A 72,089-nucleotide genomic window follows, 5' to 3' on the forward strand; every position below is an offset into this window, starting at 1 on the left:
CCACTGCCACATTTGGCACCTTTTGAGGGGGATCAGGTGCCTGATTTTGACAGGTACCCGCTCCAAATTCCGGCTCAGTTCACCGCGGCAAACTAACCCGGAAGTTCGCAGCCACCTCTGTCCCCCGCAGCCTTCCGGGGCACTTCACAGGTCCCAGCCCATTCACAAAGTGTGGCACACTTTACATATGCCCAGTAGAAAAAAATGGCTGTCAAGCCGCAAGGCTGCACTGTCGCTTAGTCAAGATGGCGGCGTCAGCTCCCAACAGCCAATTGAAGAATCCGCTCAGTTGAGGACACAGCTGGATGCCTGGATATGTAAGTGCCCTAATATTAAAAATCAGCAGCTACAGTATTTGTAGCTGCTGACTTTTAATTTTTTTTGGGGAGAGGAACTCCTCTTTAACCACTTCCCGTCCCGAAGATGTATATAAACGGCCGGAGGGTGGCAGTGCAGGGGCAGGTTGACGTTCATAAACAGCGCCCGCCATTTTCAATTGTGCGAGCTCCCTGGGAGCGTGCGGCACTGCAATCCGGTGCCCGCTGTTTCCGGAGGACACAGCGGAACACCGATCGCTGTACGGCTGTACTGCTCTATGTGAGGTACCGATCATGTGATCACTGATTGGCCAATCAGCGATCACATGACTAGGTGTAACAAGATGTCACTTCTGACATCATTGCTTACTACATGTGAAATCTGTGATTACATGGTACAAGGCTATTCACAACAGCCTTGTACCATGTGACAAGCTGTGACCAATCACAGCTCTCACAGTATTTCTCATTGGCGGCAAGAATGCAGCCAGAGAGAAGGAGAAATGATTGCTTTTACAGCGTTTATGGGTGTAAAAGCAATCCGTGTAAAAAAAAAAAAAAAAAATCTTCATCACCCCCCATAAGTAGTAAAGTGTCACTATAGAGACAGTATGTTAAAAAAAAAATGTAAAAAAAAGTGTAAAAAATTATAATTTTTGGTTATATACTAATTTGGGTTGTTTTTTACTAAAATGATAACTGAATAAATTTTGGCCAAGGTTTATGAAGAACGATTATTTATTTGCAAAATTTTATAAGAAAAGCACTTTTTTTCAAAAGTTTTGGACTTTTTCATTTATATAGCAAAAAAATAAAAATCCCAGTGGTAAATAAATACTACCAAAATAAAGTTTTATCTGTCTCGAAAAAATGCTAAAAAATACATATGGGTACAGTGTTGCATGACTGCGCAATTGTCATTCAAAGTGTGATAGTGCTGAAAGCTGAAAATTGGCCTGGGCAGGAAGAGGGGGAAAGTGTCCGGACTGGAAGTGGTTAAAGTGGTGCTCCACCCAAAAGGGGAAGTTCTGCTTTAAGCCTTTGTCCCCCGCTCCCCATTAAGGAGTGGCACCTTTGTGGAGCGGATACCCGAGTTTGACAGGTACCAGCTCCCACTACCGCTGTGATCGCCTAGGCGGTCGGATGCGGAAGTTGTCCTCCCTCCCTCACCGTAGTCTTCTGGGGCACGTGACAGGTTCCAGAAGACTATGGAGCCATTCACAAAGCCAGGGGCGGACTGACCATTCAATCACTCGAGCACTGCCCGAGGGCCCGGGGTCAGTGAGGGGCCCATGAAATGCCCCTGGTACCTTTTTTATAGGCTTTTTTGGCTGTGCTTTGATTGTGGGCAAGGACACAGGGACCCCATGATCCCCTATTGCCCGGGGGCCCCATGAGTTGTCAGTCCGCCCCTGCACAGAGCGCAACGCACCCGGCTGTGAAGCCACAAGCTGTCACAACTGGGTGCCCACACGCAAGATGCGGGCGCCAGGGAGAGAAGAAGGCCGGTGAAACCAGCGGTGGTGAGCACACCGCTGGACCGAGCGACAGGTAAGTGTCTGTATTTTAATAGTCAGCAGCTACAGTTTTTGTATTTGCTGACTTCTATTTTTATTTTTTGAGCTGGAACTCCGCTTTAACCACTTGCCCTCCAGAGGATTTACTCCCCTTCCTGACCAGGCTATTTTTTGCATTACGGCGCTGCGTTACTTTAACTGATAATTGCGCGGTCATGCAACGCTGTACATACATGAAACTGATGTCTTTTTTCCCCCACAAATAGAGCTTTCTTTCGGTGGTATTTGATCACCTCTGTGGTTTTTTGTGTGCTATAAACAAAAAAAGACCGACAATTTTGAAAAAAAAAAAAATATATATATTTTTTACTTTTTGCTATTAAACATATCCAATAAAAAAAATTTAAAAAATCTAATTTTGTCATAAATTTAGCCCAAAATGTATTCTACTACATGTCTTTGCTCAAAAAAATGCCATAATGTGTAAATTAAATGGTTTATTATTTATTTATTTATTTATCGAGTTTATATAGCGCCAAAGGGTTTGCTCAGCGCTGTACAATAGAGGGGGGACAATACATGAAACAGAACAGTAACATCAAACAGTACACAAGGGGTAAGAGGGCCCTACTCTTTCGAGCTTACAATCTAGGAGGGAGGGGGTAGAGGCACAGGAGGAAACGGCTGTGGGGGATGGAGTGGTAGGAGGAGGGAAGGGCAGCGGCTGTTAGGTGAGGGTGGGGTAGGCTTCCCTGAAGAGGTGGGTTTTCAGGGAGCACCTGAAGGTGAGGAGGGAAGGTGACAGTCTGATGGATTGGGGTAGTGAGTTCCAGAGGATGGGCGAGGACCTGGAGAAGTCTTGCAGTCGTGCGTGGGAGGAGGAGACCAGGGAGCAAGATAGAAGGAGGTCCTGTGAAGAGCGAAGGGTACGGGTAGGGTGGTACCTGGGAATCAGGTCGGTAGTTAGGGGCAATGTTGTGAATGGCCTTATAGGTCAGGGTGAGCAATTTGAATTTAATGCGTTGGGCAATGGGGAGCCAGTGGAGGGAGAGGCAGAGGGGGGTGGCAGAGGTGGAGCGGCTGGTGAGGTGGATGAGTCTGGCCGCTGAGTTCAGGATGGTCTGAAGCGGGGAGAGCCTGCACTGGGGTAGGCCGGTGAGGAGGGAGTTGCAGTAGTCAAGGCGTGAGATAATCAGGGAGTGTACGAGTAGTTTAGTGGTGTCTGGGGTAAGGAAGGAGCGTATCTTGGCGATGTTCCGGAGGTGGAGCCTGCATGTGTTTGTGAGAGATTTGATATGAGGTTGAAAGGAAAGGTTTGAGTCCAGAATGACGCCAAGAACCTTGGCTTGCTGGGCGGGATTGATGGTGGTGTTGTTGGTAGTGATGGAAAGGATGGGGGGGGCGCGGGCTGGGGGGAAGACGAGAAGCTCGGTTTTGGAGAGGTTGAGCTTGAGGAAATGGAGCGACATCCAGTCAGAGATGTCGTTTAGGAGGTGAGTGATGCGGGCGGAGAATGTGGGGGTGAGGTGAGGGGTGGATAGGTAGATTTGAGTATCATCAGCGTAGAGGTGGTAATTGAAGCCGTGGGAGTGTATGAGTTTGCCAAGGGAGGAGGTGTAGATGGAGAAGAGAAGGGGTCCAAGGACAGAGCCCTGGGGGACCCCAACAGAGAGGGGGAGGGAAGAGGAGGTGGCACCATTGTAGGAAACACTGAAGGAGTGTTGGGATAGATAGGACGAGAACCAAGAGAGAGCGGTGTCTCTGATGCCAAGGGAGAGTAGTTTATTAAGGAGGAGGGGGTGGTCGACTGTGTCAAAGGCCGCGGAGAGGTCTAGGAGGAGGAGGACAGAGTAGTCGCCTTTGGCTTTGGCGGTTAGTAGATCGTTGGTGATTTTGAGGAGGGCAGTTTCGGTGGAGTGTAGGGGACGGAAGTCGGACTGTAGTGGGTCAAGGAGGTTGCTGTCAGTTAGGTGGGCGCTTAGGCGATCGAAGACCAAGCGCTCAAGGAGCTTGGAAGTGAGTGGCAGCAGGGAAACGTAAAGTTATAACGTCTACGGGTATATACTGTACTTTTTTTTTTATACTAGTAATGGCGGCGATCAGCGACTTATAGCGGGACTGCGGTGGGCATTCTGACACTGGGAGGGAACTGACTAACTGCCACTGACATCCCCAATGACACTAATACAGTGATTAGTGCTAATAAAAAGCACTGACACTGGACTAATGGCGCTGGGCAGGAAGGGGTTAACATCTGGGGCAATCAAAGGGTTAACTGTGTGCTGTGTGTGTTTCACATTATGTGCTGTGTACTGTTTTACTATGGAGACATGCTGTGCAGAGAAATACAAAGCAGCATGTCCTTGCTGGCAGGAGAGAGGCCAGTGTTGTTTCTACACAGGTCTCTCCACTGTTAGCTTCCTCCGACAATCGTTGCGTGGCGGCGGGGAATTTCTGGCCAGGACCCAGTAATTGACATCCCTAAGCGCCAATGGCGGTGCGGGCAGGGCGGCGCTTGCGCCCCCTACCCAGAAATTCTAATCACGTATATATACGTGATTTTGCGCAGCCCTGTTGCCATGCAGCAGTATTAAAATAGGCGGGTGAGAGGTTAACTGAATGTGCAGTGAGCACTTTCTCTCCCTGGGACTATGGTCACCAGGACTAAAGGAGAGGGTAAATCTTCCCCACAAAGACATAGAAAATAAAAAAAAAATCCTGACAGGGGGTTCAACAATTCTCCATTTTCCTTTAGATCGGGGTTTCTTAACCAGGGTTCCAGGTTTCAAGGTTCCTCCAGCGGTTGCTATGGGTTGCTTGACTGATGAAGAGTAACCACCAATATTAATTATAGATTCAGCTGTGTAGGGGGAGGGCATTTTTTTACTGGTCAACAAATTCAGAGTGTCCTCCCATTTACCCATATACAGTTGCAAGAAAAAGTATGTGAACCCCCTTGGGATTACGTGGAGTTTTGCATGAATTGGGCATAAAATGTGCTCTGAACATCATCTAAGTCACAACAATAGAAGAACACAGTCTGCTGAACATAATACTACACAAACATTAGATGTTGCCATGGTTTAATTGCACGTAACATGTAAACATTCACAGTGCAGGGAGGAAAAAGTATGTGAGGCCCTAGCTTAATGACTTCTCCCAGAGCTAATTGGAGCCAGGAGTGAGCCAACCTTGACTCCAATCAGTGTGATGATATTGGATGTGTTGCTGACAGCTGTCCTGCCCTTAAAAAACACACACCTCTTTTGGGTTTACTGGTTTCAAGAAGCACTGTCTGATGTGAACCATGCCTCGCAGAAAAGAGCTCTCAGAAGACCTACGATCAAGAATTGTTGACTTGCACGAAGCTGGAAAGGGTTACAAAAGTATCTCCAAAAGCCTTGATGTTCATGTGTCCACGGTAAGACAGACTGTCTACAAATGGAGAAAGTTTAGTACTGTTGCTACTCTCCCTAGGCATGGTCGTCCTGTAAAAATGACTGCAAGAGCACAGCGCAGAATGCTGCATGAGGTAAAGAAGAATTCCAGAGTGTCAGCTAAAGACCTACAGAATTCTCTGGCACATGCTAACATTTTTGTTGACACGTCTACAATAAGGAAAACATTAAACAAGAATGGAGTACATGGGAGGACACCACGGAGGAAGCCATTGCTGTCCAAAAAGAATATTGCAGCACGTTTGAAGTTTGCAAAAGAGCACCTGGATGTTCCACAGCACTACTGGCAAAATATACTGTGGACAGATGAAACCAAGATTGAGTTGTTTGGGAACAACACACAACACTATGTGTGGAGAAAAAAAGGCACAGCACACCAACATCAAAACCTCATCCCCACTGTAAAACATGGCGGAGGGAGCATCATGGTTTGGGGCTGCTTTGCTGCCTCAGGGCCTGGACGGATTGTTGTCATTGATGGGAAAATGAATTCCAGAGTTTATCAAGACATTTTGCAGGAAAACGTACGACCATCTGTCCGCCAACTGAAGCTCCGCAGAGGATGGGTGATGCAACAGGACAATGACCCAAAGCATACAAGTAATTCAACAAAACAATGGCTGCAACAGCACAGAATACGCCTTCTGGAGTGGCCCAGTCAGAGTCCTGACCTCAACCCGATTGAAATGCTGTGGCATGACCTTAAGAGAGCGATTCACACCAGACATCCCAAGAATATTGCTACACTGAAACAGTGTTGTGAAGAGGAGTGGTCCAAAATTACTCCAGATCGTTGTGCAGGTCTGATCTGTAACTACAGGAAACATTTGGTTGAGGTTATTGCTGCCAAAGGAGGGTCAACCAGTTATTAAGTCCAAAGGTTCACATACTTTTTCCTCCCTACACTGTGAATGTTTACATGTTATGTGCAATTAAACCATGGCAACATCTAATGTTTGTGTAGTATTAGGTTCAGCAGACTGTGTTCTTCTATTGTTGTGGCTTAGATGACGTTCAGAGCACATTTTATGCCCAATTCATGCAAAACTCCACATAATCCCAAGGGGTTCACATACTTTTTCTTGCAACTGTATAAGGGTCCCTTTTCCATTGGCCACCAAAGTATGGCACCACTACACCAACTAACAATATAAAAAAGGCACTTTTCCACTGATCACCAATGTAAGGAACACTACAATTTTCTCCATTAGCATTTCTTTTGTGGCCATTAGTATTTGTTTCAATTGATGATTGCTACTGAAAAAAAAACTGGGGGAGTGTTAAAAAAAAGAAAACCTATCTGCCCTGGGAGTCAAATATCCTGGACACACTACATATTTTAGTCTTTTATGTATTTTTATATTCTCAATTTATCAATCACACAAATGTGCCATGAGATTATTATTATACAGGATTTATATAGAGCCAACAGTTTGCTCAGCACTTTACAATAGACAATACAGCAACAATACAGTTAAATACAAGAGGGTTAGGAGGGCCTGATCCTTGGAGCTTACAATGTAAGAGGGAGGGGCTGGTGGTACAAAAGTTAATAACTGTGGGGGATGGACTGGTAGGAGGAATATATGATTCCATTATTAGATGACGGCAGGATAGGCTTCCCTGAAGAGATAGGTTTTCAGAGATCACCTAAAAGTGAGCAGAATATGCGATAGTCTGATAAATTGGGGTAGAGAGTTCCAGAGGATGGGGGAAGCTCTGGAGAGGTCCTGAAGCTGAGCATGGGAGGAGGAGACAAGGGAGCTAGAGAGTAGGAGGTCGTGCGAGGAGCAGAGAGGACGGTTTGGGTGATATTTGGAGACAAGATTGGTGATGTAATTTGGGGTAGCGTTATAAATGGCTTTATATGTTATTGTTAATGTTTTGAATTTTATCTGTTGGGCAATGGAAAGCCAGTGGAGGGATTGGCAGAGAGGGGTGGCGGATACAGAACGGTTAGTAAGGTGGATGAGTCCGGCAGCAGCATTCATGATAGACTGAAGAGGGGATAGCCTGCGATGAGGTAGGCCAATGAGGAGGGAGTTACAATAGTCAAGGCGAGATATAACAAGGGAGTGAATAAGTTGCTTAGTGGTTTCTGAGGTTAGGAATGGGCGTATCTTGGAGATGTTGCGGAGGTGAAGTCTACATGATTTGGACAGAGATTGGATTTGGGGCTGTAAAAACATATGGAAGTCAAGGATTACACCTTATACCCTGGCATGAGGGGAGGAACTGATGATTGTATTTTTGATCTTGATGAAGAAGTCAGGGGAGGGCTGGAGGGAATACTTAGAGCTCAGTTTTGGAAAGATTTAATTTGAGGAAGTGGAGTGACATCCATGCTGATATGTCACTTAGTAGGTTAGTAATGCGAGAGGAGACTGAAGGGGCGAGGTGAGGAGTAGAAAGATAGATTTGTGTGTCATCAGCATAGAGATGGTACTTAAAGCCATGGGAGTTTATCAAGTGACCAAGGGAGGAGGTGTAGATGGAGAAGAGAAGGGGGTCCAAGGACAGAACCTTGAGGGACCCCTACAGAAAGAGGAAGTGTAAAGGAGGAGACTGAGTTATAGGTAACGCTGAAGGAGCACTACGATAGGTAGGACGAGAACCAGGAGAGAGCAGAGTCTCGGAGGCCAAGAGAGTGGAGTTTTTTGAGGAGGAGAGGATGGTCAACAGTATCAAAAGCCACAGAGAGGTCAAGTAGTAAGAGTAAGGAGTAGTGGCCATTGGTTGGGATGAGTACGGAGTAGTGGCCATTGATTGGGATGAGTACGGAGTAGTGGCCATTGGTTTTAGCAGTTAGTAGATCATTAGTGAGGTTTAGTAGGGAAGTTTCAGTGGAGTCTAGTGAGCAAAAGCCAGACTGTAAAGGGTCAGGAAGGTTGTTGTCAGTGAGGTAGGAGCTCAGGCGATTGTAGACTAAGCGTTCTAAGAGTTTAGAGGTAAACGGGAGCAGGGAGATGGGTCTTAAGTTGTTCAGGTTGGTGGGGTCCAGGGAGGGCTTTTTAAGTATGGGAGTGATGTGTGCATGCTTTAGAGGGGAGGGGAAGGCACCATTAGAGAGGGAGAGATTGAAGATGTGAGTGAGGGAGCATAGGATGGAAGTTTATCAGGGGTTCCCTATGTATGAAGGAGGTTGAGCAAGGCTGCTGTATATGTACTCTAACTTCCCTTCCGTGTCTTTAAAATCCAGGTGATTAGGAATTGAACTATTTACTGTATTCTTATTAATTGCAGAGCAGAAGTTATGTTGTGCTAGAAGTTACCAAAATTCCAGCGGGATTGTATATAGTGGAATTGGGTAATGTCAAATAAGCATTTCTTTGATTGCTTTGATTAGCAATAGTAATTGGAATCCAACCTAATATGGCTCATCCCTTCAGTCTCCTTGTGTATCACTAATATCCAGACTAACAAATCAGTGTAAATCTTACACTGAACTCATAATACCCCCTAATAATATTACAAAATATATTAAAAAAAATTTTTAAAGTATATTTTTAAAATATATTCTTCAGATTTTTTCAACATATAAAAAAGTCATTTTCACATATATTTGTAAATGCAGTCCAAAAATGTAGATTAAATGTATCTTGAAAGACATACAGTATATTTGAAAATGTATTTTTAAAAATATTTTTTCATATATTTTGTAATAAAAATGAATTTCAACATACAGTATATGTGTGTATATATATATATATATATATATATATATATATATATATATATATATATGTGTGTCTTTTTTTATTGCAATACATTTTGAAATATATTGAATCTGGCCAAAATTGTAGTATATTTCAAATATATATCAATATATTTGGGAAGAATACTTTTAAAATATATATTTAAAATATATTTTTCTTCCATGTGGGTAGTGCCAAGAAAATCTCCCCCACACTATGACACCACCACCAGCCTGAACCGTTGATACAAGGCAGGATGGATCCATGCTTTCATGTTGTTTATGCCAAATTCTGACCCTACCATCTGAATGTCGCAGCAACCAGTCTGCCCATTCTCCTCTGACCTCTGACATCAACAAGGCATTTTCCTCCACACAACTGCCGTTCACTGGATATTTTCTCTTTTTCAGACCATTCTTTGTAAACTCTAGAGATGGCTGTTCGTGAAAATCCTAGTAGATCAGCAGTTTTTGAAATAATCAGACCAGCCTGCCTAACACCAACAACCATGCCAAAGTCACTTAAATCCCCTTTCTTCCCCATTCTGATGCTCGGTTTGAACTTCAGCAAGTCATTTTCACCAAGTCTCCAAACTATGGCCCTCCAGGTGTTGAGGAACTGCAAGTCCCATGAGGCCTTGCAGAACTCTGACAGCCACAGGCAAGACTCCCAGAGGCAGAGGCATTATGGGACTTGCAGTACTTCAACAGCTGGAGGGCCATAGTTTGGAGACCCCTGGTCTAGACTGAACTTCAGTAAGTCATCTTCACCACGTCTGCATGCCTAAATGCATTGAGTTGCTGCCATGTGATTGGCCAATTAGTAATTTGTGTTACCAAACAATTGAAGAGGTGTACCTAATAAAGGGGCCGGTGAATGTATAGTTTTATTGCTTTTATTGTATATAGATACAAAGTTAGCACTGCTGTATTTTGCACATTTAATTTTTTATTTCTTTATATTTGGTAGTTAAAAGTGCTGCACCAGTTATTGTAGTATGCAGCTGACAACGAATGCCCCATAGTAAGCAGGGGCGGACTGACCATTTGGAAACTAGGGCACTGCCCGAGGGCCCGGGGTCAGTAGGGGGCCCCATGAGATGCCCCTGGTACCTTTTTCATTGGCTTTTTTGAGTTTGGGCAAGGACACAGGGGCCCCATGATCCCCCATTGCCTGGGGGCCCCATGAGTTGTCAGTCCGCCCCTGATAGTAAGCCTATGGGTTGCATCACTGACCAGGCATTACAGCCATTGTCACAGCTCTCTCCTTTCCCCTGCTGAAGCCGGCTGCAAGGGAGATCAGGTGAATGGACTGGAGTGCCCTGAAAATAGGTAAGTATACGCATCTTCCTTTTACAGAGTAGGTTGATGAGGATTTTGAAAGGGGGGGGAGGGTTGGGTTAAAGCGCTGAGCAAACTGTTGGCGCTATATAAATCCTGTATAATAATAATAATAATAAAGTTGGTTTAAGCATACTAATGCAGGCCATATACGGGTCGAATTCGGAATGAGTTTTCGATCGAAAATTGAAAACATCTTTTGCTCTGTAATCCGATGGTACCACCAAAGATTTAGAAAATCGGTCGTTTTTCACAAATTTTCCAGCATGCCCAATAAATAAAATGGGGAGGAACCACGAAAATCGGCCAGTACCATTGCCCCACTCACAGAGCGAAAATCGTCCGATTATTCTTAGGTCTGATTTTCGAGCAAAAAATCGTTCAGAAATCGACTTGTGTATGGCCGGACTTAGTAATATCCTGGAATTCCACTTTAATGTGGTATCAGTTAAAAAAGGGAACATCTCTTTCAAATAACAACCTTCACCTTCCTTGTTCACGGCTTTCACAAAGTTTTTCAACAATCTGAGTTTTATGTGAAACAGGGGCAAAAATTATTTTTTTGGGTCAACAAGTGTTTCATGTGCCACGCTTTTGTGTCCCAGTCAGGGGCGGACTGACAACTCATTGGGCCCCCGGGCAATAGGGGATCATGGGGCCCCTGTGTCCTTGCCCAAACTCAAAAAAGCCTATGAAAAAGGTACCAGGGGCATCTCATGGGGCCCCCTACTGACCAGGGGCCCTCGGGCAGTGCCTGAGTTTCCAAATGGTCAGTCCGCCCCTGGTTCCAGTACAACATTTTTTTGGAGTGGCCATTTCTTTTTAATTTAATGGGACTGTTGCACAGCTGCCTCATTGACATAAGTATATCCATTCCATTTCGCATTCCAAACAGCAGAGCCACTACTTTTACATTTCCACAGATATTCCAGCTGCACTTGGTGTACTGGATGTGCTTCAACAACAGTTCACGTTTTTGTATTTTTCTTTTATGTGTGCAGCATAGCTAACAGGTATTGCAAATTGCAAAAACAGAAAATATCTATAAAAAGATATATTATAGAAAAAATTACAGGTTATTTTCTTGATTAGCAGCCAAAAATCTATAAAATACCACACAAAGGTGTTCAGGAAACAAAACCTTTGCTGTCCAGTGCTGTTTGTCATACAGGCAGTGAATCTCATTTATCAGTGTCTTAAGTAATGTTGACATATGTATGATAAGAATTCAGACTAGAAAACTATAATTTTACTGGTGAATAGAGCTGTTATTGGATGATACCGTCACCAAAAAAATAACGTACAACTCCATCTGCTTCAAGAAAAAGTGTGAAAGTTAATGAGTCTCTTCAATAAAGGGACATTTATTGCAAGTGGTACACACAGAGTCATTATCCTGGCCGACTACTTTAGAAAAGCAAAATCCACCATGATAAGGCTCTATTATGGTATGTTTTATGGTGTCTAATAAAAAGTTGTTTTACCTTTATACAAAAGACTTGGCAGATGCTATCTAGCATATATACAGTATATATATATATATATATATATATATATATATATATTTATATATATATTTATATATTTATTTTAAAAAATATATATATATATATAATGTATGTGTGTGTGTATATATATATATATATATATATATATATATATACTATATTGCCGAAAGTATTGGGACAATTTTTTTATTTTTTATTTTTTTTTTTTATATTTTTTTTTTTTTATTTAGAGTAAGAGTATTTACTCTAGTTACATAGAAGTGCTCACAAGGTGTTTTCACTTTGTCACCTGTTTCACAGTTTTTTTACATATTGGCAATTCATTTGTATTTATATATGTTATGATCATTTGAATATTGAGGATAACACACTATCCAGTTAATTATATATATTTTTCGGTGGAATTCGACATTTTGGATAACTATATTGAAGAAAAAAAGAATTGAGAAGATTCACTGTCACTAAGAGGGTTTTATTATTCAATTTGGACTTTCAAGGGTGAAAGTGTGACTTTTTGAGTGTCAATCTTTAGGGTTATTGTTTTCTGTATATTTTATTTAGTTTGTTTGGACACTGGTTTTTGATTTTGTTTTGAAAGTATTGGTCGGCCTGCTTTTACACGCACATAAACTTTAATGGCATCCCAGTCTTAGTCTGTAGGGTTTAATATTGAGTTGGCCCCGCCCTTTGCAGCTATAACAGCTTCAACTCTTCTGGGAAGGCCGTCCACAAGGTTTAGGAGTTTATCTATGGGAAGGTTTGACCATTCTTCCAGAAGCACATTTGTGAGGTCAGGCACTGATGTCGGGGGAGGAGGCCTGGCTCACAGTCTCTGCTGTAATTCACCCCTAAGGTGTTCTATCGGGTTGAGGTGCAGGCCAGTCAAGTTCCTCCACCCCAAACTCGCTCATCCATGTCTTTATGGACCTTGCTTTGTGCACTGGTGCGCAGTCATGTTGGAACAGGTAGGGGCCATCCCCAAATTGTTCCCACAAAGTTGGGAACATGAAATTGTCCAAAATGTCTTGGTATGCTGACGCTTTAAGAGCCAGGGGGCCAAGCCCACCCCCTGAAAAACAGCCCCACACTGTAATCCCTCCTCCACCAAATTTTACACTTGGCACAATGCAATCAGGCAAGTGCCATTCTCCTGGCAACTGCCAAACCCAGACACGTCCATCGGATTGCCAGACAGAGCAGCGTGATTGGTCACTCCAGAAAACATTTCTCTACTGTCCAGTGGCGGCGTGCTTTACATCACTGCATCCGCCGCTTTGCATTGCACTTGGTGATGTAAGGCTCGGATGCAGCTTCTCGGCCATTGAAACCCATTCCATGAAGCTCTCTATACACTGTTGTTGTGCTAATCTGAAGGCCACACAAAGTTTGGATGTCTTTAGCTATTGACTCTGCAGACAGTTGGCAACTTCTGTGAACTGTGTGCTTCCGCGTGCGCTGACCCCGCTCTGTCATGTGACGTGGCCTACCACTTGGTGGCTGAGTTGCTGTTGTTCCCAGTTGCTTTCACTTTGTTATAATCCCACTAACAGCTGACTGTGGAATATTTAGTAGCCAGGAAATGTCACGGATGGACTTATTGCACAGGTGACAACCTATCACGGGACCACGCTTGGAGTCACTGAGCTCCTGAGAGCGACCCATTCTTTCACAAAATGTTTGTAGAAGCAGTCTGCATGCCTAGGGGCTTGATTTTATACACCTGTGGCCATGGAGATGGTTGGAACACCTGAATTCATTGATTTGGAGGGGTGTCCCAATACAGTATATAACCCATTATTCAATCAAAACCAGCTGTTATGTAGTGGACTTTGAGATAATCACTAAAACAGGTTGTTTTTGTATTTGGGCAATACTGTCACCTTTTATTCCCTGAGAGTCTTTATCCATCATAGAACTGGTTTTCAGTGATGAGTGCCTTAAACCCTTTTTCGCAGCACAGAAAACAAATATGAATAAAAATGTTAATGATTATACCACTGTCCTCTAAACAAAACCTTGACACATAGCTCCTATTTTCTTTTTTGTTAGCCAAATCCCTCTGTCTATCTTTTCTCTAAAGTTTTGATCCAAGGCATGCCTTTCTTTGTGCCGGAAATTGAAGGTACTGCATAGAACCCCCATATGGTCCATGTGACGGACTGCTACCCTGACTGGGTATCTTCACCAAACTACAACTTCCTCCACTCTGGAACCAGAATATAGCAATTTCGGACCAAACCTCCCTAATTACAAGGCAGGACCAGTGTATTAGGTTAGGTAGATAACAAATTTACCGCAAGCATCAGACAAATGCATTAGTGGTTCATATAGTAAACCTGGTATAATACATAAGAGGGGATATGATCTCCATGTATAATACATAAGAGGGGATATGATCTCCATGTATAATACATAAGAGGGGATATGATCTCCATGTATAATACATAAGAGGGGATATGATCTCCATGTATAATACATAAGAGGGGATATGATCTCCATGTATAATACATAAGGGGGGATATGATCACCATGTATAATACATAAGGGGGGATATGATCTCCATGTATAATACATAAGGGGGATATGATCTCCATGTATAATACATAAGGGGGATATGATCTCCATGTATAATACATAAGAGGGGATATGATCTCCATGTATAATACATAAGGGGGGATATGATCTCCATGTATAATACATAAGGGGGATATGATCTCCATGTATAATACATAAGGGGGATATGATCTCCATGTATAATACATAAGGGGGGATATGATCTCCATGTATAATACATAAGGGGGATATGATCTCCATGTATAATACATAAGGGGGATATGATCTCCATGTATAATACATAAGGGGGATATGATCTCCATGTATAATACATAAGAGGGGATATGATCTCCATGTATAATACATAAGGGGGGATATGATCTCCATGTATAATACATAAGGGGGATATGATCTCCATGTATAATACATAAGGGGGGATATGATCTCCATGTATAATACATAAGGGGGGATATGATCTCCATGTATAATACATAAGGGGGGATATGATCTCCATGTATAATACATAAGGGGGGATATGATCTCCATGTATAATACATAAGGGGGATATGATCTCCATGTATAATACATAAGGGGGGGATATGATCTCCATGTATAATACATAAGGATGGATATGATCTCCATGTATAATACATAAGGGGGATATGATCTCCATGTATAATACATAAGGGGGGGATATGATCTCCATGTATAATACATAAGGGGGGATATGATCACCATGTATAATACATAAGGGGGATATGAGCTCCATGTATAATACATAAGAGGGGATATGATCTCCATGTATAATACATAAGGGGGGATATGATCTCCATGTATAATACATAAGGGGGGATATGATCTCCATGTATAATACACAAGGGGGATACGATCTCCATGTATAATACATAAGGGGGATATGATCTCCATGTATAATACACAAGGGGGATATGATCTCCATGTATAATACACAAGGGGGATATGATCTCCATGTATAATACATAAGGGGGGATATGATCACCATGTATAATACATAAGGGGGGATATGATCTCCATGTATAATACATAAGGGGGGGATATGATCTCCATGTATAATACATAAGGGGGGATATGATCACCATGTATAATACATAAGGGGGATATGATCTCCATGTATAATACATAAGGGGGATATGATCTCCATGTATAATACATAAGGGGGATATGATCTCCATGTATAATACATAAGGGGGGATATGATCTCCATGTATAATACATAAGGGGGGATATGATCACCATGTATAATACATAAGGGGGATATGATCTCCATGTATAATACATAAGGGGGATATGATCTCCATGTATAATACATAAGGGGGGATATGATCTCCATGTATAATACATAAGGGGGGATATGATCACCATGTATAATACATAAGGGGGATATGATCTCCATGTATAATACATAAGGGGGATATGATCTCCATGTATAATACATAAAGGGGGATATGATCACCATGTATAATACATAAGGGGGGATATGATCTCCATGTATAATACATAAGGGGGGATATGATCACCATGTATAATACATAAGGGGGGATATGATCTCCATGTATAATACATAAGGGGGGATATGATCTCCATGTATAATACATAAGGGGGGATATGATCACCATGTATAATACATAAGGGGGATATGATCTCCATGTATAATACATAAGGGGGATATGATCTCCATGTATAATACATAAGGGGGATATGATCTCCATGTATAATACATAAGGGGGGATATGATCTCCATGTATAATACATAAGGGGGGATATGATCACCATGTATAATACATAAGGGGGATATGATCTCCATGTATAATACATAAGGGGGGTATGATCTCCATGTATAATACATAAGGGGGGATATGATCTCCATGTATAATACATAAGGGGGGATATGATCACCATGTATAATACATAAGGGGGGATATGATCACCATGTATAATACATAAGGGGGGATATGATCTCCATGTATAATACACAAGGGGGGGTATGATCTCTATGTATAATACATAAGGGGGGATATGATCACCATGTATAATACATAAGGGGGATATGATCTCCATGTATAATACATAAGGGGGATATGATCACCATGTATAATACATAAGGGGGGGGGGATATGATCTCCATGTATAATACATAAGGGGGAATATGATCTCCATGTATAAATACATCAGTGGTCCATATAGTGAACTCGGTGTAGAGTTATTCACCCTGAGGTCATCACAGAGGACAAGGGGGCACTCTTTATGTCTGGAGGAAAAGAGATTTAATCTCTAAACATGGAAAGGTTTCTTCACAGTGAGAGCTGTGAAAATGTGGAATAGACTCCCTCAAGAGTTAGTCCTGGCCAGCTCAGTGGATTACTTTAAAAAAAAAGCCTGGATTCTTTTTTGGATACACAGAATAACACTGGATCTTAACATTTATAGGTAAAGTTGATCCAGGGAATATCCGATTACCTCTCGGGGGATCAGGAAGGAATTTTTTCCCTTGCAGGAGCAAATTGGTTCATGCTTTGCTGGGTTTTTTGCCTTCCTCTGGATCAACTGTGGGTATATGATTATAATTTTTTTTTGGTTGAACTGGATGGACTTTTGTCTTTTTTCAGCCAGACTAACTATGTAACTATACGTAACTACAGTATTAAATGTTAATTCTTCCCAAGATAAACATTTTAATTTTGTCTCTCACTTAAGTCAGTTTAGTGATGAGAAACCACACCATACTACAGCCATTGGCAAGCCAAATAGTGTCACGGCCTGTCAATGATTTTCCCATATAGCAAATAATTGAGAAGTTCAGCAGAGAGGGATAACCAATATCCTTGTGTTGGCCCTTTTGGAAGAGGCATAGAGGCAAACACTGCAGAGAAAGCTTGCCATATAAGTCTCTGAAATGAAAAATGAAACCACCAAAGGATACAACTTACAAAAGTCAATCTAAAATTAAATATCAATTTTTCTTTTTAAGTATTTATTTATTTAAAAAAGGGTTATTACAAAATTATAGACAGCTCTACAACAAATCAAGTTGCAATAGACACAACTCTTGTACATCAATCAATTTAAGAAGGTAGGTAGTAAGGAGTTCTTACAGCTTTCTGGATCTCTTCCTCCCACCGTAGTGTGTAACAGAGGTCCTAATCTATGATTTATTTGTTCAGTAGAGGAAGAGGTCTCTAGTGGCTTTCATGGAAGTAGGATCTGTTTTGTGACTGAGGACTGTAATTAGGCCTGCCATGTGAGCAAAAACTGTTTCCCCCCGTCTTTTGTGGTGAACATTAGTTGGGGACCATGTCCCCCAAGGTTTCCTCTGCACTGAAAGACTTTATTGAGACCAATGCCTACAATGCAGAGGTTGCATTGACCAAGGACCATTTATTACCTATTGTTTTTCAAGAGCCTTAAGCTAGCCATAGATGGGTCCGTTTTTTTCATTGAACCAGTGGGTTGAATGAAAAAATGGACCCAATTCCCAAATTCACACACTCGATGTGGATGCAGGACTACCCCCAGCTGCAGTGCTGACTGAATGAGAAAATAACAGGAAAGTTAAACAGAAGTCGATTGGTAGATTGACTTTTGTTCGACCACAGTGGCAACACATGGATTGAAATTTAGTCGGTTCCTGCTGAACTGTCCAATTTTCAATCCATGTAAGCCCAGCTTTGCTGTCCATTAAGTAGCATTTGAAGTGCTATAAAAATTCAGAAACAAGAAGAGATGTGTCTGTGCACCACTTTAATTTTCCAGTGCTCTTACAGTACCTGCACAGGTGGGAAGTGAAGTGTATGTGATCAGGGGAATGAAAGAGAGATGAGCTTTATTCTTCTAGAATTGGCAGGAGTTAGAACACCTGCCAGTGATTTTATTTCCATGTCTCCCCATTGGGGAAATTTACATTTACCGCCTGCCCAGGTGACCCCATTACACATACAGATACACATGGTGTCGTCAAGACAGGAAATCGTGAAGGCCAGACAACAATAAATAATTAACAAGAGTTTTAAAACTTTTCACTTGTTTGCATTTTTCAAGAGGGTCCTCATGAAAAAAAAACATTTCTGGACCCCCATTCAACTATTGCTCAAGAACAAACATTTTTTCATTGTGGATAGATCAGAGAGTCAAAGATTAAATATCCCCTTCATTTCCAGTCCAAATGGTATCAAGAGAACTTTGGAAAAGCCTCCTGAATGTCTCAGTGCTGCTAAAGTAGGAAGCAAATAATTTGCTTGCTTCCCAACACCATTGGAATTTTGCAAACTATGAGCACACTTATGACACCATGAAGGGTCTTCTACACCAGCTCAGCCTTCATCTAGTATTAATGTGTTCCTTACATCCAGAGGGAAGTGGTGTAGCTGCATTGTCTGCACAAACTGTGTATCAGAGCCTAACTTCTCTTCTACATTCTGCTAGAAAATGTTTTTTGCTTTCTCAATCTTGGTTGAGTAGATTTGTCAGGGACCATCGCGACGCATGGGTCTGCACATGCGTAGGTGTCTGTCAAGACATGCAGGCAGCAGGGCACTAGGACCCAGGCGCACCCGTCACCTATGACGGTGCTGGGCAGGCACTAGGACCTAGGCTGCGCCTGTCAGGTGCACGGCGGGCTACTTAAACCAGCCCTGCACAGACACAAGTTGCCGTATGGTCTGATCTTGTTCCTGTGTTCCCGTTGTTTGAGATTCGTTGCTGACCTGCCTGGATCTGACCCCTGCTGACTTCTCCTGCTCTGACCCCTAGCTAAGTTTGACCTCTCTTTTGGATATCCCTACCTGATCTGAACTACTGGTACCGACCCCGTTTGACCACGCTATTGCTCAGCTATCCATCCGACCCGCACAGATTAGCTGCTACTCTCCAGACCTGTCTGCCTCTTCACGTCAGGCTCTCTACCTGTCATTACCTCTGGTGATTCCTCTACCTCAGGTGGGTGTACTCAGGGGCCGCGACCTGGTCACTGTCCGCTCCAAGCCCATCCCCACCATCAGGGGCTCTGGTGAACAAGCGGACTGGGGCTTAGACTCCGCACCCTGGGAGTCCTGTCCTGTGGACTGCTAGAGTACACCAGGTGGTCCATAACAAGATTTTTCCTTTCCTTCCATTCCAGTAACAGTGGACCAGAAATAACAGGGAAATAACTTTAACAGATGTGCAGTTCATATTAAACCCCTATAGAGGTTCTATCCTTTCTCAGCCTTCTCAAAACTAGAAAGAATGTTTGAAATCGTGACTTTACACCATCCCTTGCACCCATGTTCAGTAGGTTTTTCATATGATCTCTGGACAGGCGTCCACTTATTTTCACATGACTTTGTATGAAACTGCTTTTAATGCTCCATTCTGAGAGGGCATTGCTACAATGAGCTCAGAGACATAGCAGTCATTGAATGAGGGAATAATTCACCTGTTTTCACAGGGTTTCACAGATTCATGGTCAACTAAAACAAAAGGAAATTTTCATTGGTGGGGCATTCAGGAATAGAAAATTGTGTCTATGTTGACCTTGAGATGCTGCAAAGTTTTCCTATATGTCCTCTTTAAATGAATCCCATAATCTGCTTTTATAAGATCAACATTACCTCATTAAATGTGAGTTTGCACATTTTTCAAGATATATCCATAGGCAGTAGGGCAGTGTTTTTGGTAGAGATGTTCCACCAATGTGTTACTTCCAGGTTCCATAGATTTATCCTCTTTATTCATGAAATTCCAAAGATGTAAGCCATAAGAGTAATTAAAAATTGGCAAATTCTCCCAGACATCAAAGTACCTTCTCCATGATGAATACAAGATGGGATAGAAACGTTGAGGATGAAAATAACTGATGTTTGAACACATGGCATCATCCGTAGATTTAAATACCGGCATGTCACACAAATTCTTCATAACACGAGTAAAAACCCCTGGTCCTTGGTGTCCCCATATTTCTCCCCTGTAGTTCTCAACAAAGTTCTCCATAAATTGCCAAGCCAACTGGTAATGTGAGGAAAGTCCAAAAACACTACTGCCAGTGTCTGTGGAAGATTCGGCTGCTACAAAGTGGTCCTGGGGTATTGGACGAAGTGAGATGACATCAGCATCCATGTAAATTCCACCGTATTTCCACATCATGGCAAACCTACAGGCATCTGAGCTAACATGGGTCCAGTAGATTTCTCTTTCAGGGTTTACCTGGTAATCCAGAAAAATGCAATTTTTAGATTATAACATGGCAGCACCTCATGTTGAATAAACCATTTCATTTTTAGGCATCATTCACAAAATGTGATTTTGTGGAACTGAAAAGAGTCCCGAAAATTGATAAGGGGCATGGAGAATCTCAGCTATGAGGAAAAAATAACTGAATTGAATGCATTCTCCCGTAAGAAGATGATATTAATGGGGATATGATTGCCTTGTACGAACACATAAATTGTCTATATAGTAATTTTGTTGTTTACTTTAAGGTCATGATGGATGACAAGAGACACTCTTTGCACCTGAAAGAAAAGAGGTCTGACTGCCACTTACAGAAAAAGCTTCTTTACAGTAAGTCTTGTGAAAATGAAAAATAGATTTCCACAGAAACTACTTTAAGATAAGATAACTATGTAGATTGTTTCTAAAAAAAAAAGTTGGATGAACGATATATATATATATATATATATATATATATATATATATATTATTTATAGGAAAAAACATCGTAGATTCTTAAACTTGACTGTCTTAGGGAATCAAGAAGGATTTTTCCTTGCACAAATAAATTGAACCATGCATTTTTTTGCCTTACTCTAGATCAGCCTTTTTCAACCAGGGTGCCAAGGCACCCTGGGGTGCCTTCAAGTTTCTTCAGGGGTGCCTTTGCAAAATGGATAAAAATTGTCCAAACATTGTATACAAGCCAGCAGGTGGATAAAGCCTGCCATTAGTCCAGGGGTGGGCAAACTTTTTGACTTGAGGGCCGCAATGGGTTCATATATTGGACCCGGGGGCCGGACCAAGAGTAGATGAATGATCTGTATGTGTCATCCATAGTAAGTATAGTAATATTCCCCCATAGTAAGCATAGTAATTAATCCCCCATATAGTAATTCATCCCCCATAGTAATTCATCCCCCATATAGTAATTCATCCCCCATAGTAATTCATCCCCCATATAGTAATTCATCCCCCATATAGTAATTCATCCCCCATAGTAATTCATCCCCCATAGTAATTCATCCCCCATATAGTAATTCATCCCCCATAGTAATTCATCCCCTATATAGTAATTCATCCCCCATAGTAATTCATCCCCCATATAGTAATTCATCCCCCATATAGTAATGCATCCCCCATATAGTAATTCATCCCCCATAGTAATTCATCCCCCATATAGTAAGTCATCCCCCATATAGTAATTCATCCCCCATAGTAATTCATCCCCCATAGTAATTCATCCCCCATATAGTAATTCATCCCCCTTATAGTAATTCATCCCCCATACAGTAATTCATCCCCCATAGTAATTCATCCCCCATATAGTAATTCATCCCCCATATAGTAATTCGCCCCCCCATAGTAATTCATCCCCCATAGTAATTCAGCCCCCCTATAGTAATTCATCCCCCCTATAGTAATTCATTCCCCATAGTAAGTCCCCAAGTCCCCCCTGTGTCAATTCACTTACCTTTGCTCCGCGCGTTCCTCTCGCCGTGTTCCCGCGCCGTTCCGGTCTTCAGGGCGGACTGTGAGAGGAGCTTCGCTCCCCTCACGTTCCTCCTGCTGCCCCGCCTACACACATTCTGACAGCCAATGTATCCCGCGCCGTTCCGATCTTCAGGGCGGACTGTGAGAGGAGCCTCGCTCCCCTCACGTTCCTCACGCTGCCCCGCCTACACACATTCTGACAGCCGATGTTTGCCTTGCTCCGCGGGCCGGATTAAAAGGTCCGCCGGGCCGTATACGGCCCGCGGGCCATAGTTTGCCCATTGCTGCATTAGTCACATAAAGCCACAGATTTTCTTTGTGCATCATTACAACCTTCTAGCAGCTAGAGTCCTAACAACCAAGTAAGTCATTGGTTGATAAGGAGGACATCGGGCGCCTTCACGGCATCCTTATTTGACCTTCCCTGCTCCCCTCCATTAGCACTGGGGTCACATTAGTTGAATGAGAGAGACACTGATGGATAAGAGGAACATTGGAATACTGATCAGTACCTGGGTACAAAGGTGTATTTGATTTAGAAGAATAGATCAACTCTAACATTGGGCGTCTTACATGTGTGAATGTTGCTGCCTTACAGTGCCTTGAAAAAGTATTCATACCCCTGGAAATTTTCCACATTTTGTCATGTTACAACCAAAAACGTAAATGTATTTTATTGGGATTGTATGTGATAGACCAACACAAAGTGGCACATAATTGTGAAGTGGAAGGAAAATGAGAAATGGTTTTCAAAATTTTTTACAAATAAATATGTGAAAAGTGTGGCGTGCATTCGTGTTCAGCCCCCTTCCCCTTGTCTGACTCCCTGTTTTTTCAGCCCCTCACATAGACCACATAAACCTGAATCATTTTCACTTGCCATATTGTAAATTAATGACCCCTGACATGATTATCCAGGAAAGACCGTAAAGAATATGTATTTTTTTTGTAGGCAGCTGAGAGCTCTTGTTAGCATGGGCTTCTCTAGAAGGAAATTTCAAGAGTGTAGTCACCAAAGGGCCCCTTTGTGTAAACGCCTAATAGTTTCTCCTCAAGACTTTATGTACAGTTGTGCTCAAAAGTTATATGGTGGTATACCCTGGAAGAAATCGTGAAATTTTGGGATTGATATTGAAAATATGAGTGATTATGCCAAAAAACTGTCTTTTATTCAGTATACAAAGAAAACCCCACAGTCAGTACTGTTCAATCACTTATTAAAAAGTGGACAATTCTGGGATCTCTTGATACCAAGCCAAGGTCAGGTAGACCATGAGAGATTGCATCCACAACTGTGTGGTTGTTTCAAGGAGCACAATACAATGATCCTTGAACAAAAATGAACTATATGGTTGAGTTGCCAGAAAAAAACCTTTACTGGGCCCATGTCACGATAAAGCCCAGTTAAAAATATGCCCGAAAACACCTTGACACGCCTCACTGGCATTGGCGCAGTAAAAACTTCTTTCTGGAAACTTGACCACGCAGCTCATTTTTGTTCATGTATCATGGTATTGTGCTCCTTGAAACAACCACACTGTCAGTTGTCTGTCAGCTGTGGCTGCAATCTCTCTTGGTCTACCTGACCTTGGTATCAAGTGATCGCAGAATTTTCCACTTTTTAAAAAAGTGATTGAACAGTACTGACTGGCATATTCAAGGCTTTCAATATCTTTTTAGATACGTTTCCATCTTTATTACGGTCTATAACCTTGTTACACATGTCTTTTGACAGTTCTTTTCTGTTCCCCATGGATCAGTATCTAGCCTGCTCAGTGCATCCACGTGAGAGCTAACAAACTCATTGACTGTTTATACACAGACACTTATTGCAGTTTAAAAACCACAGATGCACTTAACCAAAATCTGTCTGATAGGTGCTGGAAATGCAGGTAAGGAGTGGGTACCTTGGTGCATGTTTTTTGGTTTTGTCCATGGATTGAGGGCTAGAGGACCATAGTTACATACAGTTAGTCTGGCTGAATAAAAGACAAAAGTCCATCCAGTTCAACCATAGAAAAAAAAAGTTATAATCCTATACTAACAGCTGATCCAGAGGAAGGCAAAAAAAAACAGCAAAGCATGATCCAATTTGCTCCAGCAGGGGAAAAAATTCCTTCCTGATCCCCCGAGAGGCAATCGGACATTCCCTGGATCAACTTGGACCATGGTTCAAACGATACTGGAACAAGTACTTAATGTTGCCCTGCCTCTAGATCCTTTACATTATCTTTTGGGCTTACCTTTCCGGGTTATTCCCAAGCTATCCAAAAGATTGGGAGTACATATTCTTACAGCTGCTAGGAGGGTGATCCCACAATTTTGGATATCAGTACTGTACCCATGCAAAATCACCTTTTAAGAACAATAGCTTAGAACAGGGATATAGCATCTTCCTCGTGTGAGGTCTCTGATATATATGCAGGCTGGACTTCTATGAAAAACATTTCCCGCACTCTGAACAAGGGTATGGCTGCTGCCTCTTGTATTATCACTGGTATATATAAAAATAGGACTTACATGAAAAACATTTCCCGCGCTCGAAACAGGAATACTTCTCCCCCATGTGAGATCTCTGGTTTCTATAGAGATTGAACTTCTCTGAGAGACTTTCCCGCACTGTAGGACATCTCTTTACTCCAAGTGAGGGGTGAGATGGCTCCAGGTACTCTCTTCTGGGGAACATTGCACTCGACAATCCCCTCAAACAATGAGTGGATTGCAGGAAGCGGTTCACCCAGCCCGTTTCGGCATGTCTCCAGCTGCCATGGTCCTGTGTGCAGGAGGAAGAGAGCCGGCGTCTCCCTTGCTCCAAGAAACGCCGGCTGGCTCCTCTGCCTCCCAGAGCTCCCTTGCGGCAGATCACCTGATCGCCTGGCATCCACTGAGCTCCGGGGAACACATAGCGTCGGGCTAAGAGCACAGGAAGACCCACCGTGATGGCCGCCACTCCTGGAGGTCCTCGGTCCATGCCAGGCAGGCTCCCCCTCTCCCCAGCTAATATCTCCAGGGCTTCCTGCACATCTCTCCCCTTCTCTGCAGGACACTGGAGGTGCTTGGGAGCCAGGAGCTCCCATTCCAAGCCATGGTCCGGCTCCTTCCTCCGGACCCAGGACACTATCACTCTATTTGGAGGCTATGGGATCAATCTCCCTTTGGAAAGCCTCCTTCCTCACCCTCTCGAACCCCCTCTACCTCTATAGCTCAGTTAATCCAGATGTCTTTCCAAACAATATGCCTTTGACAAATAATGTAGTCTAATCATGTGCAGGTTTATGTTGATTTATGTTTTCAAATTTTGCAGATTGACATTCTGTTCACTTGTATTCCTATTTTTATAGATTTTTTATTTATTGAGTTTCTCCTGTGCCTGTGATAGATTTCTTTCATGGCAATGTTTCAGTGTTACTTGTAACTGTGTTTTGTTTACTCTTTTACAAAAAACAAAATTTTGGGACATTGGTTCTTAACAAAAATTAAAAAAAGCCACAGATGTGGGAAATTAACCTTTAATTGCTATTCTGTGTCACCTCGTGGGTCTGTACCAAGGCCAAACATTCCAGGGGATGAACACTTTTGATCCGGGCCATTTGGGTGATTTCTGTTATTATGATTTAGAAAAGAGCCAAACAACTATGTGATAATAAATGGCTTCATATGATCATCAGCCTTAACCACTTCCAGTCCGGACACTTTCACCCTCTTCCTGTCCAGGCCAATTTTCCGCTTTCAGTGCTATCACACTTTGAATATCAATTGCACGGTCATGCAACACTGTACCTATATGCATTTTTTAGCATTTTTTTGAGACAGATAAAACTTTATTTTGGTGGTATTTATTCACCACTGTGATTTTTATTTTTTTTTGCTATATAAATGAAACCGTCCAAAAATTTTGAAAAAAAGTGTTTTTCTTATAAAATTTTGCAAATAAATAAACTTTCTTCATAAATCTTGTCCAAAATGTATTCAGTTATCTTTTTAGTAAAAAAAAAATAAATAAACCAAATTAGTTTATAACCAAAAAATATAATTTTTCAAAAAACTTTTTTTACATTTTTATTTTATTTCTTTATATTATTATTTATGGTTTTTATTTTTACATACTGTCACCCTAGCAGTACAGTGTCACCATAGTGACACTGTACTACTAAGTGGGGGGGTTATGAAGATTTCTTTTTTTTTTACACTGATTGCTTTTACATCCTTAAAGGCTGTAAAAGCAATCATTTCTTCTTCTCTCTGGCTGCATTCTTGCAGCCATTGAGAAATACTGTGTGAGCTGTGATTGGTCACAGCTTGTCACATGGTACAATGCTGTTGTGAACAGGGGCAGACTGACAACTCATGGGGCCCCCGGGCAATAGGGGATCATGGGGCCCCTGTGTCCTTGCCCAAACTCTAAAAAACCTATGAAAAATGTACCAGGGGCATCTCATGGGGCCCCCTACTGACTCCGGGCCCTCAGGCAGTGCCCGAGTTTCCAAATGGTCAGTCCGCCCCTGGTTGTGAATAGCCTTGTACCATGTGACCTCTGTGATCATTCACAGATTTCACTAGTAGTAAGCAATGATGTCAGAAGTGTCATCTTGTTTACTACTCTTCATGTGATCACTGATTGGCCAATCAGTGATCACATGATTGGGACCTCACACAGAGGTCCCGTTCAACGACCGGTGTTCCACTGTGTCCGAAGGACACAGAAGGCACCGGATTGCCGTGCTGCGTTCTCCCAGGAAGGCGCACAAGCAGGGGGCAGGCAGGCCGTTTATAAACGGCCGCCTGCCCCTGCACTGCTCCCGTCTGGCCATTTATATACATGGGCCGGAAAGGAAGTGGTTGAATAAAAGTTTTTAGCATGATCAGTCAATTATCAATGCCAAAATTTCATTCTTTCTGCCAGGGGATGCAAACATTTGAGCACCACTGTATGTCCAGTCATCCTAGTCCTAGGACTGTAAAACAATTTAGACAATTACTATTACTGACCTCTCTATAAAGGGAACTTAGCAAAACAGCTGACTGAACAGGCTTCATTATAGCCAGCCAAGCTTAGCTGAACATTCATTTATTGTAAGTTTTGGCTCTTTTAAAGCCCATCGGAGCCTTACTCATTTTTATCTATTTTCCTCTGATTGTTATTATTTTAGAATCTAGTACTCAGGGTTCCCAGGTGCAGAAGCCCAACTTCATATAATGCAGTGCGAGGGTTTGCCATTGTTGTTTTATCATTTGTGATTGATTTTTGCTTGGAAATTTTCTCTCTGTGAAAATGTGCTCTGTCATCACTTTGCAGTGGTCTGTGGTGACAGAGCTGAGTAACAGCCACACCCCTAATCACTAGTGTCCTCAACAGCCTTGTCTTACAGGGAAGGTAAGAAGGTGTATCCAGGGGCGGACCAGGGGCGGACTGACCACTTGGAAATTCGGGCACTGCCCAAGGGCCCGGGGTCAGTAGAGGGCCCCATGACATGCCCCTGGTACCTTTTTCATAGGCTTTTTTGAGTTTGGGCAAGGACACAGGGGCCCCATGATCCCCTATTTCCTGGGGGCCCCATGAGTTGTCAGTCCGCCCCTGGGGCGGACTGACCATTCGGACAAGGGCCCGGGGTCAGTAGAGGGCCCCATGACATGCCCCTGGTACCTTTTTCATAGGCTTTTTTGAGTTTGGGCAAGGACACAGGGGCCCCATGATCCCCTATTTCCTGGGGGCCCCATGAGTTGTCAGTCCGCCCCTGGGGCGGACTGACCATTCGGACACTCAGGCACTGCCTGAGGGCCCGGTGTCAGTAGGGGGCCCCATGTGGTGCCCCTGGTACCTTTCATAGGCTTTTTTGGGTGTGGTTTGAGTGTAGGTGAGTACACAGGGGCCCCATGATCCCCTATTGAAAGGGGGCCCCATGAGTTGTCAGTCTGCCCCGGGTGTATCTGACCTGTTACTGAGTGCGTTAAGTCCAATTCCGAGACCAATTAGACTGCACAGCTATATTTAGTCCTCATGCACACTGGACGTTTTTACAGCGGCTGTTTTTGGCTTTTGATGTTTTTTTCTACAGCCAGTAAACCCCCCAGCATGTTATCCTATGTGTCCATACACACATAGACTGGAATCAACGTTTATTGGCTGGAAAAAAACCCAGAACTGGTGGGTTTCTAGAGGAGTTTTTTAGCTGTAAAAACGCTCTAACTCTGAAAAACGCGGCACAATGCCGCAAACCAGCATTTTTGGCCTTTTTTTAGCAAAACATATTTATTTTTTTGTAAAAAAAAAAAGCTAAAACCTGCAAACGTGGGAAAACACCGCTAATCGTGGAAAAACACTAATGCAAAAACACTAAAAAAAGGTGAGAAACTCACGTTTTTAACGTGACTTTACACAACTAAGGCTACGTTCACACTAGCGTTGTCAGCAGGCGGCATAAAAGCGTTTGGGCAGCGTTTTTACCGCTTTTCAAACACCTCAGAAAATTCTGCACATTGCAGCACATAGTGCTGTTCACACGGAAGCGTTAGCGTCGCGGCAAAACGGATGCCTCTGGTCGAGTCAGGAGGAGTTGAAGCCTCCGATTCAAGTCTACGGTGCCGCTCCGCAAATGCCTGGCTGGCGTTTGCGGTGCGGTTGCAGCGCAGTTGGCGAAGCGGTAACACCATTCAAACTTCATTATAGGCGTTTGTGGGGTGTTTTTAACCCTTGCCAAATGCCTAGCAACCGCTGCAAAACTGCGCATACGGCGTTTTTGGAGCATTTGCGGAGTGTTAAAAATGCTTCACAAACGCTGGACCAACGCTTTTCAAACACTACAGGGACGTTTGGCAAGAGTTGGAAAAAAACGAGCGCTAACATTACCAGCGTTATTAAAACGCCCCGTGTGCATGGATCCTGACAGTCTTAATGAATAACACTTTATAATTTTGTATCATTAGTCCTCATGCACACTTGACATTTTTTACAGCGGCTGTTTTTGGCTTTTGAGGTTTTTTCTACAGCTAATAAACCCCCCAGCATGTTATCCTATGTGTCCATACACACATAGACTGGAATCAATGTTTTTGGCAGGGACGTTTTTTGGCTGGAAAAAAAAAACGAGACTAGTGGGTTACTAGAGGAGTCTTTTAGCTGTAAAAACGCTCTAACTCGGAAAAAGGCGGTAAAACTCTGCAAACCAGTGTTTTTTGACTTGACTTGGGAATACCGCCAGAGGGGTTAACAAAGAATACCCAATCGCATGCAAGGAAAATAATAATAAAAAAACATTTCTGCTTGCACATGATTGGATGATGGAAGTCGTTAGAGCTTCCCCTCATTTAGAAAGCTCTGGAGCAACTGTACTTGTAAAGTACACAGTCTGCCTTTAGTAAATCAACCCCATTGACTTGGGGAAAACTATATACAGGTGAAACTCGAAAAATTAGAATATCGTGCAAAAGTTAATTTATTTCAGTAATGCAACTTAAAAGGTGAAACTAATATATGAGATAGACTCATTACATGCAAAGCAAGATAGTTCAAGCCGTGATTTGTCATAATTGTGATGAATATGGCTTACAGCTCATGAAAACCCCAAATCCACAATCTCAGAAAATGAGAATATTGTGAAAATGTGCAATATTCTCGGCTCAAAGTGTCCCACTCTAATCAGCTAATTAAGCCAGAACACCTGCAAAGGGTTCCTGAGCCTTTAAATGGTCTCTCAGTCTGGTTCAGTAGGAATCACAATCATGGGAAAGACTGCTGACCTGACAGTTGTGCAGAAAACCATCATTGACACCCTCCATAAGGAGGGAAAGCCTCAAAAGGGAATTGCAAAAGAAGTTGGATGTTCCCAAAGTGCTGTATCAAAGCACATTAATAGAAAGTTATGTGGAAGGGAAAAGTGTGGAAGAAAAAGGTGCACAAGCAGCAGGGATGACCGCAGCCTGGAGAGGATTGTCAGGAAAAGGACATTCAAAAGTGTTGGGGACTTTCACAAGGAGTGGACTGAGGCTGGAGTCAGTGTATCAAGAGCCACCACACACAGACGGATCCTGGACATGGGCTTCAAATGTCGTATTCCTCTTGTCAAGCTGCTCCTGAGCAACAAACAACGTCAGAAGCGTCTTACCTGGGCTAAAGAAAAACAGACCTGATCTGTTGCTCAGTGGTCCAAAGTCCTCTTTTCTGATGACAGCAACTTTTGGATCTCATTTGGAAACCAAGGACCCCGAGTATGGAGGAAGAATGGAGAGGCACACACTGCAAGATGCTTGAAGTCCAGTGTGAAGTTTCCACAGTCTGTGTTGATTTGGGGATCCATGTCATCTGCTGGTGTTGGTCCACTGTGCTTCATTAAGTCCAGGGTCAACGCAGCCGTCTACCAGGAGATTTTGGAGCACTTCATGCTTCCTTCCGCAGACGAGCTTTATGGGGATGCTGACTGCTTTTTCCAACAGGACTTGGCACCTGCCCACACTGCCAAAAGCACCAAAACCTGGTTCAATGACCGTGGGATTACTGTGCTTGATTGGCCAGCAAACTCGCCTGACCTGAACCCCATAGAGAATATATGCCCAAACCAAGTACTGAGTACATATGCATGCTTATACTTTTCAGAGGTCTGATATTGTTCTATCTACAATCCTTGTTTTATTGATTGCATGTAATATTCTAATTTTCTGAGATTGTGGATTTGGGGTTTTCATGAGCTGTAAGCCATAATCATCACAATGATGACAAATCACGGCTTAAACTATCTTGCTTTGCATGTAATGAGTCTATCTCATATATTAGTTTCACCTTTTAAGTTGCATTACTGAAATAAATGGACTTTTGCACGATATTCTAATTTTTCAAGTTTCACCTGTAGATAAGGACTTCTGACTTTTCTTTACTTTCCAGATCTGCATATTTATTCCTTATTAGTGATATAGAAAGTATTTAGGATGATCATAATTATTATTTTTTGAGGGGTGTCAGTGGGGGGACTTTCGCCAAATTTATTTTGGCAAAATTGATTTAGCCACAAAATTACTAATTTAAGTGAAAAAATAAGGATGAACAGTAACTTGTGGAAGTGGAAACTCCCATCTCCAGTCATTGGGCCTTTTGTCTACTGTTGTTTCTATTTAGAGACTTTTTGTGTGTGGTTTAGGTAGTTTAATTTATTTCAGGTAGTGTGTGTGTGTGAGTGTTTTTTCTTTTATTTCTTTTATTTATTTGATATTTATTTGTGTATTTTAAATTTTTTATTTGCTTAGATTGTAAGCTCCAAAGAGCAGGGCTCTCCTAACCCTCTTGTATTGAACTGTATTGTTGCTGTATTGTCTCCCGTTATATTGTAAAGCGCTGAGCAAACTGTTGGCGCCATATAAATCCTGTATAATAATAATAATTTCTTTAAAATGTACAATAGATAGATGTAAAGTGCTTCTTAACATTTTCAGTGCTATATAAATACCTATAATAAATAAATAAAAATATACTGTATATATACAGTATATTTTTGCAGGAGCAAATTGGATCGTGCTTTGCTGGGTTTTTTTTTGCCTTCCTCTGGATCAACTGTGGGTGTAGGATTATAACTTTTTTTTTTTTTAATGGTTGAACTGGATGGACTTTTGTCTTTTTTCAGCCAGACTAACTATGTAACTATGTAATACAGGGTTTTTTCCTTTTCAGCAGGAAAAGGAGCTTCTCTAAATCTCAGGAGCTATTTCAAGCCCATTGCACCCTTAAAAATCATCTTAATTTCACCTTCCCAGTTTATTCAAATACATTTTTACAAAAATGATAATAGTTCATGAAAATTTCCAGATTTTTACCAGAATTTCAGAAATCTAAATATTCTCCATATCTCCCTTTACTGGTGAGCACAGTATTTTCTTTAAGACAGGTTTACTTTAATACATTTAAGAGCTTTATTAGCCCTCGCAGCAGTTCCCTGCTGTTTGCCTTTAGTAAATCAACCCCATTGACTTGAGGGAAAATAAATAGATAAGGACTTATGACTTTTCTTTACTTTCCATATCTGCATATGTATTCCTTATTTGTGATATAGAAAGTATTTAGGATGATCATAATTATTATTTTTTGAGGGGTGTCAGTGGGAGGACTTTTGCCAAATGTATTTTGTATACATTTTTACAGGCTTTCCATCTAAAAGCCTGTAAAGGTTTCCGCAAAGGTACCCCATTTATTGTATAATTTACCTTATCAAACCACGGTTTAAGAGGCGTGTTATTAAATAATTGATCCATTCTCAGAGGGAAGAGGTAAACATTGCTATAGGACGACAAGGTTGGAAATTGTTGTCTTGCTCTCTTCTCATCTTCTTCTGTGGTAATGTCCTCCAATCCTTTCATGAAGAAGGCCACCGGTCGGTCAGGGTAGACTCGTGCGGCTGATTCAATAGCACACAGTACCAGAGATGGTGGATCCATTCTGTCCGTGGTCTCCATAAATAAGATTCCATTTCCTGCTCTTAGAATTGTTTTTGCACTAAAAGGACTTGACATTCCATTAGAACTGTCCATGGATACTGATTCTGAGTTGTTAGTAATGAAGAAATTCAAGATGTTAAAGTCTCGATCTCTAATAGTAATCCAACTGAAAAAGACCAATGTTGCTATCATCAAAAAAATGCCTAATATTCTTACTTTTTTCAGCATGGCTGTAGAGTACAATTGCTGCGCTGTAGGAAAAACAAAGAATAGTATATGAAATATTAAGAGTACCTTTACTAAAGACAGCTTATTTAACCAATTCAATACCGGGCAATTTTACAGCTCCCTGCCCAGGCCATTTTTCAAGGTTCAGCGCTCTCACACTTTGAATGACAATTGCGCGGTCATACAACATTGTACCCAAACTACAATTTTATCATTTTCTTCACACAACTAGAGCTTTCTTTTGGTGGTATTTAATCACCGCTGGGGTTTTTATTTTTTGCTAAATTAACAAAAAAAGACCAAACATTTTGAAAAAAAAACATGTTTTTCTTTGTTTCTGTTATAAAAGTTTACAAATAAATAATTGTTCTTCATAAATTTAGGCCGAGATGTATTCTGCTACATGTCTTTGGTGAAAATAACCCAAATTAGGATGTATTATTTAGTTTGTAGGAAAGTTATAGAGTTCACAAACTATGGTATAGATCTGAATATTGATCAATCCTGAAGTACTGACGGCCAATCTAATTTCCTGAGGTCCAAGAATGTCAGAACAGTACAGATATCCCCCAAATGACCCCTTTTTGCAGAGTAGACAGTCCGACGTACTTCATAAGAGGCATGGCGAGTTTTTTGAAGTTGTATTTTTTTGTCATAATTTTTCGGAAAATTAAAAAAATTAAAAAATTAATTTCACTATTTTTTTTTACATATTGTCACCAGTGCAGTACAGCGTCATCATATAACTGGCATGGTGGTGATCAGGAACACTGACTGGTGACAGTATGAAAAAAAAAAAATATATATATATATATTTTTTTTTTTTAAATTAAATTTGTTTTCTTTTTTTAAGATTTTTTTTTTATATTTCACTATGGCCAAAGTAGTACAATGTTACCATAGCAACATTGTACTACTTTGGGGAAGTGATCAGTTGTTGTTTTTTTTTTTTTACACAATTTGCTTATAGCAAAGAATTACTTTGCTATAAGCAAGCATTTACCTGAATGACATCGATTCATTCAGGTTTTTTTTTTTTCTTGTGTGCTTAGCTGTGATTTGGCCACAGCTAATCACATGACATGTGCATGTGATCTCTGTGACCATTCAAACCTAGACACTAGTATACAATGGATGGCATGAATGAAGCCATCCATTGTATACAACTGTCATGTGACCTGCTGTGATTGGTCACATGGTACCGGCAACGGGGGCCGATACTCAGATCTGTCATCAGCCGTGTCCGAGGTACACAGCCGGTGACGGATCACGCCGCTGCGCGGCTCTGCAGGAGCGCAATCTGTGCATGTGCGGGAGGATACCATATGGCGTCCACCCGGAACACTGATGACATTCGGCCATAGGGCGGGCAGCAAATGGTTAAGTCACCGGGCACACCGCTGCGATTTAAACTCACGCACTTTGTGTGCAATTTCAGTGTGATTTCAGGTATGATTCCTGAAGACTTTATTGCTACTCTTCAACGATTTCTTGCAATTTGCAGTGCGATTTCTATTATATTCTATGTATGTGAAATTGCAACAAAACTGTAGAAAAAATGCAAGAACTACTTTAGAAATTGAGCTGCACAAATCGCACATGTTAGGATACTGACATTCACATTCATTACTATACATTAGATACTATTTCAGGTGTGATTTTGGTTCATATTTGCACCTGAAATTGTTCCATTATGACCGGTGTCTGAAGTGGTACTAAACCCACAACAGTAAAATCAGTCTGTATATGTAGTAAAGCATGCTTGTTATACTCACTGTGGACCTAAGGGGTTAATCCTCTGCATTGTGTAAAAAAAGCTGCTTGATCCCTTCTTCTCTGCCCCGCCTCTTGTTGAAATGTCCACGTCTTATCTTCTGATAAGACAGACTGAATCCGTAGTCACATGCACATGCTCAGTATGGTGTGTATTGCTAAAGAGGTTTTTTTTTTTTTCTTGGGAGAGTGCATGTGATCAGCACAGGGTCAATCAGCACTGTCCAGACAGCGGTCAGGGGTTCTGCATCCTCCTAGAGCAGAAAGTAAACTCCTACAAGCTTTAACCAGTGCTCAGCTGGACACTGATAGAAGTCACAAGACTGCTCTAACTGCTGATGAGAAAAGGTGTTTAGCAGTTTATATTTACTAAAACAATTGAATTTCCATGTTGTGTGTACTGTGGGAGACCAGATATAGTGAATGCAGGGTCCGGGGAGACCAGATATAGTGAATGCAGGGTCCTGGGAGACCGGATATAGTGAATGCAGGGTCCGGGGAGGGCGGATATAGTGAATGCAGGGTCTGGGGAGACCGGATAAAGTGAATACAGGGTTCGGGGAGACCAGATATAGTGAATGCAGGGTCCGGGAGACCAGATATAGTGAATGCAGGGTCCGGGGAGACCAGATATAGTGAATGCAGGGTCCGGGGAGACCAGATATAGTGAATGCAGGGTCCGAGGAGACCGGATATAGTGAATGCAGGGTCCTGGGAGACCGGATATAGTGAATGCAGGGTCCGGGGAGGGCGGATATAGTGAATGCAGGGTCCGGGGAGGGCGGATATAGTGAATGCAGGGTCTGGGGAGACCGGATAAAGTGAATGCAGGGTTCGGGGAGACCAGATATAGTGAATGCAGGATCTGGGGAGACCGGATATAGTGAATGCAAGGTCAAGGGAAACCAGGTATAGTGAATGTAGGGTCCTGGAAAACCAGATATAATGAATGCAGGGTCCGGGGAGAGCGGATATAGTGAATGCAGGGTCCTGGGAGACCAGATATAGTGAATGCAGGGTCCGGGGAGAGCGGATATAGTGAATGCGGGGTCCTGAGAGACCAGATATAGTGAATGCAGGGTTTGGGGAAACCAGATATAGTGAATGCAGGGTCCGGGCAGACCAGATATAGAGAATGCAGGGTCAAAGGAGACCAGATATAGTGAATGCAGGGTCCGGGGAGACCAGATATAGTGAATGCAGGGTCCTGAGAGACCAGATATACTGAATGCGGGGTCCGGGGAGACCAAATATAGTGAATGCGGGATCCAGGGAGACCAGATATAGTGAATGTAGGGTCCTGAGAGACCGGATATATGAATGCAGGGTCCGGGGAGACCAGATATAGTGAATGCAGGGTCCAGGGAGACCAGATATAGTGAATGCAGGGTCCGGGGAGAGTGGATATAGTGAATGCGGGGTCCTGAGAGACCAGATATAGTGAATGCAGGGTTTGGGGAGTTTGGGGAGATCAGATATAGTGAATGCAGGGTCCGGGGAGACCAGATATAAAGAATGCAGGGTCAAGGGAGACCAGATATAGTGAATGCAGGGTCCGTGGAGACCAGATATAGTGAATGCAGGGTCCTGAGAGATCAGATATAGTGAATGCGGGGTCCAGGGAGACCAAATATAGTGAATGCGGGGTCCAGGGAGACCAGATATAGTGAATGCAGGGTCCAGGGAGAACAGATATAGTGAATGTAGGGTCCTGAGAGACCGGATATATGAATGCAGGGTCCGGGGAGACCAGATATAGTGAATGCAGGGTATGGGGAGAGCGGATATAGTGAATGCAGGGTCAAGGGAGACCAGATATAGTGAATGCAGGGTCTGGGCTGACCAGATATAGTGAATGCAGGGTCCTGAGAGAACAGATATTGTGAATGCAGGGTCCAGGGAGAACAGATATAGTGAATGCAGGGTCCGGGGAGACCAGATATAGTGAATGCAGGGTCCGGGGAGACCAGATATAGTGAATGCAGGGTCCTGAGAGACCAGATATAGTGAATGTAGGGTCCGGGGAGACCAGATATAGTGAATGCAGGGTCCGGGGAGAACAGATATAGTGAATGCAGGGTCCGGGGAGACCAGATATAGTGAATGCAGGGTCCGGGGAGACCAGATATAGTGAATGTAGGGTCCGGGGAGACCAGATATAGTGAATGCAGGGTCCAGGGAGAACAGATATAGTGAATGCAGGGTCCGGGGAGACCAGATATAGTGAATGCAGGGTCCGGGGAGACTGGATATAGTGAATGCAGGGTCCGGGGAGACCAGATATAGTGAATGCAGGGTCCGGGGAGACCAGATATAGTGAATGCAGGGTCTGGGAAGACCATATGAATACGGCTGCCAGACTCATTCACCTTTCCAACCGCTCTGTCTCCGCCACCCCCCTCTGCCAATCCCTCCACTGGCTTCCGATTGCGCAACGGATCAAATTCAAAATCCTAACACTGACATACAAAGCTGTCCACCATACTGCCCCGAACTACATCACTGACCTAATATCCAAGTACCGCCCAGCACGCACACTCCGCTCCTCACAAGACCTCCTTCTCTCTAGTTCTTTGGTCTCCTCCTCCCATGCCCGCCTCCAGGACTTCTCCAGGGTGTCACCCATCCTCTGGAACTCCCTGCCCCAAACCATCAGATTATCACCTACTCTCCTCTCCTTTAGGCGCACCCTGAAAACCCACCTCTTAAGGGAAGCCTACCCCACCCCTTGCCGACCTCCTCCACTCTTCCTACCACCTCATCCCCAACAGCTATCTCCTCCTGTGCCACCATCCCCTCCCTCCTAGATTGTAAGCTTGAAAGAGCAGGGCCCTCGATCCCCTCATGTTTTGCATTGTATTGGTATTGTTCTGTCACCCTTTGTAATGTACAGCGCTGAGCGAACTATTGGCGCTTTATAAATACTGTATAATAATAATAATATATAGTGAATGCAGGGTCCAGGGAGACCAGATATAGTGAATGCAGGGTCCTGAGAAACCAGATATAGTGAATGCGGGGTCTGGGGAGACCAGATATAGTGAATGCGGGGTCCTGGGAGACCAGATATAGTGAATGCAGGGTCTGGGGAGACCAGATATAGTGAATGCAGGGTCCGGGGAGACCAGATATAGTGAATGCAGGGTCCGGGGAGACCAGATATTGTGAATGCAGGGTCCTGGGAGACCGTATATAGTGAATGCGGGGTCCGGGGAGACCGGATATAGTGAATGCAGGGTCCGGGGAGACCAGATATAGTGAATGTGGGGTCCTGGGAAACCAGATATAGTGAATGCAGGGTCCGGGGAGACCAGATATAGTGAATGCAGGGTCCGGGGAGACCAGATATAGTGAATGCAGGGTCCAGGGAGACCAGATATAGTGAATGCAGGGTCCAGGGAGACCAGATATCGTGAATGCAGGGTCCGGGGAGACTGGATATAGTGAATGCAGGGTCCGGGGAGACCAGATATAGTGAATGCAGGGTCCGGGGAGACCAGATATAGTGAATGCAGGGTCTGGAAAGACCATATGAATACGGCTGCCAGACTCATTCACCTTTCCAACCGCTCTGTCTCCGCCACCCCCCTCTGCCAATCCCTCCACTGGCTTCCGATTGCGCAACGGATCAAATTCAAAATCCTAACACTGACATACAAAGCTGTCCACCATACTGCCCCAAACTACATCACTGACCTAATATCCAAGTACCGCCCAGCACGCACACTCCGCTCCTCACAAGACCTCCTTCTCTCTAGTTCTTTGGTCTCCTCCTCCCATGCCCGCCTCCAGGACTTCTCCAGGGTGTCACCCATCCTCTGGAACTCCCTGCCCCAAACCATCAGATTATCACCTACTCTCCTCTCCTTTAGGCGCACCCTGAAAACCCACCTCTTAAGGGAAGCCTACCCCACTCCTTGCCGACCTCCTCCACTCTTCCTACCACCTCATCCCCAACAGCTATCTCCTCCTGTGCCACCATCCCCTCCCTCCTAGATTGTAAGCTTGAAAGAGCAGGGCCCTCGATCCCCTCATGTTTTGCATTGTATTGGTATTGTTCTGTCACCCTTTGTAATGTACAGCGCTGAGCGAACTATTGGCGCTTTATAAATACTGTATAATAATAATAATATATAGTGAATGCAGGGTCCAGGGAGACCAGATATAGTGAATGCAGGGTCCTGAGAAACCAGATATAGTGAATGCGGGGTCTGGGGAGACCAGATATAGTGAATGCGGGGTCCTGGGAGACCAGATATAGTGAATGCAGGGTCTGGGGAGACCAGATATAGTGAATGCAGGGTCCGGGGAGACCAGATATAGTGAATGCAGGGTCCGGGGAGACCAGATATTGTGAATGCAGGGTCCTGGGAGACCGTATATAGTGAATGCGGGGTCCGGGGAGACCGGATATAGTGAATGCAGGGTCCGGGGAGACCAGATATAGTGAATGTGGGGTCCTGGGAAACCAGATATAGTGAATGCAGGGTCCGGGGAGACCAGATATAGTGAATGCAGGGTCCGGGGAGACCAGATATAGTGAATGCAGGGTCCAGGGAGACCAGATATCGTGAATGCAGGGTCCGGGGAGACCAGATATAGTGAATGCAGAGTCCTGAGTTTATTACCACTTTAAACCCAAAACCAAAACTGTAATATTTTGCAGGTTACCAATGATTCGCTGTGGTAGCTGTATCAGTTTTCTCTTTGGCTTCTTCCCTCTGTTTTCATCTGGTGATCTGGCCAGTACACACCTCCAGTATTAGTGAGAAACCACTCTGGAGGAATGAGCATTGGAGGCACAGCAAACAACAGCCTTGTCAGTCTGGGGGGGGAGTAGGAGTGTTAAATGTATTAGTAGATTTATACTAACAATGTACATACAATAACAAATTGAAAATAAACTCCAGCTTACACTTTATAATCAGTTACAGCAAACAGTTTTTTGTTCCTTTTGGGATAAAGGTTTTACATGAATAAATAAACGCTGATCATCGTGAGCACCCTTTCAAGAGTTAAATGGTTTGTCTCATCTCTGTAACTGATATATTCTACTGGAGAGTTTGTTCTTTTGAAAAACAACAGACTTACTGGCTGGATCACCAGGTGAAAATAAAAGGAAAAGAAAGGAAAGACAAGAAAGCCTGAAAAAGGAAAACTAATACAACCGAGCAAGCTGCAATATAATAAATGTTTGCTTTTGGGTTTAATACCACTTTAAAGTTCCCAATCCCCTGCCAAACAGAAGCCATGGCAGTTTGACTGATCATTCATTAATTCAATAAACTAGAACATTTATTTATTTTATTTAACCATTAGCCGCCCGGCGGCCGCAAAAATACTTTAGCTTTCCGGCGTCCTCCTGCACATGCGCAGTTCGCGCGGTGGCAGAGCCGCGCAGCGGCGCGATCTGTCACCGGCCATGTACCTCGGACACAGCCGATGACAGATCTGAGTACAGACCCTCGTTGCCGGTACCATTTGACCTGCTGTGACCAATCACAGCAGGTCACATGACAGTTGTATACAATGGATGGCTTCATTCATGCCATCCATTGTATACTAGTGTCTAGCTGTGAATGGTCACAGCAGGTCACATGCACATGTCATGTGATTAGCTGTGGCCAAATCACAGCTAAGCACAAAAAAAAACAAAAAACCTGAATGAATCGATGTCATTCAGGTAAATGCTTGCTTATAGCAAAGTAATTCTTTGCTATAAGCAAATTGTGTAAAAAAAAAAATATTGATCACTTCCCCAAAGTAGTACAATGTTACTATGGTAACATTGTACTATGTTGGTCATAGTAAAATATGAAAAAAAAATCTTAAAAAAAATAAAAAAAAGTAATAAAAAATTAAAAATAATAAAAAAATAAAAAAAATAAAAAAATACATATATATTTTTTTTTTCATACTGTCACCAGTCAGTGTCCCTGATCACCGCCATGCCAGTTATATGATGACGCTGTACTGCACTGGTGACAGTATGTAAAAAAAAAATAGTGAAAATAATTTTTTTCATTTTCTGAAAAATTATGACAAAAAAAAATACAACTTCAAAAAACTCGCCATGCCTCTTATGAAGTATGTCGGACTGTCTACTCTGCAAAAAGGGCTAATTTGGGGGATATCTGTAGTGTTCTGACATTCTTGGACCTCAAGAAATTAGATTGGCTGTCAATACTTCAGGATTGATCAATATTCAGATCTATACCATAGTTTGAGAAAACTATAACTTTCCTACAAACTAAATAATACATCCTAATTTGGGTTATTTTCACCAAAGACATGTAGCAGAATACATCTCGGCCTAAATTTATGAAGAACAATTATTTATTTGTAAACTTTTATAACAGAAACAAAGAAAAACATGTTTTTTTTCACAATTTTTGGTCTTTTTTTGTTAATTTAGCAAAAAATAAAAACCCCAGCGGTGATTAAATACCACCAAAAGAAAGCTCTAGTTGTGTGAAGAAAATGATAAAATTTTAGTTTGGGTACAATGTTGTATGACCGCGCAATTGTCATTCAAAGTGTGAGAGCGCTGAAACGTGAAAACTGGCCTGGGCAGGAAGGTGTAAAATTGCCCGGTATTGAAATGGTTAAATGTATCTTACCACTGGATTCTATAGTTACAATGAATCCTGCATTCAATCATTGCAAAGACTGGAACTTTGAATTCATTAGGATTCACACTGCATGGCCTCAAGTAATGATATTCTCAATATTCTACACATGTTACACGGATCATATATTTTATAGCAAACGGTAACTATACCTCATTGGCAGGATCGATGTTTAGGGTGTCAGTGCAGCAGGTATTAGAGTAAAAAAAATTACTGCAATAAAGGACAACATTTTCTATAAAATACCTTTTTAAAGTTTAATCTCTTCTACCGCTAGTGCCAGCTGCCTGTCTACAACCAAAGGGTAGAAAGAACATAATAAAGTGCGGCAAACGAAACAAAATAGTTCTGTAAAAAGGAAAAACACACGCTAAATATTTCAGGCTCTAAGGAGAAGAATTATTTCAGACTTACCTAACCTCCAGCGAAAATGTTAATTGTGACAAGAAGGAAATAGTTACGATGATTAAGATGTTGACTCATTCCACCTACCGATCAGTGAGTACCCTGCTCAAAATAACAAGTACTGCAACACATGTACGGATATGTGTACAGCTTCAGGGCAACAGACTATTTAATTCCCAAGCTAGGAAACATAAGAATGTTTAAACTTAGGGACTTCAAATCCAATATTTGTTTAAAGAAAAGCAAAAAAAAAAAAGCCATCAAATAAAATAAAATATAAAATAAAATATAAAAATAACATTAAAATACTAAAATAAAATGTAAAATAAAATACAAACAATAAAAAAAAAAAAAAAAAAAAAAATATATATATATATATATATATATATATATATATATACAGTCAGGTCCATAAATATTGGGACATCGACACAATTCTAACATTTTTGGCTCTATACACCACCACAATGGATTTGAAATGAAACAAACAAAATGTGACAAGACTGACAGCTTTAATTTGAGGGTATTTACATCCAAATCAGGTGAACCGTGTAGGAATTATAACAGTTTGCATATGTGCCTCCCACTTTTTAAGGGACCAAAAGTAATGGGACAGAATAAAAATCATAAATCAAACTTTCACTTTTTAATACTTGGTTGTAAATCCTTTGCAGTCAATTACAGCCTGAAGTCTGGAACACATAGACATCACCAGACGCTGGGTTTCATCCCTGGTGATGCTCTGCCAGGCCTCTACTGCAACTGTCTTCAGTTCCTGCTTGTTCTTGGGGCATTTTCCCTTCAGTTTTGTCTTCAGCAAGTGAAATGCATGCTCAATCGGCTTCAGGTCAGGTGATTGACTTGGCCATTGCATAACATTCCACTTCTTTCCCTTAAAAAACTCTTTGGTTGCTTTTGCAGTATGCTTTGGGTCATTGTCCATCTGCACTGTGAAGCGGCGTCCAATGAGGTCTGAAGCATTTGGCTGAATATGAGCAGATAATATTCCCGAAACACTTCAGAATTCATCCTGCTGCTTTTGTCAGCAGTCACTTCATCAATAAATACAAGAGAACCAGTTCCATTGGCAGCCATACATGCCCATGCCATGACACTACCACCACCATGCTTCACTGATGAGGTGGTATGCTTAGGATCATGAGCAGTTCCTTTCCTTCTCCATACTCTTCTCTTCCCATCACTCTGGTACAAGTTGATCTTGGTCTCCTCTGTCCATAGGATGTTGTTCCAGAACTGTGAAGGCTTTTTTAGATGTCGTTTGCCAAACTCTAATCTGGCCTTCCTGTTTTTGAGGCTCACCAATGGTTTAGATCTTGTGGTGAACCCTCTGTATTCACTCTGGTGAAGTCTTCTCTTGATTGTTGACTTTGGCACACATACACCTACCTCCTGGAGAGTGTTCTTGATCTGGCCAACTGTTGTGAAGGGTGTTTTCTTCACCAGGGAAAGAATTCTTTGGTCATCCACCACAGTTGTTTTCCGTGGTCTTCTGGGTCTTTTGGTGTTACTGAGCTCACCGGTGCATTCCTTCTTTTTAAGAATGTTCCATACAGTTGTTTTGGCCACGCCTAATGTTTTTGCTATCTCTCTGATGGGTTTGTTTTGTTTTTTCAGCCTAATGATGGCTTGCTTCACTGATAGTGACAGCTGTTTGGATCTCATCTTGAGAGTTGACAGCAACAGATTCCAAATGCAAATAGCACATTTGAAATGAACTCTGGACCTTTTATCTGCTCATTGTAATTGGGATAATGAGGGAATAACACACGCCTGGCCTTGGAACAGCTGAGAAGCCAATTGTCCCATTGCTTTTGGTCCCTTAACAAGTGGGAGGCACATAGGGAAACTGTTGTAATTCCTACACCGTTCACCTGATTTGGATGTAAATACCCTCAAATTAAAGCTGACAGTCTGCAGTTAAAGCACATCTTGTTCGTTTCATTTCAAATCCATTGTGGTGGTGTGTAGAGCCAAAAATGTTAGAATTGTGTAGATGTCCCAATATTTATGGACCTGACTGTATATATACACACACAGACACGCAGTGTATAATGTGATTGCACCTACTGTTGTCTAAAGAAACTTATAAAGTATTCATTGTATAAGTTTGCATTCCTTTTCAGTTTTTATAAGTTTATATAGAAATGTCTTTTTTTTTTGTACATTTAGATAGCATAGGAATGTTCTGCTGAGAAAATACCCCTTCACTTCCTGTCCTAGAGGCACAATATGAAATCTCTCCAAAGTAGACAGGTGTCCCCATTGGAGAGATTTTCTCTTACCTCTTGCTCTAAGTGCAGACTTTCTCAGCATTTTCGATATTGAGTATTTGGAAGAATGTTCCTTACATTGGTGATCAGTGGGAAGAATGTTCCTTACATTGGTGGTCAGTGGGAAGAATGTTCCTTACATTGGTGATCAGTGGGAAAAATGTCTCTTACATTGGTGATCAGTGGGAAGAATGTCCCTTACATTGGTGATCAGTGGGAAGAATGTCCCTTACATTGGTGATCAGTGGGAAGAATGTTCCTTACATTAGTGATCAGTGGGAAGAATGTTCCTTACATTGGTGATCAGTGGGAAGAATGCCCCTTACATTGGAGATCAGTGGGAAGAATGTTCCTTATATTGGTGATCAGTGGGAAGAATGTTCCTTACATTGGTGATCAATGGGAAGAATGTCCCTTACATTGGCGATCAGTGGGAAGAATGTCCCTTACATTGGTGGTCAGTGGGAGAAGGAGGAGGACACACTGAAGGAGCTCTCCCTGAGAACCAGCGTTTTCAAGCCTATGCCTTGCCTGCTAGCTTGGCCCAGGAACCACGCCTGATCCAGGGGGAGGCCCTGGGAGGGATTCCCCTGATGAGACCGGGCCTAGTGAGGAGGAGGAGGTGGAGGACCTGACTGTGGGTCCCGGCCCTGGTGAGGATGTCGATGTCTTCAGACAGAAGATTATTGATAGATTTGTGACTATTGGAAGAGCTGAGGAGAAACTTAATGTTTTGAAATCTGAACACAAATCCTTCAGAGCCAAATACTCCCAGGCCTGGAGCAAGAACAGATTGGGCATGAAGCCAGAGCTCCAGTACATGGAGGAAAAAGTAAAGAAGCAATCTTTATTATTAGAAAAGTTGAAAGCCAGAAGTGGTGCATTTAAAGAAAAATTTGAAAATGAGAGGAGATTTGCCAGCCAGACATCAGTGAGCTCTGTGGATCAGCAGCCTCAGGTAATGAATGACCCAGTTCCATCTACATCAGCATCTCTCCCCCCATGTCAGGCTGTGGAATCACCAGTGGCAACCAGCCAGGGGGTTGAGGGTGAGTATGGAACCCTGAAGTTCATCCAGCAGATGGAGGCACCCCTGAGAGCAGACAAGTTCGCCTTCTCTGATGACCCTTCAGAAGTCCCTGAGGACGGACAGAGGAGGTACAGACTGGCAAAGCCAAGACTGGTGGAGAAAGCCCAATACACCAACATGGCTGCTTCCAGCATGTCTGCCCCACCTGCTGCGGTGAGTACTTGCGGATAAGGAGCTCTGCAAGCAGCCTGCTGAGGAGGAATCCTCAGCCAACCTGGAGGAAAAATCCCTGGCAGAGAGGTCTCCATAGCATCAGGGGAATGTGGAAGAACCTGCACCAAGCACCCCACAGATGGAAGTTACTGCTGCTGTTCCTGCTGAGACCAGTAGTCCCTCTACAGGCAAGATGGCTGCCACCTGCAGAGAGACTGTTTCACCTGAGCTCCCAGGTGCTCCAGAGCTGATTGATGCTGGTGGGGGAGGGGAACAGCACACTGCACCATGTGGAGAGCAAATATGGATGTCTCACTTGTTGCTGTGTCTGAGAATCCAATCCGGTCCTTTGCTGAGTGTCCTTTCCTGAAGGAAGAGATGACTGCTGGAGCTTCTATGGTTTCAGCAGTGAGTGTGGACATTGCTGTGAAGTCTATGACTGTTGAGACTGCTAAAGCAATGGATGTGTTGGTGGTGGGTGGAGGTGTAGGGGTAACGTTGCTGACAGAGGTAAAAATGACATTTCTCCCCCTGCTGAGCAGAAAGAGGATACACCATCCAATCCCGGATCTGTGCAATCGGTATCTGCTAGAGTTGCATCAGACACTCCCAGACACACAAATGTTTCTGCTGCTGGGAGGATTGGGGGGAGCTATGCCTCTGTTTTGGGGAGTCGCACCAAGGGGGTGGGGGTAGTGTTGGGAATGCTAATGGTCACAATTTGGGGAGGTTTGGTGGTGGGATGGTTGGTGGGGTCAGGAGAAGGAATGTTGTGCAGTTGAAGTGGGAGGGGGAAGGAAACCCACCAGTAAGGGGGAGGGTGGCTGAGTTGATTCTGGAGATGGGGTTTAAAGCCTGTGATGTGTTTGCATTGATCTGCCCAGTCGGCAGCTATGAATATGATTTGTCGTTTGTAAAACCTGAAGGCCTGGACCTGTTTTGGGAGAGATATAGGAGGTGCAGGAGCCTTCAGCAGTGGAAAGGTTTGGTGGCAAAGGTGGTTTCCAGACAGCCTTTGATAAAATCGGTGACAATCCTGGTCCGGAATAAATCCATACCAGAGGCTGATTTGGTAGTTTGGCTACGCCGATATGGTGAGGTTCTCACGCCACTGCGGAAGGTCCTGGATGAGCATGGCATATGGACAGGGGCCTGGGCAGTGTCGCTGCAATTGAGGGTGCTGGGCAATGTGGTTCAGCATCTTCCCTGCTCAGCCTTTCTGGGGAGGGATAGGCTGACCATTTTTTATCAAGGTCAGCCTAAAGTTTGTAACAAATGTGGAGAGAAAGGTCACTTTGCATCGTCCTGCACCATCAAGAAGTGCTCACTGTGCCAGGATTTTGGCCATTTGGCCAAAGAATGCACCGAGATTCGGTGTAATTTGTGCCAGCAGCTGGGTCATCCATATAGTCTGTACCCAGAAGCACTACACAACCTGCCAGGATTGGAGGCTGAGCTGCAGAGGCTGGATAAAGAGGATGAGGCAGCTGATGCTAGGGAGGAAACTGTAGTTACCCCTCCTGTGTCTGTTCCATCTGTTGTGCCAGATTGTGTTTCCCCTGGTAATGTCACCCCTGAGTCTGTCCCTCCTGTCCCTAATCCTACAGTATGTAGATCCTCCAGACTGGCGGAAGCTGCTGGGGGGGCGGGTTTAGCGGATCTTCCCTCTCGGCCTACTACACCTCCGGTACCTGTCCCCCGACAGCGCAAATGTGGTCAGGAGGTTGTGGGGGTGCCGGGTGGGGGTGGAGCCGATGGGGCTCAGGGAGGGGTGTCCATGTCCCATGTCTCACCTCCTGCTGGGGGGGATTCGGCTGATGAAGGGTGGGAGAGGGTGAAGGAGAAGAAAAAGAAGAGGAGGATGAGAAGAGCTGTCCTCTCTTCCTCAGATTCAGATCCAGGAGGGTTCTCTCTTGGCAATACTTTTTCAGTTTTGTCAGGTGATGAGATGGTATCTGATATATCCATTTCTTTATCATCTATGGATGAGGGGGAGTCACATACTCTGAAGAGAGCTGTTTCGGGTGATGAGAGTGTGATAGAGGTTAAGAAACGACTACCCCAATCATCCTGATGGCAGTTCCCACTCTGTTAAAGGTGGCGACCATTAATGTCGCCAGCATTAAATCTGCAAGAGCTCGTGATACGGCCTTATTTTTGCTCAGCGAGTTTGATGCTGACATTTTATTTTTGCAAGAGACCTGGCTCAATACATTGGCCGATGTCTATCTAGCAAAAAGGGAGTGGAGATGTGGTCCCTCCTTTTGGTCTCTTGCAGCTGAACCTTGCAGTGGAGTTGCGGTCCTTTTTAAAACCGATATGGTAACGTGCCAGCGGGTAATTGAGGTAGAAATGGGGAGATGCATGGTCTTAGATGTCTCTGTTAGGGGGCAGGACCTGCACCTGATCAATATCTATGGACCGCAGTCAAAATGGGGCAGGAAATGTCTCCTCACAAAGATCAAGCCCTTCCTTTTTACGTCCCAGCAGGTTGTCTTTGGAGGTGACTTTAACACCATAATTAGGCCTGAAGACAGGAGAGGCTCCATAGACAGGCTGGGTTATGATAGCGTTTTTCTCAGAGATTTGGTTAGACAGGCAGGCCTGGTAGATGTGCACATTAAGCACTGCCCTGGCAGCACGGGGTTCACATTTCAGAGAGGGAATAGTCAGAGCAGGATAGACAGGTTTTTTTTAAAGGAGAACTCTGCTTTCTCAGCTCCTGAGTTGAAGGCGGTGGAGTTCTCTGACCACTGTATGCTGTCTGTGACTCTGAATGCCTCGGACACTCCACCCAGGGGAAGGGGTGTCTGGAAACTGAATTCGGCTCTCCTGGAAGATGTAGAGGTAAGACAATCCTTTGAGGATTTTTTTCAGGCACAGGTTTCTATTCTGGACTTTTGCAGCACTAAGTCAGAGTGGTGGGAGCTTGTGAAACAAAGGGCGATTGGACTTTTCAAGGACATAAGTAAGAAGAAGCAGCTTGGTATGTATATTGCCTACCAGCATTTGCGGAGGAAGCTTGATCGTCTTGTCTCGTATGGAGGAGTTCCAGGGGAGATCTCTGAAGTGAAGCTTCTTCTTAGGAAGTGTCAATACGACCGGCATGCCTCCTTGGTTCTGGAGAGGGATTATGGGAAATATCACTCGCCTGATCCTTACCAGAACTGTAAGCAAGGCATAGCAGTTAAGACGGTCATTGGCCTGAAAGACAGTACGGGTTCCCTGATAAAGTCCAGATCAGGGATCTTGGAGATCTTTGGGTCGTATTATGCAGACCTCCTGGGAAGAAAGGACCTTAGCCGGAACAAGATGGAAAGCTTTCTGGATTCTACTCCAGGATTGGGAAATGGTGCATTGCTTTTGATGAATTTGACAGAACCAATTTCAGCGGATGAGGTAGTTCGTGCTATAGACAAGCTGGCTACCAAAAAATCGCCTGGGCCAGATGGATTGACAGCTGAATTTTACAACTGTTTTAAGTCCATTCTGGCTCCCTTTTTAGCGGAGGTTTTTAACAGCTGTCTAGAAGAGGGTTCGCTCCCTCCCTCCATGAGGCAGTCCGCTGTGATTCTTCTGTCAAAAGGTAAAGACCCCTCAATGATTGAGAACTGGCGCCCCATCAGTCTTCTCAATGTTGATAGAAAGATCTTGGCAAAGATTCTTTTTTGGCGGTTGTCGTCAGTAGCAGGCGATTTGTTGTCCAGCCATCAGTACTGTTTGGTCCAAGGTAGAAGTACCTTATCAGCAGTTTTGGCTATCCGGGAGGCTTTGGAACGATGCAGGACTGCTGGATGGAGAAAGTACTTGCTGGCATTGGATCAGGCAAAAGCTTTTGATCGAGTGAATCATGAATATCTGTGGTTGCTGCTTGGTAGATACGACCTGCAGGGGAGGTTTATAGATTGGCTGAAGACATTATATAAAGGGGCTGAGAGCTTCCCACTTGTTAATGGTTGGGTTGGACGGCCTTTTGAGGTCGGCTCTGGTGTGCGCCAGGGATGTCCTTTGGGCCCCCTGCTATATGCTTTTGCAATCGACCCCTTTGTAAGAAGGCTAGAGGGCGCATCGTTGTGTGGGGTGCCTCTGGGCATTGCTGGTGTACCGCCTTTGAAGGTCGTTGCCTATGCTGATGATGTGTCCGTTATTATCTCTGGGACTGAGGAGGCGCAGGAGGTGGTCTCTGTGATAGAGCAGTACACAGAGGCTTCTGGCTCTAAAGTCAACCATGAAAAGAGTGAAGTTTCCTGGATGGGTGAGGAGGGTGAAAGCTTCGAACTTCCGGATGCCTTCCCAGAGCCCCAGGAGGAAATTAAAGTTTTGAGCATCAAATTTGGTCCTGGTGACTATGGTCATCAAAACTGGGAAAGCAGGTTGGTAGATGCCAATGCCAAAGTAGCAGGCTGGAAGAGATGGAGGCTTTCCTTGAGGGAGAGGGTTGACTTGATCAAAACTTACCTGATCCCAATCTTTTTATATGTCAGCTTTGTCTGTATCTTGCCGGTATCTCTCTATGCAAGGGTCTACAGCTATTTTTTCCAACTGTTATGGGGAAATAGGCTGAACCTGATCAAACGCAGTGTAACTTACCTGTCCTGGCGAGAGGGTGGCCTAGGAATGGTCAACCCGATAGTTTTCTTTTCTTTGCTCTTTTTAAAGTACAATCTTGGTAATATGTTAGCAGAGACCCCGTTGGGATGGGTGGGTATTTTTCAGTCTTGGTTTAGGCCTTTCCTGCATTGCTGGAAAAGTCTGAGAGTCCGACATGGCAAGCTCCTGGCTTATGTTGCCCCATGTCTGAGAATACTTCGGCAGTGGCAGGTGACAGTGAAGGATATTAGGTCCCTTCCCAGGAAGCTTCTGGGGGAGAGGATTTTGGCTTCTGCTTTCAGTGTGTCACTGGCCTTAAAGGATTGCCCAGGCTCCGTAATGAGGGAGGAATTGCATTTAATTAACTTGGAGAGAATCCCTTTGAAGTTTAGGGATCAAGCCTGGCTCGCTTTCCATGGAAGGCTCTATGTGAGAGGGAACCTGAAGCACTGCCCTGTGGATGATCGGGATTGTCCTAGAGCAGAGTGTGTTGGTAAAGTGGAGTCTATGGACCACTTTCTGCTCCAGTGTCCCTTTAACATAGAGGTGTATAAAAGGGTGGGGAGGGTTCTGGGCACCCCCTTTATCGCATGAGTTATGCAGAGTGGGTGTACGGGGCATTCCCAGCTCACTGGGACTTTGATTTGGATACATTTTTTCTAGTTAGTATAGTTGTTCGTTACTTCACATTGAATGCATGGTGTCAGATTACCCTACGGAAGAAAGTCCTTCCTGTAGAGGTGGTGGTGCACGATATTCTGGGTGAGGTTGGGAAAATTCGGGGTCTTGAGAAGGGCAGAGAGCCTCGGGCGGTCTGGATAAGGGCGTGGAGGAATATCAGACCTGCCTTTGGTGAACTGTCCATCTCTGGGTGAGGGGTTCTATCCTTATACTGTTCTTTTCACTCCCTTAGTTTTTGTTGATTAAGATCTTTTTTGAAGAAGGGCTGCATGCATAAGGGGGGCGGGGTGGTTTCTTTACCTCACAGGTTTGATGTCTGGTGTAGTGATGTTAGTGGTAGTAAGATTTATTTCCCCAATTATGTCATGTTCATTTCTGAGATGTTTGCTTTTGTCTTACAGCAGATTTTGCTATGTTTATTTTTGTTTTGCTGTAAATATATATATAATTTATTTTTTTATATTCTGTATAATATTTTATGTTTATTGATTGCAAGACTTTTAATAAAGAAAAATTGGGAAGAATGTCCCTTACATTGGTGATCAGTAGGAAGAATGCTCCTTACATTGGTGATCAGTGGGAAGAATGCTCCTTACATTGGTGATCAGTGGGAAGAAATCTCCTTACATTGGTGATCAGTGGGAAGAATGTCCCTTACATTGGGGATCAGTGGGAAGAATGTCCCTTACATTGGTGATCAGTGGGAAGAAATCTCCTTACATTGGTGATCAGTGGGAAGAATGCTCCTTACATTGGTGATCAGTGGGAAGAATGTCCCTTACATTGGTGATCAGTGGGAAGAATGTCCCTTACATTGGTGATCAGTGGGAAGAATGCTCCTTACATTGGTGATCAGTGGGAAGAATGCTCCTTACATTGGTGATCAGTGGGAAGAATGCTCCTTACATTGGTGATCAGTGGGAAGAATGTCCCTTACATTGGTGATCAGTGGGAAGAATGCTCCTTACATTGGTGATCAGTGGGAAGAATGTTCCTTACATTGGTGATCAGTGGGAAGAATGCTCCTTACATTGGTGATCAGTGGGAAGAATGCTCCTTACATTGGTGATCAGTGGGAAGAATGCTCCTTACATTGGTGATCAGTGGGAAGAATGTCCCTTACATTGGTGATCAGTGGGAAGAATGCTCCTTACATTGGTGATCAGTGAGAAGAATGCTCTTTACATTGGTGATCAGTGGGAAGAATGCCCCTTACATTGGTGATCAGTGGGAAGAATGCTCCTTACATTGGTGATCAGTGGGAAGAATGTTCCTTACATTGGTGATCAGTGGGAAGAATGTCCCTTACATTGGTGACCAGTGGGAAGAAAGCTCATTACATTGGTGATCAGTGGGAAGAATGCTCCGTACATTGGTGATCAGTGGGAAGAATGCTCCTTACATTGGTGATCAGTGGGAAGAATGCTCCTTACATTGGTGATCAGTGGGAAGAATGTCCCTTACATTTGTGATCAGTGGGAAGAATGCTCCTTACATTGGTGATCAGTGGGAAGAAATCTCCTTACATTGGTGATCAGTGGGAAGAATGCTCTTTACATTGGTGATCAGTGGGAAGAATGTCCCTTACATTGGTGATCAGTGGGAAGAATGTCCCTTACATTGGTGATCAGTGGGAAGAATGCTCCTTACATTGGTGATCAGTGGGAAGAATGTTCCTTACATTGGTGATCAGTGTGAGGAATGTCCCTTACATTGGTGATCAGTGGGAAGAATGCTCCTTACATTGGTGATCAGTGGGAAGAATGTCCCTTACATTGGTGATCAGTGGGAAGAATGCTCTTTACATTGGTGATCAGTGGGAAGAATGCTCCTTACATTGCTGATCAGTGGGAAGAATGTTCCTTACATTGGTGGTCAGTGGGAAGAATGTCCCTTACATTGGTGATCAGTGAGAAGAATGCTCCTTATGGTGGTGATCAATGGGAAGAATGTTCCTTACATTGGTGATCAGTGGGAAGAATGTTCCTTACATTAGTGATCAGTGGGAAGAATGCCCCTTACATTAGTGATCAGTGGGAAGAATGCTCCTTATGGTGGTGATCAATGGGAAGAATGCTCCTTACATTAGTGATAGGGCATTTTATATAGATAGATATATTTTCTATGTACGTGTGTGTGTGTATATGTGTGTATATATATATATGTGTGTGTGTATGTGTACATCATATATATTTATTTATTTCAGTTACTTCTATAGCGCTGTCAATTTACGCAGCACTTTACATATATATTGTACATTCACATCAGTCCCTAACCCTCAAGGGGTGTACAATCTAAAGTCCCTAACTCACATTCATAATACACATACTAGGGACAATTTAGACAGGAGCCAATAACCTACCAGCATGTCTTTGTGTGTATGTATATATATATATATATATATATATATATACACAGTTGCAAGAAAAAGTATGTGAACCCCTTGGGATTACGTGGAGTTTTGCATGAATTGGGCATAAAATGTGCTCTGAACGTCATCTAAGTCACAACAATAGAAGAACACAGTCTGCTGAACATAATACTACACAAACATTAGATGTTGCCATGGTTTAATTGCACATAACATGTAAACATTCACAGTGCAGGGAGAAAAAAGTATGTGAAGCCCTAGCTTAATGACTTCTCCCAGAGCTAATTGGAGCCAGGAGTGAGCCAACCTTGACTATATTCACTGTGATGATATTGGATGTGTTGCTGACAGCTGTCCTGCCCTTAAAAAACACACACCTGTTTTGGGTTTACTGGTTTCAAGAAGCACTGTCTGATGTGAACCATGCCTCAAAGAAAAGAGCTCTCAGAAGACCTACGATCAAGAATTGTTGACTTGCATGAAGCTGGAAAGGGTTACAAAAGTATCTCCAAAAGCCTTGATGTTCATGTGTCCACGGTAAGACAGACTGTCTACAAATGGAGAAAGTTTAGCACTGTTGATACTCTCCCTAGGCGTGGTGGTCCTGTAAAAATGACTGCAAGAGCACAGCGCAGAATGCTGCATGAGGTAAAGAAGAATCCCAGAGTGTCAGCTAAAGACCTACAGAAATCTTTGGCACATGCTAACATTTTTGTTGACACATCTACAATAAGGAAAACATTAAACAAGAATGGAGTACATGGGAGGACACCACGGAGGAAGCCATTGCTGTCCAATAAGCATATTGCATCACGTTTGAAGTTTGCAAAAGACCACCTGGATGTTCCACAGCACTACTGGCAAAATATACTGTGGACAGATGAAACCAAGATTGAGTTGTTTGGGAAGAACACACAACACTATGTGTGGAGAAAAAAAGGCACAGCACACCAACATCAAAATCTCATCCCCACTGTAAAACATGGCGGAGGGAGCATCATGGTTTGGGGCTGCTTTGCTGCCTCAGGGCCTGGACAGATTGTTGTCATTGATGGAAAAATGAATTCCAGAGTTTATCAAGACATTTTGCAGGAAAACGTACGACCATCTGTCCGCCAACTGAAGCTCCGCAGAGGATGAGTGATGCAACAGGACAATGACCCAAAGCATACAAGTAATTCAACAAAACAATGGCTGCAACAGCACAGAATACGCCTTCCGGAGTGGCCCAGTCAGAGTCCTGACCTCAACCCGATTGAAATGCTTTGGCATGACCTTAAGAGAGCGATTCACACCAGACATCCCAAGAATATTGCTACACTGAAACAGTTTTGTGAAGAGGAGTGGTCCAAAATGACTCCAGATCATTGTGCAGGTCTGATCTGCAACTTCAGGAAACGTTTGGTTGAGGTTATTGCTGCCAAAGGAGGGTCAACCAGTTATTAAGTCCAAAGGTTCACATACTTTTTCCTCCCTGCACTGTGAATGTTTACATGTTATGTGCAATTAAACCATGGCAACATCTAATGTTTGTGTAGTATTATGTTCAGCAGACTGTGTTCTTCTATTGTTGTGACTTAGATGACGTTCAGAGCACATTTTATGCCCAATTCATGCAAAACTCAATGTAATCCCAAGGGGTTCACATACTTTTTCTTGCAACTGTATATATATATATATATATTACAATTTTACATTATATGGAGCATCTTATATATATGTGTGTTTGTTTGTATGTATATATGTATATATATGTGAGTGTGTGTGTATATATGTGTATGTGTGTGTGTGTATATATATATATATATATATATATATATATATATATATATATATATATATAATTTTTTTTAATTAATTAAAAAACTGAAAAAGCATTGCACTCACATATCTCGGTGCTGCTATCAGCTAGTTTATACGGTTCAATCACAGAGGTTCACCTGCTGCTGCCTACACTTTCTTCTATGGGCTGATCTCAGCCCTACAGCTAAAACTTGACACCTCTGCTATGACGTCCTTGGAAATGAAGACAAGACAGAACAACTAGTGCGTGCCTGAATCACACTTTGTGCATTTTGTTCTAGATACTTTTTCAAGGGATGAGTTGGTGCGTGCAAAAAAACCCAAAAACCTGATAAATAGTTTGCTGCCCTGTAGGATCCTCTCCTGTAACCCCACACTGCTCAAACCTGTCAGTGATAACAGAAACGAAACAGTCTCCTTATTCTCCAATCATCCATACACATCTACTGCGTCATAGCCCAGTAATATATTTTTCCTTAACCACTTGCCCTCCAGAGGATCCCCCCTTCCTGATCAGGACATTTTCTGCGATACTGCACTGCGTTACTTTAACTGACAGTTGCACGGTCATGCGACGCTGCACCCAAATTAAATGCAAGTCTTTTATTTCTATGAATTTCTTTCAGTGGTATTTTATTGCCTCTGCATTTTTTATTTTTTGCGCCATAAAGAAAAAAAGACCAACAATTTTGAAAAAAAAAAAAACAATATTTTTGACTGTTTGCTATTAAACATGTCCAGTAAAAAAATTTTAAAAAATCAAATTTCATCATAAATTTAGGCCAAAATATATTCTGCTCCATGTCTTTGCTAAAAAAAATCCCAATACGTGTAAATTAATTGGTTTACGTGAAAGTTATAGTGTCTACAAATGATGGTATAGATATTGGAATTTGTTTTTTTTTTTGTTACTGGCAATGGTGGCAATCGGGACTGCAGTGGCATTCTGACACTGGGGGGAACTGACTTGGTGTCACTGACATCCCCAGTGACACCAATACAGCGATCAATGCTAATAAAAAGCACTGACACTGTACTAATGACACTGGGCAGGAAGGGGTTAACATTTGGGGCAATCAAAGGGTTAACTGTGTGCTGTTTTACTGTGTGATGTGTGAGTGCTTTGCACTGTAAGCACACTGCTTTGTATGGCTCTGCTATGCAAAGCCATACAAAGCAGCGTACTGGAGCTGACAGGGGAGAGATCTGTGTTGTCTATACGCAGGCCTCTCCGCCATTGGTGATACTGGGCGATCGCTGGGTGCCGGCGGGGAATCACCAGCCGGGACCCAATGATCGACAGCTGAGGCTGCGAATGGCGGCGTAGGTAGGAAACCTACCCGGAAATGCAAAGTCACATATATATACATGATTTTGCGCACCCGTGCTGCCTCTAGCAGAGGTGGTTAAACAATTTCTTAGCCGCTTAAGGACCAGGCTTTGTCTGGCACTTTGTGTTCACATGTACTGTAACAATCAGTATTTTAGTTCTAGAAAATGTCTTAGAACCCCCAAACATTATATATTTTTATGTCACATGGTATTTGCACAGTGGTTTCTCAAACACAATATTTTTAGGGCAAAATACACTTTTTTGAATTTTAACCACTTGCCCTCCAGAGGATTTACCCTGACCAGGGCATTTTTTGCAATTATTTTAACTGAAAATTGCGTGGTCATGCAATGATGTACATAAATCAAATTTATGTAATTTTTCTTCCCACAAATAGAGCTTTTTTTTGGTGGTATTTGATCACCTCCACGGTTTTTATTTTTTGCAACATAAAGAAAAAAAACAATTTCAAAAAAATATTGTTTACTTTTTGCTATAAAATATATCCAGTAAAAAAATTTAATAAAATGAAATTTCTTCATAATTTAGGTCAAAATGTATTCTGCTATATGTCTTTGCTAAAAACGCTTTAGAATGCTTACGTGAAAATTATAGCGTCTACAAATGGTGGTATATATACTGGAATTTTTATTTTTATATTATTTTATACTATTAATGGCGGCGAACAGCAACTTATAGCGGGACTATGGTGGGCATTCAGACACTGGGGGGGAATTGACTTGGTGTCGCAGACATCCCCAGTGACACTAATACAGCGAACAGTGCTAAAAAAAAAGCACTGACACTGTACTAATGACACTGGGCAGGAAAGGGTTAACATCTGGGGCGATAAAAGGGTTAACTGTGTGCTGTGTGTGTTTTGCTAGAGAGACATGCTGTGCAGAGAGATACAAAGCAGCATGTCCTTGCTGGCAGGAGAGAGACCTGTGTTCTTTACACACAGGTCTCTCCCCTGTCAGCTTTGCCGACAATCACTGAGTCTTGGCCCCGAATCACCTACTGGAACCTGTGATTGACATCCGCCAGCAGGCAATAGCGGTGCGGGTAGGGCGGCGTGTGCACGCGCGCCCCCTACAGGGAAATGCAAATCACGTATATATATGTGATTTTGAGCAGTCGCATTGTTCTGTAGCAGTATATCTGCTATAGGGCGGTGGGCAAGTGGCAAAAAAAAAGCACAATAAATAACCCATTTTTTTGTATAATATAAAAGATGATGTTTACAACGAGTAAATAGATACCAAACATGTCACGCTTAAAAATTGCACACGCCCGTGCAATGGCATAAATTTTAATATCTATAGGTGACACTGTAAAAGCCTTTACAGGTTACCACTTTAGATTTACAGAGGTCTAGTACTAAAAATACTGCCCATGATCTGGTGATACCTCCCATGTGTGGGACAAGCACTATTATCGCACGTGCGGGACCCATGCGTGCATTCACCTTTGTAGGCAAGCACAGGGGAACAGGAGCACTTTGATTTTTTTTTTTTTTTTTTTTTTTACACTGTTGCTTTAATTTTTTTTTCACTTTTATTGCTGTCACAAGGAGTATAAACATCCCATGTGACAGCAATAGGGATGTGACAGGTACTCTTTATGGAGGATCTGTGTTTTGAGTTTTTAAAAATAGCGCCATTGTATCTGGGTAAACTGGAAGTGATGATGTACAGGATGTACGGGATGTACAGGATGTATGGGATGTACGGAATGTATGGAATGTATGGGATGTACGAGGTGTACGGGGTGTACGGGATGTACGGGATGTACGGGGTGTACGGTATGTATGGGGTGTGTGGGATGTACGGGATGTACAGGATGTATGGGGTGTACGGGATGTACGGGGTGTACAGGGTGTACGGTATGTATGGGGTGTATGGGATGTACAGGATGTATGGGATGTACGGGATGTATGGGATGTACAATGTGTACGGGATGTACGGGGTGTACAGGATGTATGGGGTGTACGGGATGTGTGGGGTGTACAGGATATATGGGATGTAGGGGTGTATGGAATGTTTGGGGTGTATGAGATATGTGGGGTGTACGGGATATATGGGATGTACGAGTAAGCAGATATACTCACAAGAAGCATCAATGAACTACCACGATTCTCTACAGTGCCAAGGTAGTTCATTGAGAACTACAAGCGGACAGCTGCTAAGGCTGTCGGAACTTGTAGTTCATTCATTCACAGAACTCTATGAGTGAATGATGCAGGTATGTGGGCGGAGCTGAGCCACACTCTATTCAAAAAGTGACAGCTTGTACGGGGAACTTCTGCCTGTACTGCTGTCACAGGGAGGGGGGGATTGGGAGGTGGCTGCAGCACTGGGACATGTAACATATTCTCAAAGGTGAACTTTCTGTATATAGTTACATAGTTAGTCTGGCTGAAAAAAAAGTCCATCTAGTTCAACAAAAAAACAAAGTTATAATTCTATACCCACAGTTGATCCAGAGGAAGGTAAAAAAAAATCCAGCAAAGCATGATCCAATTTACTCCTACAGGGGAAAAAAATTCCTTCCTGATCCCCTGAGAGGCAATTGGATATTCCCTGGATCAACTTAACCTATAAATGATATATCCAGTTATATTCTGTGTATCCAAGAAATAATCCAGGCCTTTTTTAAAGCAATCCTTTGAGTTGGCCAGAACCAACTCTTGAGGGAGTCTATTCCACATTTTCACAGCTCTTACTGTGAAGAAACCTTTCCGTATCTCTTTTCCTCCAGATGTAAAGAGTGCCCCCTTGTCTTCTGTGATGATCTCAGGGTGAATAACTCTACACCGAGTTCACTATATGAACCACTGATGTATTTATACATGGAGATCATATCCCCCCTTATGTATTATACATGGAGATCATATCCCCCCTTATGTATTATACATGGAGATCATATCCCCCCTTATGTATTATACATGGAGATCATATCCCCCCTTATGTATTATACATGGAGATCATATCCCCCCTTATGTATTATACATGGAGATCATATCCCCCTTATGTATTATACATGGTGATCATATCCCCCTTATGTATTATACATGGTGATCATATCCCCCCCTTATGTATTATACATGGAGATTATATCCCCCCTTATGTATTATACATGGAGATCATATCCCCCCTTATGTATTATACATGGAGATCATACCCCCCCTTATGTATTATACATGGAGATCATACCCCCCTTATGTATTATACATGGAGATCATATCCTCCCTTATGTATTATACATGGTGATCATACCCCCCTTATGTAATATACATGGAGATCATATCCCCCCCTTATGTATTATACATGGAGATCATATCCCCCCTTATGTATTATACATGGAGATCATATCCCCCTTATGTATTATACATGGAGATCATATCCCCCCTTATGTATTATACATGGAGATCATATCCTCCCTTATGTATTATACATGGAGATCATATCCCCCCTTATGTATTATACATGGAGATCATATCCCCCCTTATGTATTATACATGGAGATCATATCCCCCCTTATGTATTATACATGGAGATCATATCCCCCCTTATGTATTATACATGGAGATCATATCCCCCCTTATGTATTATACATGGAGATCATATCCCCCCTTATGTATTATACATGGAGATCATATCCCCCCTTATGTATTATACATGGAGATCATATCCCCCCTTATGTATTATACATGGAGATCATATCCCCCCTTATGTATTATACATGGAGATCATATACCCCCTTATGTATTATACATGGAGATCATATCCCCCCCTTATGTATTATACATGGTGATCATATCCCCCCCTTATGTATTATACATGGAGATCATATCCCCCCTTGTGTATTATACATGGTGATCATATCCCCCTTATGTATTATACATGGTGATCATATCCCCCCTTATGTATTATACATGGAGATCATATCCCCCCTTATGTATTATACATGGAAATCATATCCCCCTTATGTATTCTACATGGAGATCATATGATCAATGAAGCCAAGATTCAGCATTACCAATTAAATCATAGTTCAACTTATCCTTTAAAGTATATATAAAGGCATTTTTTTTTATTGTTTTGGATAGATTTGAGAGTGATTAGAACATTGATTTCAATGGGGTTTGGGTTCTGAATTTGAACCTCATTTTGCGTTTTCCAAACATTGCTTGAACCAAACCTAGGCAATTAAGCTCATCCCTAACTGAGATCAAAAGCAACTTTCAAAGTTTGTTGAAAACATACAAAATGATCCTTTCCTTGTTTATTATTTCAAAAACAATTAAAGTCTATATCCAGACTTGCTAGTGGTAAAGTGCAAATAGCATAAATCCATTTGGTCTCTCCCTTCCATACAACGTGCTTAAAGTATAACTAAAGACATTTTTTTGAGAAGGATTAGAACATCTATTTGGTTTTTATTGCTCGTCTTTACCCTCGTTAGGGAGATTTACCCTCTCTATTTGTCGTGTTTACTGTTATCGACAAAAAGTAAAAGAAAATCCTACATTTTGGGTTGTCCCCAGACAAGTAAATAGAGAGGAAATCTCCCCAATGGCACACAGGAGAGCAGAAAAAGTGACAGGGGTTACAAAAAAAGTTTTGCCTTTTGTTCTACTTTAAAATGACCTCCTCCAATTTTATTACTTTTTCAATGCCCCAATATCCTTTTGGACAATGTCATTTAACTTGTTGGATGCCACCGATGTATGGCATACATTGGCAGCAATAGAGTTTCACACATACTCCCAGCTGCACTTTTTGTCCTCTATATTAAAAAAAGTTTATTTTAAAAAAATAAATAAATAGAAGTTACACCAAATCAACCCTCCCCCAAAAAAAATTGCCCACCCCCACACACATGCACACAAAAACAAATATACTGGGGATGCCTACATATGAAAACTGCAATTCCGCTAAAGGTTACATTTTGTTGTACACTTTGGAGTTAGAGCAATAATCCTAGCCCCATTATTCATTATTAGGTCTAAAATGATGACCTGTAAAGGGCAGTTTTTGTCCCTATGTGATACAAAAAAAAGTCTATTGTAAATATAGGTAAAAAAAAATAAAATAAAAGTTACACCCAAGCACTTAAACCCCTCCCAAAAAACAAATTGTCCGCCCCCACACAAATGCACACAGAAACGTAAACACATACACTGTGGATGCCTACACATGAAAACTCCAATTCCACTGAACGTTACATTTTGCTACACACTTTGAAGTCAGAGCAACAATCCTAGGCCCACTATTCATTATTAGGTCTAACCTGATGACCTGTAGGGGCTATTAAAGGGCTTGACATGTTTGGTATCTCCTTTCTCATCTTTTAGATTTTATCGAAAAATCAGGTAATTTATTTCATTTGTGTGTCCTAAAATTAACTGAAATTTTGCACTTGATAAACTGCTGTGATAATTTATGCTACTATTTCATCCTCCAGGATCTTTGCTTTTTTTTTTTACTGTTGGATAGAGTGGAGAGGGATAAAACTCCTGTTGGGTTTTTATGGTTGTCTGTGCTCCTGTTAGGGAGATTCAATCTATGTGTCTTGTTTACTGATATAATTGAAAGTGGAAATAAAAGAAAATCACAGATTTTGGGTTGACATCAGAACATTAAGAAAGGTGAAACCTTCCAATGTGGACACCAGTTCTAGTGACACCCTGCGATTCCCTCACTTTGGAGGAATTTCCTCTCACTTCCTGTTTTGACTATGGGACAGGAAGTAAAGGGAAATCTCCCCAATGGGACACAAATGGTATAAAAAAATGGTGGGGTAAAAACCCTCCCTTACTCTTTTCAAAACGAAAAAAAAGTTTTGCCTTTTGTTGCACTGTAAGTAATTTTCAGGCTTAGAATGCCTTTTTAACTGCCTCCCACCCGCCATATAGTAATATGACGGGCGCAAGGCGGTTCATTCGTTCTGGGGGGACGTCATCGGCGGTGCGCTGTGTCCCTCAGACACAGAGGATCACTGATCTACAGAAAGAGCCGAAGATGTTGGCTCGGTCATGTGATCAGCTGTGTCCAATCACAGCTGATCACATGTAAACAGGGAAATGCCGGTTATCGGCATTTCTCTCCTCACGAGCTGTCACACTGACAGAGGAGAGGAGAGCCAGTAATCGGCATTCCTCGGTGGGAACATCTATACAGATCATCAAAGCACTGATGATCAGTGTGCCCTGATGATCTGTATAGCCCCAGCAGCGCCACCTGTCCGTGTCCATCAGTGCCAGCTCTGTGCTCATCCATGGCACCTGCCAGTGCCCATCAGTGCCACATCAGTACCACATTTCAGTGCCACATCAATCCCACATATCAGTGCCCATCTGAGCTGCCTTTCAGTGCCAGGCAGTGCCACCTATCAATGCCAGTCAGTGCCACCTATCAGTGCTGCCAATCAGTGCCAGTCAGTGCCGCCTATCACTGTGCATCAGTGCCGCCTAACAGTGCCTGTCAGTGCTGCCTAACAGTGCCAGTCAGTGCCGCCTATCAGTGCCATATATGAGTGCTGCCTTTCAGTGCCCATCAGTGATGCCTGTCAATGCCCATCAGTGCCACCTACCAGTGTCTCCTCATCAGTGCCCATCAGTGTCCATCAGTGCAGCCTATCAGTGCCCATAAGTGCAGCCTCATGAGCGCACATCAGTGAAGGAGAAAAATCACCTAGTTACAAAATTTTATTTAAAAAAACAGGTTTTTTTCAAAATTTTCAGTGGTTTTTGGTTTGTTTAAGAAAAAATTTAAAACCCTGAGGTGATTAAATACCACCAAAAAAAAGCTCTCTTACAAAAAAATGGGTACGGGTATGGGTACGGTGTTGCATGACCGTGCAATTGTCATTCAAAGTGCAACAGCGCTGAAAGCTGGAAATTGGCCTGGGCAGGAAGGGGGTATAAGTGCCCGGTAGGCAAGTGGTTAAACAAAAATAACATGGCCCTGAAGGTGAAAGGGTTGAAGCCGCTTTTATATTATACAGCATATAATACATGTGCTCTAAAACATATATATATTGTGTAAATGGTTCTTCCAACATATTGATACCCACAAGGGCATTATAACACATATCACATCTGTGATTGAACAATATAACAACTAGTCCCACTAGTATTGAGTGCATTTTTTGATGTCTTGTTTTTGGAAGGTTTGTTTTTAACAGTATTACACCATCTGGCACTTTTTTTTTATATACGAGGTGTGGCAATTTAATTCCCAGAATGCCTATGGCGTAGCATTATGGTGAGTCATATGCCATTCGCATTCATGTTCTGACATGTTGTACCTTGCCCTTGCCTGGGTCTCAGACCAGTTGACCGAATTTTAGGGACTAGCAGAAGAAATAGCGTTGAAGGAAAATGAGTGACAGGAACCTGGAGCAGTGGATTTACATCAAATTTTGATAAGAAATTGCGTTGAAGGAAAATGAGTGACAGGAACCTGGAGCAGCGGATTTACATCAAATTTTGATGAAAATTGGAAAAAGCACAAGCAAAACTTTAACTCTGTTACAACGGGCTTATGGTGAAAATTCCATGAAGGAATCAAAGTGCCTTTGAATGGCATGAGGGTTTCAGGAGGGGTAAAAATGGTGTCCATGATGACACAAGAACAGTCAACCAACATTGTTACTTGGAAATTCTGAAAAGGTTATAGGCATCTGTTCGGAGGAAAAGACGAGAACTCTGGCTCACGTGACTATAAGACATTATGTTTTTATTTTTATAGAAAAAGTTCTCATGTATCCCATGCATCTTGGCTTTATTAAGTGTTAAGGCAGTTGCCATATAACCACCTCATGTTAATCTAAAGTAACCCCATATTACAAATTTTCCAAATAACCTGTATGACATTTCTAACCAAAGGTTGTCCAAACCAATTAAAATATCACTAATAAAATTGTTAACATCATATTGGAAATTAATACTCAAGCGATAATTTCAATATCACGCCCTAATTCTAATTACACAGATACATGTCCATAAAGAAAGACGCTTCACCTCATTTCCCTTTTTTTAAATGCACCTTTTCCACTATCAAAGGATATTTTATTTGTGTTATTTTATACTATATGCACTTTTAAATGTAACCTTCCTTTTACCATGATTACTGTTATTGCATTGTTTATCATATTATTTAACCACTTCAAGTCTGGACACTTTCACCCTCTTCCAGGGGCGGACTGACCATTGGGAAACTCGGGCACTGCCCGAGGGCCTGGGGTCAGTAGGGGGCCCTATGAGATGCCCCTGGTACCTTTTTCATAGGCTTTTTTGAGTTTGGGCAAGGACACAGGGGCCCCGAGATCCCCTATTGCCCGGGGGCCCCATGAGTTGTCAGTTCGCCCCTGCCCTCTTCTTGTCCAGGCCAGTTTTCAGCTTTCAGTGCTATCACACTTTGAAAGACAATTGCGCGATAATGCAACTCTGTACCCATATGAATTTATAGCATTTTTTTAGACAGATAAAACTTTATTATGGAGGTATTTATTCACCACTGGGATTTTTATTTTTTTTGCTATATAAATGAAAAAGTCCAAACATTTTGAAAAAAAAGTGTTTTTCTTATAAAATTTTGCAAATAAATAATCTTTCTTCATAAATCTTGGCCAAAATGTATTCAGCTATTTTCTTAGTAAGAAAAAAACATAACCCAAATTAGTTTATAACCAAAAATTACAATTTTTCTAAACAAAAATTGTTCATTTTCATATTTTTTTATATTGTTATTTATGTTTTTTTTTTAATACACCGTCACCCTAGCGACACCGTCGCCCTACCGTCACCATAGTGACACTGTACTACTTGTGGCGGGTGATGTAGATTTTTTTTTTTTCACACTGATTGCTTTTACACACATAAAGGCTGTAAAAGCAATAATTTCTCCTTCTCTCTTGCAGCCATTGAGAAATACTGCTGTGATTGGTCATTGTTGTGAATAGCCTTGTACCATGTGACCTCTGTGATCATTCACAGATTTCACATGTAGTAAGCAATGATGTCAGAAGTGACATCTTGCTTACTACTATTCATGTGATTACTGATTGGCCAATCAGTGCTCACATGATCGGGACCTCACACAGAGGTCCCGTGCAGCGATTGGTGTACGGGATCACGCACAGGCTGTTACATTGCACTCAGGGGCGGACTGACAACCCATGGGGCCCCCGGGCAATAAGGGATTATGGGGCCCCTGTGTCCTTGCCCAAACTCAAAAAAGCCTATGAAAAAGGTACCAAGGGTATCTCAAGGGGCCCCCTACTGACCCCGAGCCCTCGGGCAGTGCCCGAGTTTCCAAGTGGTCAGTCCGCCCCTGATTGCACTGCATGGACAAAGCACAGGTATACATAAAAAACTTAGAACAGTCACGCTGGACACCAAGGATCTACTGCTTAGAAATAAGTTGTGTCCAGTATGACATTGTATAGCCTCCAGTAATGGTATTAGCAATGCTTTACACAGCATGTCACAAAGACTAGGAAACATTACCGGCCGTATATTTTCTAGCATAGGATCACCATACCTTAGTGACAGGTTCAGTATAAAAGGTCGGGGCAGCAGGTATCGGGTTCATCCAATAATGAGAGTGATGAGCTCAAACCTTTCTATAAAATGTCTAACAACCTTGTTTATCCACCACTAGTACAAGTTGCCTACCAAGCCGTCCTGATTTTCATATGATGCGTTTGTTTTCTGGATGTGATTTACATAGGTGAGAACAGAGATACAGTCTGTCACTGTCAATGTTTGTTTTTCCTAGTCCCCCAGGCAATATGGTTGTATTACCTATTGAGATCGGGAAAAATCAAATAACCATCTGGGGGGGGTGCATGGGTGTGCTATAGCATTGACAAGATTTCATCAAGCACCTGAATCCTCTGCAGCAGGTAATTGCATACTGCAACCACAGAGCCAAGAGAGGAGCTAGCTGCCATCATTTACCTCTCTTCCATGCTCAGAACCAGGGGCGGACTGACCACTTGGAAACTCGGGCACTGCCCGAGGGCCTCGGGGTCAGTAGGGGGCTCCCTGAGATGCCCCTGGTACCTTTTTCTTAGGCTTTTTTGAGTTTGGGCAAGGACACAGGGGCCCCATGATTCCCTATTGCCCGGGGGCCCCATGAGTTGTTAGTCCGCCCCTGCTCAGAACCTCCCTAGCACCGCAGCAGCTGATCCTTCTTTTTAGCACTTGCTTCACCTTCAATACCTTCACCTCCTAGACTGTAAGCTCGAAAGAGCAGGGCCCTCAAACCCCTCGTGTATTGTATTGTTACTGTCTTGTCTCATGTTCTGTCCCCCTTGCTATTGTACAGCGCTGAGAAAACCCTTTGGCGCAATATAAATACTGTATAATAATAATAATACGTTAGCTGCTACCCAGGATTCTTTCTAGTAACTGCAAATCATAACTGGGTACATTTGCCCACATGCAGCAAGGCAGACTACTTTTCTTTTTAGAGTCCGAAGAGGTGCGAAAAAACTAAAACCCATAAGTGTACAAAAAACGTGCAAGTGCAAAAACACAAACGCCAAAAAGTGCTTTTGTCCAGTCCCCCGAAGGGGTAGGACCTCTACCCTGATCCCCCGGGGCACAAGGCCGAAGCCAACCACCAAGTACTAGGTCAGGGAGCTCTCCCGAAGAGAGACCCCCCCCCAGGAACAGGGGAGGAAGGAACCTGATCCCCCAGGGCACAAGGCTCCTGACTGGGACGAAGGGTTTCCAACATGGTCCACCTAGCCAAAAGGCCTGGTAGACCCCTTTCCTTGTGGCTAGCCGAAGCCGAACACCAAGTACTAGGTCAATAACTGGGTAAAATTGCCCACATGCAGCAAGGCAGACTACTTTTTTCTTTTTTAAAGTCCTAGGAGGTGCGAAAAAACTAAAACCCATGAGTGTACAAAAAACGTGCAAGTGCAAAAACACAAACACAAAAAAGTGCTTTTGTCCACCCCCCCGAAGGGGTAGGACCTCTACCCTGATCCCCCGGGGCACAAGGCTCCTGACAGGGTCAAAGGGTTTCCAACATGGTCCACCTAGCCAAAAGGCCTGGCGGACCCCTTTCCTTGTGGCTAGCCGAAGCCGACCACCAAGTACTAGGTCAGGGAGCTCTCCCAAAGAGAGACCCCCCTAGGAACAGGGGAGGAAGGAACCTAATGGCCACACATCCTCCTCTAGACTTCAGGCCAGGCCAAATGATCCACACCCTCCATCCTAGTAAGAAAAAACACACACAAAAGTGAAAGATGACAAAACAGTGAGGAAAAAATAAATAAATAAGTGACCTTGCAATTGGGCACTGGCTAGACCCTGAGTTATGATTAAGCGTGAGATCGTATGAAACGCGTTAATGTCCTGATGTTTTGTGTGTCCTATGGATCAATAAATACACACTATATTCATCTATCCTCCAGTGTGCGGCTGACCCTTCTTCCTATTGCATTGTGTGGGGTGGAGAGCCAGAGCCTGCACCTGTTGTGGATAGATCTGGATAGTTTGCCTGAGCGGTATACCTTTGTTCTTTGGATTAGGTCCTGAGGCCCGTAGCAAAAAAATTGCCTTGGACTTAGCCAAAAGGCCTAGCCCTAACAGGCGCAGTGCAGAATAAGTGACCACGTGCACTCTTCACAATTAGGATCCCACCCCCATGTGTTACTAAGAGCACCCCTGAGGTGACCACTCCCATGGGGCACTGCTCCGTTGACTCTCTTCCTCCCCGGCCCCTGGCCAAACAAGGTAGAACCATTAAAATCAGAAGGAACTGGGCCCCTCCAGTTTTCCTGAGGGGAATTAATTCCGGACGCCAACAGCTTGTGGGCAGCTCGGTTTCTCTTCCAGCTGTTACTAAACTTCAGAGCCCCCGTCATACCAGAAGAAGTGCTATACAGTCAGCCATCCTCGACAAAAAGCAAGAATGACGGTGGAGCACCCCTACTGGACACTGATAAGAACAAATACTACACTTGATCTTAGGCAAAAGGACGAGAAACGAGGCAGACTACTACCACAAGTGCATATTGGGTCATCTCCAGCCAGTGGTACATCCTTACCACTCAGTAGTCCATTGGAGTCAAGGCTTCCAAGTATATTACTTACAGACATGCTGTTCCTGCTTGTGCTTGCTTGACCAAAACAGGGACGGCTTTGAAAGTAAAATGAAATAATTGAATTCATTAACCACTTCCTGTCCGGACACGTTTACCCCCTTCCTATCCAGGGCAATTTTCAGCTTTCAGCGCTATCACACTTTGAATGACAATTGCACGGTCATGCAACACTGTACCCATATGAATTTTTTACCATTTTTTGAGACAGATAAAGCTTTATTTTGGTGGTATTTATTCACCGCTGGGATTTTTATTTTTTTTGCTATGTAAATGAAAAAGTCCAAAAATTTTGAAAAAAAGTGTTTTTCTTATAAAATTTTGCAAATAAATAATCTTTCATCATAAATCTTGGCCAAATGTATTCTGTTATCTTTTTAGTAAAAAAAAAAAAAAAAAAAAGCCAAATTAGTTTATAACCAAAAATTATAATTTTTAAACTTTTGTTTTACATTTTTATTTTTTCATATTATTATTTGTTTTTGTTTTTTACATACTGGCACCCTAGCAGTACAGTGTCACCATGGTGGGGGGTGATGAAGATTTGTTTTTTACAGTGATTGCTTTTACACCCATATAGGATGTAAATGCAATCATTTCTCTTTCTCTCTGTCTGTATTCTTGCAGCCATTGAGAACTACTGAGTGAGCTGTGATTGGTCACAGCTTGTCACATGGTACAAGGCTGTTGTGAATAGCCTTGTACCATGTGATCTCTGTGATCATTCACAGATTTCACACGTAGTAAGCAATGATGTCTCAAGTGACATCTTGCTTACTACTTTGCATGTGATCACTGATTGGCCAATCAGTGATCACATGATCGGGACCTCATACAGAGGTCCCATCCGACGATTGGTGTTTCACTGTGTCTGGGGGACACAGCGGGCACTGGATCGCGGTGCTGTGCGCTCCCAGGGAGCACACACAGCTAGAAATGGCGGATGCCGTTTATGAACGGCAACCCGCCCCTGGAGTGCCACCGTCCTGCCATTTATAAACAGCAGGCGGATGGCAAGTGGTTAAAACAATCTGAAAATAATACTGAAAAAAAAAACCCACAGAAAAGTGTGTCCTGATGATGTCCTGGATGTGATGAAAGGCGTAGAGGTGGAGGGACTTCTGGTTGTGACATCATTTGGAGCACACACTAGCTCCATAGCAGCATGGAGCAATGGTGCTTCCATGCTACAAAATTGACAGGTCATTACGGGTGTATGGGGGGCACTAAATTATGTGTGTACATTGCCTTTATCTTTTTTTTGGGGGGGGGGTTTAATAAGTACACCTTGTGCTAGGAATTGTTTCCCTGGTCTATGTTTTTTGAGATGTCATTTGGGAATATGGTATACGCTGTTCCGGGGCAGTCCCTGGAGGCTTAACATGCAAAGAGAAATGAGGCTGACAGTGGGAAGAAACTGAATATTTGAGCAGTTGTGGGTGGGTGTGTCACGGATCCAACCCACACGCACACGTTCACAGCGACTAGCTAACCGAGGCGCTCACGTGCGGCCGTGACTTGGGGTAAGAGGGAATGAGGGGGACTTAATCTGAATATATCTAAGTATATAAGACCGGCTGTGATACACTTTCACAGCCCGCACTACTTCTGGCCACCACCAGAGGGAGACTCCACTCCAATCCAGCTGGCTGACCACACACACAGGCAGATACGATCTTACATACAATCTGGTGCACTAATTAGGGTTGAGGAGCAGCCTAGCAATCACACATTCTTCTAGGATTCCTCCAGCTATCCTACAAGCTAGAACCCCGGTGTTAATCATTCTTCCACTGTCCACACACCCGCACACCAGACACACCACAAACGGTAGCTTGCCATTCTTTCTAACCAATAAACTGCTATGTGTCTTAACCACTTCAGCTTCGGAGGTTTTACCCCCTTCGTAACTAAGCCATTTTTTTTGCTATTCAGCACTGTGCTACTTTAACTGGTGATTGTGTGGTCATGCACCGTGGCACCCAAACAAAATTTATATCATTTTTTCACACAACAAATTTTTGTCCTCCAGCCCCCTCTTATACTCACCTGAGCCCGATCCCAATCCAGCAACATGCACAAGAGCCAAGAATCTCTGTAATAAATAAATCCTTTTCCACTTTTTATCAATTCTCAGAGCTGGTGCCCCCTTGAGAAATTTACAATCTAAGGTCCCTAACTTGCATTCATATACTAAGGCTAATTTACCTGCTAGCAAGTCGTGGAGTGTGGGAGGAAACCAGAGTACCTGAAAGAAACCAACACAGGTACTCAATGCAGGTAGTACTGAGATTGGGATTTGAACCAACAACCATAGTGCTGTCAGGTGCAAGTCTAACCACTTAGCCACTGTGCTGCTCCACCTGATTCTGTCTGTTTCCATTTTTTTTATATCAATTATCAGAATTATGACCATTTTTTTCATATGAATATTCCATTTTTTTAATTTAAAAAACATTTTTTACTGCACTTATTGTTGCAAATCTTGTCACTGTAATATTTTTTTTAGCTGGTTTCAACATTTTGCATTTACACTGTTGGTACCAAGGGCGGACTGACAACTCATGGGGCCCCCGGGCAATAGAGGATCATGGGGCCCCTGTGTCCTTGCCCGAACTCAAAAAAGCCTATGAAAAAAGTACCAGGGGCATCTCATGGGGCCCGCTACTGACCCCGGGCCCTTGGGCAGTGCCCGAGTTTCCAAATGGTCAGTCCGCCCCTGGTTGGTACTCTTACTCCACCAGATGGTGCTTTTTGATAATGTCTCCTCATTTACTGTATATATAGAGAGAAAAGACCTAGGATATATATATATTTTTTTTTTTTTGGATATAGATTTAAAAAATCATACTTTAGCTCATACATATTTTGCCCATTATCCCCTTGTAACCTTTTAATTATTTATTTGTTATTTTATATAATACCCATTTTTTCGGTTCTAGCACTGCTGGCTGTTATCTCCCAGGTTCCCGCTTCTCCCGCCAATTAGTTTTTTAATTTCCCTCTGCCCTGGTGCTACCCTGTAAAGGAAAAATGTCTATACTTACCTAATCTAAGGACTTTCTGCTCTGGTCACCTGATCAGCTCCTAGCACTGGATTCAGAGGAGACCAGGGGCGGACTGACAACTCATGGGGCCCCCGGGCAATAGAGGATGGTGGGGCCCCTGTGTTCTTACCATAAACCTTTTCTGAAATACCTCTAAACCCCAAACATCCTAATAATAGTCCACACTGTAAATATTGTCTGAAAAAATATTAATAGTAATGTCCAACATCTAATAAATCTTCAAATATAAAGTATCCGATTCAATTCACCAATCCAGATCCAGATCCAGAATACCTCAAAAAAAATATAAAACTAAATATAGTGTATTACCTTTATAAATCTCCAAATGTATTTAAATCTGTGATACATGATTCATGCATATACAATATTTTCACTGGAAAAAAAAAAAAAAATATATATATATATATAAAATATAATAAAATTAAAATAAAATAAAAAATTCCTATATAAAATAAAAGAAGTTCAAAAGAAATTCCACATAGCACTCTGTGAGTTCAACACATCAAAAAGTGAATAACAGCACTTCAAAATAAAGTGAACTCCGTGACACCTCACACTAGTGAGATTAGAATATCCTCTTGATATCACAGCAAACCTAACATTAAGTGCATAGTGTATACATGTCCACTAGTAACACAAGTAAAGTAAAATAAAATAAACATTCCGTGGTGCCACACAATAGTGGGATTCAAGGCAATTACCCTCTTGCAGCAAAACCAGCACTTCACGGTTTCTAATGTCAGCTTCCACCCTGCGGGTATGCCTTTTTCAATTTCCCCAATTCCTCATGAGGGTAAAGAAGAGGACCATTAGTGGAGTATAAAGGGTAACCAAAAAACTTTAATAGTATCTTACATTATAGATCAGAAAATCCGTCCATCTGTCCCAGCAGTTCTAACACTGAACCTCCAGTAACCAAAATGGCCGCGCCGCTCCTTCAGGTTTAGGTTCTGACGTCACGTCCCTCACGCCCCTGTGTTCTTGCCCAAACTCAAAAAAGCCTATGAAAAAGATACCAGGGGCAT

General features: G+C 42.7%; 1 protein-coding gene across 4 annotated transcripts; it reads right to left on the bottom strand.

The window, feature by feature from the left end:
• Positions 1–17,381: 17,381 nt before the first annotated feature.
• LOC149432242 (alpha-1,4-N-acetylglucosaminyltransferase-like) lies at positions 17,382–41,790 on the bottom strand. Of its 4 annotated transcripts, none has more exons than XM_089665368.1 (4): positions 41,565–41,790; positions 32,737–32,771; positions 32,290–32,624; positions 17,382–20,604 (listed from the first exon to the last, which is right to left on the bottom strand). In XM_089665368.1, the coding sequence occupies exons 3-4, from the start codon at positions 32,611–32,613 to the stop codon at positions 20,017–20,019; spliced, it is 912 nt and encodes a 303-aa protein (XP_089521494.1). In that variant the 5' UTR covers positions 32,614–32,624; positions 32,737–32,771; positions 41,565–41,790; the 3' UTR covers positions 17,382–20,016. The 4 variants fall into 4 exon arrangements, with proteins under 4 accessions (XP_089521494.1, XP_089521493.1, XP_089521492.1 ...); XM_089665367.1 differs by lacking the exon at positions 41,565–41,790 and adding an exon at positions 39,193–39,342; XM_089665366.1 differs by having other exon boundaries at positions 32,290–32,771; positions 41,565–41,788.
• Between the last annotated feature and the right edge of the window lie 30,299 nt (positions 41,791–72,089).

The sequence above is a fragment of the Staurois parvus genome, unplaced genomic scaffold, assembly GCF_062004578.1.
Source record: "Staurois parvus isolate SC_StPar_1 unplaced genomic scaffold, SC_StPar_1.0 ptg002181l, whole genome shotgun sequence".
NCBI lineage: Eukaryota > Metazoa > Chordata > Amphibia > Anura > Ranidae > Staurois > Staurois parvus.

Bases quoted from the DNA above. Each gene is read 5' to 3' on its own strand.
- LOC149432242 (XM_089665366.1), bottom strand. From the start codon at position 32,748: ATGCTGAAAAAAGTAAGAATATTAGGCATTTTTTTGATGATAGCAACA. The intron at 20,605-32,289 runs GTAAATTATACA...CTGGATTACCAG, and splicing joins TTAAACCGTGGTTTGATAAG to GTAAACCCTGAAAGAGAAAT.